Source organism: Melitaea cinxia, chromosome 1, assembly GCF_905220565.1.
Source record: "Melitaea cinxia chromosome 1, ilMelCinx1.1, whole genome shotgun sequence".
Lineage (NCBI taxonomy): Eukaryota > Metazoa > Arthropoda > Insecta > Lepidoptera > Nymphalidae > Melitaea > Melitaea cinxia.
In genome coordinates this window covers 1,005,220-1,077,308 of record NC_059394.1, presented here as the reverse complement: position 1 = coordinate 1,077,308, position 72,089 = coordinate 1,005,220, and the positions used below count along the sequence as shown (strand labels likewise).

Here is a 72,089-nt window from a genome sequence, read left to right as displayed (position 1 = left end):
GTAAATACACTATCTTGAAATGATATCATATTTTTACGATAAGAAAACAAGCAAGTATAAGGGAATTAAGAATTAAGAAAGTGTGATAACCTTTTGATTACAATATAAAATACTTTTTAGCCAGTACGTAGTTAAAGCTCCTCTGAAGCTCAATGTCGCCCACATTGACCTTTTAAAGAAAAATAATCCATTCGAATGCTTAGTAGATTTCCATAACAAAAACTAAGATAAAGATTAAAGGCTAGTATGAGGATTTATTAAATGAAACGGTTAAAATGATCTCAGCGAAGGAATTTAACATTTTAAACGACCACTATTGATGAAGAATTGAATCGAATGCGGAAATTCCTAGCTGAATATCTGTAATTAGTTCTGCGTTAAAGTACAGTACACTTTCTTGTAATACACTTATCTTGATGACATGGATCTCTAAACGCTTTTAAGTTCCCTTGTAATAAATTGAGTTCATCAATTTTATTATCCATTTAAATGTCTTACCTTTATCCAACATTCCAGAGATTCAATGAATATCTTCGACTCTTCTTGAAACTTATCAACTAATTCTTGACTTTGGGAGTAAGCTGGTAAATGCGTGACGAGAGCGTTATGAAAAGTGTGATCGGGCAAATCGAATGAAGCATGAGAGAGACACACATTTTCTTTCTCTATTTCTCTCATAGCCAGTTACGTTTCGTATATCTAAGACACAGTGCAGGCCTATTGCTAAAGAAGTTTTACTTCAGTCGTGTGATCTAAAACACACCCTTTTTTTAAATAAAGTTCTAAATTTTCTTTTGTTTCGTTTTTATCATTATTTAAAAAACTAAAGCTGGTGTATTTCTAATACCAATTGAACAAGTTATAGATCCATTTGAACGGAGATCAGTTACAAACGCTATTATTTCTCGTAATTAGTATATAATGCTTAATTCACCAGAATCGTCTGGCGCAGTGGCATTGAACTTGTCAATCGGATGGTCTCGGTTTTGATTCTACTTCGAAACGGTTATTAGGATTCAGTACACGGATGATCGTTGGATTATTTCATTTGGGCGAAAATAATTTAATCTAATTTACAATTGTTATTAGTTTCTTCAGTCTTGAAATTATATTTGGGATATTTATATTGTGTGCGTTTCCGGATCTCCGACACAGGAGTAAATTTTAGTGGGGCCGGTGAGTGTGAGGAGTTTATTATTATTATATAAACTATTACCACGGTTGCAGATTCGATCCCCGCACATGTCAAACATTTGTATTGACCATACAGGTGTTTGCCGTGGTCTGGGTGTTTGTGCATTCCTTGTGGGTCTCCCCATCGTGTCTCAGAGAATACTACGTTAAGCTGTCGGTCTCGGTTGTTATCATGTACACCTGATAGCGATCGTTACTCATAGTAGGTAGGAATATATCCCCCAACCCGCATTGGAGCAGCGTGGTGGATTAAGCTCTGATCCTTTTCCTACATGGGGAAAGAGGGCTATGCCCAGTAGTGGGATATTACAGGCTGAAGCGTATCACGACTAATATAGATCCAGAATTTGGTACAACTTTAAATCAATTGCGATGTGAATAGGACGAGGGTTTCCTTTTTTTGGTATTTTGAGTCAAGGAGAGGAAATTTGACTTAGTTTACTTACAATTATTAGTTTCTTTTACGATATTTTTGTAACTTTATAGTTTAGGCTACAAGCTTGCCTTTAGCAAATGTTTTTAAAAATTATAAATATTCTAATTTTTTTTATTACTTTTTATTTTATCATAATCATTGTATTAAGTGGGTTAATATCCAATATTCGCATAAAAGAAATTAAAACGAAGCTTTCTCTAGATTCAGTAAATAAAAGGCAGCCATACCTTTGCTATCAAACTAATAAAAATGCTGATAAATAACTAGAACTGATGTTAAAATAAACAAATATACAGAACATCAGAACGGTATCGTTCCACATAACACAGAACAGGTATTCTAAAAGAAACGAAAGTAAAATACAAATTTAACAAATCTTAGCCGTGAACTTGAATATTTATGATTAGAAAATAGCATTCATTATCAAAGAGATCCTTATAATTTAATGACTTCTTTATGCTTTCTGCGACCATGTCTAGTAATTTTCTTAATAGTTCTTATCTTTGACACTATTGTTACTCTGAATATATAAATAAAATTTACTATTTCAAGTCTTTTAGAAAAAAAAATATTCTCAATTTTTAACAACAATAACTATTACAAATTTCTAAAGATTGGTTAACTTTTTTTATTAAATTTTCAAAATAATAAAAGCGAACATAAGTGTACATATATGGTATCTAGGAAATGGGTGTACATATATGATAACTAGCAAATAAGTGTAAATATGGATATAGATAAGAAAAATAATAATGTTAGAAATTAGAAAGGGATTATGTGTATACTTCTCCTTAAACAGTATTTAGTAAGGAAAAAAAAACCGTCAGCGTCGTAGTAAACCTAGTAAAACTAGAACGTGGTCCACGTTCTAGTTTTACTAGGCAGTCACAGGACTGTTGGTCTGTAGTAATAAAGAAACATCGCCTGTGGTATTATTATAATGCATGCATGATTAACAAAAGGCACGGGCATTTTGAGCCTGTGGATCAAAAATTTTAAATAAAAAAAAAAAAAAAAATCTTTCAAACGGGAATCCCACAAGGGTATATTCAGGTTCAATTTAAGTATAATATAGATCAGTTGAGTAGTCTCAAATGATCAGACATAATACAATCAAAGAAACATGCAAATCTTCAAAACGAACGTTCCAACCAACATCCTCAAGACACGTTGCATATTAATTAGCTACTGAGCTACTTGTTCACATTGTTATAGTTTTGCAACGGAGAGCTGGGAAATAGAGCACGACTCAACATCTGATGCGGCTCGCTGCGTCCATAGATCTTCGTACTAATAGATGCCATGAAGTTAGTAGCGGAAGCGGTATTACTTATTGGTAGTTCTTTGACAATATCTCTGACTTTACTAGCTTGCCTAACTATTATGGCAATAAAAAATAATTTGATGTTTACCATATTGGTTTTGTTATCCATTTGAGATTTAATTTTGTGTTATTTTGGCACTGTCGCATGGTCTAATGTCTCGGGAATACATTTTTGACCTTATTACTGTATTATGTATAACTTTATAATTGTGTTGTATAAAATTAAATAGGAGAAAACGTTTTCTACATCGTCATAACAATATCGAATAATTTGCCATTTTTTCGTAACGTCTATTGCTACGAATTTGAATTTCATTTAAGTCAAATAAATTATAAGTTATGATACTGAAGTATTAAATAATAATAACTGAGAAATAAATGGCATTTTAAACGGACTTTGTTTTTTTTTGTTTTTTTTTTTTATGTGTGTTAACCTCAGAACTTTTGATTGAGTACCGATTGTCATTATTCTAGTTTTAATCGAAAGCTAATGCTGGTCATGTGTTCCCATTTATATTTGATCGAAATTTGATAACTACTTTTTGAGTAATATTTGATAACGCGTATTTACTTGCCTATTTTTTCGTCTACCTACGTTTTGGTACTTGTTGATGTAATTGAAGTCTTTTTTCGTTTGCGAGCAAACAAAACTATAATGGTTGACACCATTTATTGGATAAATACAAAAAACCATAAAACAAACCATTATAATGTCAACGACCAAGTATTGCGCAACAGCTAACTTGTAAATCAACATATCATCGATACATTCTGATATAAAATTTATTTTTACACCAGAGATCATACCTAGATATCGATAAAAAATCGAGAAAAACCATATTAGTATTTCGAAGTACGTATTTGATGCGCCGCGTTTGAAATAGAGTCACGCAGAGCATTTAGCGATGGTAAACCAACCCCTATTGGTCGAGTGGACTGTGGGAACGCCGCTCTATATCTGCTATCAGGATACGTGCGACAATTCGATCGAATTACTATCATCTGCGGTAAATAAGGACGGCCGTGTACTTAGCGATACTTTGACAATAAAGTTACGTGCTTATTTTTTTGTTATGTATTGGGTTTTTTTTATGTAATTTTTTGGTGTTTCTTTTTTATTATAGTTCGCAAATAATACGTATAAATATATTTTTAGTTAGTGATAAAGTTTTTTTTCGCAAAATTCGTTTGGAAAAAATAAAAATAGCATTATAGTTGTACATTTTAGTAAATACTTGTGTCACACGTATATAAGTAAAACTGTAGTCAATGAATAATATAAACCCGAATAATTCGAAATTTAGCTAATGTTATGCACTAGTGGGTTTGTAAATTTAATAGCCACGGCAATTATCTGTCTGTAATTTTGAACAGCGTAACGTTCTTGACAACTCGAATAATGATGAATGCTTAAAATTATTATCTACCCTTTTTCATCCAATTTTACCATTGTGTCAAATAAGAGAGCTAATGATTAATTTATAATGTTAAACGCTTGTAATTAATAATTATAAATAAGAATATTAATTATAGATTAAAGAAATTATTACATGTAGTTACTAAGCTATATCGTAACAATTCATATTAACTACGTCATAACCGTTAGGCGACTATTGAATACTTGATAACGCTAATTATTGCTGTAAAAATTTAGCCAACCTCTGCAAACAGATTCTGCTCAAACCAGACACATTATGAACTTGTTACAACTGTCACAGATACAATCTACTGTCAGTAATTATAACTAACAGTTACCATAGTGTCCATATGTATGGTGACTTTTTGGAGTATAATTTTCTTTATGCACGCTTGACTTGGGGTAAGTTGGTGAATGCGTGACGAGAGCGTTACGAAAAGTGTGATCGGGCGAGGCGAACGAAAGTTGAGAGGGAGATATAAGTTAGATCGAGCAAACGAAGTTTTACTTTAATCGGGTTTTTTAGTAGCTAAAACTCTCTCCGTATATAAAAATAATTCACATACATTTGACATTTAGGTATATTAAGATAAAATTTAGAAAGAAAAATTATTATTCATAAAAAAATACATTACAATAAAAAAAATAACGAAAGAAGCGATTTATTGCTTTGTATGTGACCGCCCTTATATTAACAACGTCTCAAAATAAAGTACAACATTGTAGGACCGATAATGAGTGTTCTAGTACATAGATAGATAGTCGACGATATAGATACATATATAGAGGACTACGGCGATGATAAATCTCTCGGCTACTCGCTGGGAGAAAACATCTCGTTAACGGTAAAATATTAAATGCTATTATTACCATTTTAATGTATGGATCTTGTCTTCGAAGAAATTGCATAATGGATATTTATAATACTTATAATTTTGGTTCGTTTAAATAGAATTTATGTCTCACAGAGATTAATTTAAGTGGAGAGAAAATATTGTGTCAACTTAAAACGCAGATATTTTTCTATATCATAATGAAAATGGTCAAATTTGTTTTTTAAAATAATATTTTAATTTTAATTTATTTCAGTAAAAGTAAGAAAGAATTTACCACCGCTTTTACATATTGATTCTGCTGGTAACAAACTCAACTCTGTATGTATTCAAAGCGTATATCCATATCCGATTTTTCACGTACTATATTATACCCTATTGTATAACTTAGAAATCGATATATAAATCTCGTGTCACGATGTTCGTCCAGGCTAATCTCCGAAACTACTTGAACGATTTTAATGAAATTTGGCATACATGTGTCTTTGTCCAACTTACTGGGCAATTTTATAGGCTATATTTTATTTCGATATATACAATTATTATACTGACGACAAATAATAAGGCGTTGCGAAGATTGCCAGGTCAGCTAGTATTTTTTTTATCATTACTGCACAGATAAAATACAATTGTGGAATATTTATACAGATACATATAAGCTACTTAGAAGGCTTATCTCTTACAGCGATCTCTTCTAAGCTAAATAATATGTACTAGATGATTCGACAGACGTACTGTCTTGGGAAATGGCAAACGCGTGAAGTTTAATCCTTACATTTTCTCAAATTTTCAAACTTTCTTAGCAATTTCCTCGATTTATCATTCCATAAGAATTTTCTATGAAGTATCGGAAACCTTATAAAAATTAGCGAAATTGATTCACCCGTTTGAGTTCTTATCAATAAATTAAGCGCTATATTTTTATTTGCTATTGATTTGAAGTAAATATTTTATGTTAAAAACATTAAAATAGTATTTAAATATAAAAGAAAGTCCCACAATACAAGTCGATACATAATGTGCTAGTGTGCCAGCTATCCGGAGCGGAGACGTACAGGCAACCGATGATCTGTATGATCACTGACACAGTTAAAAACACGCATTATTTACTTATATAGATAAATATACAAGTGTATTTATCTGCTGTTACTTTGCATACTTCTGCTATGATAGCCATCGTTCGTTTCGTTCAGGTCTATTTAAATTCATGTGTATACTAGCGACCTCTGCCCGTCCATATTTTCTTACACGATAAGTTATCAGCAACATATCATATTAAAACCTTCTAAGAATCACGCTGCATCTTATGGTGTATGTATTATTCCGATCGGTTTGGTAGTTTTCGCACAACAACAAAAAACTATTTTCGAAACGTGTGCTCATAACTTCCAAATAACTGGAGTATATTGGATTCTTATTGTGTTTATAATGCTGACAGCACAATGTTTCTGTGAAAAAAAATCGATATATTCGATATACCTTTTTCGATATAGTCATGAAAAACAAAATGTGTGTGTGTGTACTTATGTACGCACGTAAAACGTTATACTTCATCGGCTACCTATCTTCACGTTAACACAATTTTAGTTCTGTAAAAAAATTATTTTTGACAAAATGTTAGTGATTTGACTAAAGTTATATAAATGCCCACATTTGACTGTATTATTAAGTCCTACCTGGGATTTGGAGGTAGGATTTTCAGTAGGATTTTCTCCTGTGTTGGGCGTCCGGAAACACATATAATAAACAAACACAATGCCCAGACCATGACTAACATCTATATGGTCGATACAAATGTCTGTCGTGAGCGGGAATCGAACCCGCGACCGCCAGCGCAACAGTCAGTGCTATTACCGCTGCGCTAACGCGTCGTCATTGCTGTTTTGGTACCATTGAAAGTAATTAATTTTAATGATTATAATAACTACACAACAAGAACATTTTAGAACAGATAAAGCTGATTTGTTCGGTAGTTTTAAAAAAAGCTTCAAAATTAACAGGGTCAGGTTCTACATATTATCATTGTATCACAATGACTTGACTGGCCTGAAGGGGCAGTGGCAGTAGCTTACAACCCGATCCAGGTTTTTGGATTCGACTCCCGAGTCGGAATGTGTTGTAAATATATGCAAAATATATAAAGGTAGTCGTATTTTACCTAAACATTAAACACAGGCAATAACTTTATTATTTTAGGGACACACAACCTTGTGTTTATATTTACCATATTTGTTATAAAGCCTGATTTTTATGACGGCTACGTGCCACAGTGGCGTATCGAGCTTAATTCGCGCACGGGGCACAATACCTTTTTAGCGCCTCTTCCCGCCATTCGAAAACCATTCAATATTGTATGTAAAATAAACTCACAAATAAATAAATAAAGTAAAATAAAATCGTCTTCCTAATTTGTTGCGTCAGCCCTGTCGGTAGAAAGGACGTGCCATCTCTATGTGTATTTATTACATTAATGTTCCTTTTTGTACTTTTTATTTAAGTATTAAAATTTATTATATTAGCGGGTATTATTGCGGGTGCACACACAAATTTGAAATATATTCTCCAGAAATCAATTATAATATAAATGAAAATTATCCAAAAAAAACAATTTGTTACGCAGACCATTTGGCGCCTCTTTGGAAGTAGAGCCCGGAGCATGATGCCCCACCTTGCCCCCGTAAAGTAAAGAAACGCGAGAGAAACTCACATTATTATTATATACATCTGAGGAGGAAAAGTGTTAATGATAGCTAATGATCGCAATCATTACATGCTTGTTTTCCTAGTTCGCTCTCTTTACTTGTGTGATCTAATGTGAATGATGGGAGGTCATTGAAACAACATCTAAGTGCAAAACAAAGATGACACAAGTGACTTTCCAAAATGAGGTTCGATACTTCTGTAATAATGACAACGCATTGGCGTGGTGGTGACAGTAACTGACAGATGCGCTCACGGTCGTGAGTTCGATGTCCACTCAGGATGCTCTTTGTATAGGCCATACTGATGTTTGTAATGGTCTGGGAGTTTGTTTGTGTTTGTGTGTGTGTGTGTGTGTGTATTTCGGACCCCTGATTAGTATCCTGTAGGAAGCCTTTAAGTTAGAGACGTTTGTTTATTTATTTGTATTTTTTATAGCGTATTTTATGGTTAAACTCAAAATTTTGAGAAATATTAATTTTCTTATCTTTCACCTTAATTTCATTTTTGTCACTTTTAGCAGATATTGACTGACCATAGTAAATATTATACAAAAATTACAAATGATTAAGTAGATCAGTTCTATGATAAAACTCAGCGAGAACATGGACAAAAAGTCACACGAATATAAATCCATTTACACCGTTTAGGTCCATAACCGAAACATCACTAAAATTATTTTATCATTTACATCAAAAACAAAAGCACTATTATGAGACAGTAGAAGCATTATACTATCACAATAATCAAAATATCACTTACAAAAACTTCCGATTACGTCACCAGCAACGTAACTTGCACCTGCAAAAACAAAAAAAAAAATTTAAAACAATTGTTTTTTGTCAACATAATACTAATCGTTATAGCAAACGACAATGCAAATACACGTGTGTGAAAATGTTCTTGTCATTTAACAGATTGTCTTGTTACACGAATTTACTATCCTGTGTGTTGTGTGTGTGTGTGTTTAATTTATGAAATGACATTAGAGAAAATCTCTATCTGTCAAATGGCTATCTTTGGTATTAAGTTAAGTTTTGGCTCAAAATTTACACACAATGTTGATTTCTGTAGCGTGTAAAAATAATTTAACCTAAAATTTTAAAAATTATAAATAGTAGTATTAATTAAATAGTAAAAACAAAATTACCTGAATATAGAAATGGGAAGTTATTTCCATAAAATAAACTTTTTTTTTAATTCGCTATTTGAAATTCGATAGATTTATTGAAAAAAAAATCACGAAAATAATAAAAGTAAATCGTTGTCGCTGTTTAATGCTATTAATAATAATTATAATACCTACACCTCAAGATAATTTCGTCAAGTCCAGAATATATGGTAAAAAAAGCTGCTTGCAAGCAATTTGTTGACGCTTCTATATAATCTAGTGTCTGATGATGTACTGAGTCATTCAAAAAAAAAAATCGATACAAAATTATATTATATTCGTTATAGAATTAAAGTCATGGGGAACAGCTAGTTAAAAAAATAGATTAAGAATCAACTAAACCGAATCGAAACACATCGCAACACGTCGATTACAACCTACAACCATCTCATCGCCAACGGAAACGGTCCGACATTCCGGCCATTAGGGCGATGTTACAATGTTACAAGGTGTGTCACTATAAAACATCGTCTGTCTATTACGACTACGACTATTTGAAACCTTTGTAACTATTCGATAATTTTTATTAGCTATTGTAATTTACCAATTATTGTTTCTGAGGAATTTTATTGGAATAACTTATTAAGTTATGCTTTTAGAGTGTCTACGTGACTTAATTTTAGTAATTTATTATATTTTAACAAGCCTATAATATAATAAGTATATTTGTAAATATATAATTTGTTTGTACATTTATTACCAAAAACAAGTACCAGTACTTCCTGAGATTAGCGCGTTCAAACAAACAAACAAACTCTTCAGCTTTATAATATAAGTATAGATTTCTTTTTACTAAACACTTTAAATTTATGTAAAAATTGTCAGTAATCTTGGATCTAGTAACTTCGTCAGGTAACGTCCAGAAACTAGAGGAAATGTTAACAGCCTTAACCGTTCTTCCAGACAAGTCCAGTTCAAAATCACTGTAGACAAGGCCAGTCATGTTCAACGAGCCCGTTATACTGTCCTGTAGCCCTTAAAGTTTGTTTGTGATGGTAGGAATAGTTTTGATCAAAAATGTGAAAAAAAGTTAACCTCCAATTTTGAAATTCGAACAAGATTTTCTTGATGCGGCTACAATAATATATATGTAAGAATGCAGTAATGATTTTAATCTGTATTTAATGACAAGGGAACCACAGCAATAAATTTAAACCTATTTATCATATAAATTTTACTACCCGCTTTTAGAATAGCATCACTAATGACAGCCTTGGTAGATTGGACTGATTTTTGTTTAGTTTTCATAACCTTTTGCCTATTAGGCTAAGAACAATTATCTTTAGGTAACTTTAGCTTACTTTTCTCAATTATTGATACTAATATATGTAAATAAAAATTAATCTCCGAAATATATGAACGCGTATAGCATCCGAAAGACTGACGAAGAATGAAAGACTAAGAGAAGTCTAGAGCAATATAGCAACTAAGATAAACATAATATACAATATAATGAATCAAATAATAGATAACATCATTTCAGTCAACTGCTGGACATAGACCTCTACAAGTTCACGCCAAAAATGGCGCGAACTCATGTGTATTGCCCCTAGTCACCACGCTGGGCAGGCGGGTTGGTGACCGCAGGGCTGGATTTGTCGCTTCGAAGACGCTGCTGCCCGTCTTCGGTCTGTGTATTTCAAAGCCAGCAGTCGGATGGTTATCCCGCCTTCGGTCGGCTTTATAAATTCCAAGGTGGTAGTAGAACTGTGTTATCCCTTAGTCGCCTCTTACGACACCCACGAGAAGAGAGGGGGGTGCTATATTATTACTGCCGCAACCACACAGCAGAGATAAGTACTCCTTGCATGTCATATATCGTATCGTATATAGTAATACGTAGTAAATCCTTATTTATCCCACTTAGAGTTGGCAATGGTTATATTCTTTAATGCCGTAGCCACAATAAACAACATACACAAATAACAATAGATAACATACAAAAATCAAACAGCTACCAGATAATGTTTTTATGATAGAAAATATTTCAAAGGCCATCATCAACCAAGTTATATAACCACTTAAAGTACAAGAGAGGTATTCAATCAATGCGTTGTACGTAACGAGATGTAAAGATCGATGTTTGCGAGGACAATGTACTCGTATCTGTGTTTTGGTCTGTAATGCTTTCACTTGTGATAAAGCTTACCATTCGTTATACGACGTGTAATATCTTTAACATCCAAGTCATCTATTCCGAAGCTGAACAACTTAACTGGAACATTTTTTTTTGTTTTTGATAAATATACGTATAACTAATACATAGATAAATAAGTATGTGTACTACACCCAGACTCGAAGTAGGAATCGAATCCAGAACTTCTGAAAACTCGCAGTGGAGCAGCGTGGTGGATTAAGCTCCGATCACTGTCCTACATAAACAAAGAGGCCTATGCCCAGCTGTGGGATGTTACAGGCTGAAGCAATGCCTTTATTTCTAAAAAATACATGTTTGAATCCGTTTTATTTGAATGGCCAGTTTGCGCTGTTACGATTTAACCAGCATGTTGCCGTAGTCTGGATGCAAGGTTTATGATAATTAATATTTGACTGATTAATAAGTGACTGAAGTGACAGCGGTGCGTGATTATAAACTTTACAAATATTAGAGTACCTACGCAGTTTTTATTTCCTGTAAACGGTTATTTTAGTGGCGCGGCAGCTTTTTCAGTAACTGTCAGGTTTTTTCATATTTTAGTCGTGTGTGCCATTTGGTGTTTTCTAATATCTTTTTTGATTTTGACGTTAAATAAATTATCTAAAGTATAAAGTTTCCATATATAACAAAATTCATCAAATTCATAAACCCTGATAAAACAACACTTCCTTTTTATAATCGCGTTTTAATTGTTAAGCGCAATCCGGAATCGTTGCCGGTTGACATGGCTGGACGGCCGAGGATGGAGGGGAAATCCTTGAATTTAGGTGTTATACTACACTCTTCTCGGCCAGAGTTCCGCAGTGTGTCGCCATGTCTACTGTATCATATATTGTCAGTTGATCTATCACGAAAGTTAAATGTTTTATTAGAATGTTAAGTTTTCTTAAAATGGTAACTTCTCAAACTCCAAAGTTATCCGGAAGGACTTTCGAAGTTTGATAACTTTTTAGGGAAAACAATATAATAATTATGAGGTTACGCGTAACAGACAGTTACTAAAACATAGTTAAACACTTTACTCTCATTGTAAAAAAAATTTTTTCTTTTTTTCTTTAATAATTATGTAAGTCTATCATATCGTAGTTTTTATCTATTTATTATTGATTTTTCCTCCTTAATTTGTGTACACTTCTAACCGCTGCTACTGTATCGTGTCCAGTACCCAAAGGTTATCTGGAAGAAATCGCTATTTAGCGATAAGAACGCCTTTGTACATCTTGTATTGTATCTTTCTTTATATGTATCTGTATTTTGGTGTACATTAAGAATAAACAAATAAAATAAATAAATAAAAACGAAGAAATTTTATTTTATTTTTTAGTTGTACTCCAACCATTAAACGAATCAATATCCTAGAATAAAATGTTTTTTAAATCAATAAAAATCGTGCCATGAATGGAATACTCTAAAAGAAATCAAAAGAATTTATCTCCAAAACTAAGGTCGTATTACCATTGTCCGATACTTTACGTAACATTCGGACACGCAGCAGACCCACAGGCGACTTTTCACCAGTGAAAGTGAATACGATAATTAAACAGGTTATTATTGATAGTGCTAACGGAAATAGCCGTCACCTATCTTGGGATCATTCTTGTTTATCTTATTTTGCGTCTCGACGTACGTGTTTATAGAAGTTTTTATTGTTTATATTTGGTGTTTTAGTTAGTAGATCATCGTAAATTTTCTATATGCATATTTTTTTAAATGACTTCAAAAACAGGAGTTTCGTATTTTTTTTACGGGTGCCAATTAATAACGAATCCGATTTAAACTAATATCGCGTATTTGAAGTTTTTTTTTTTTTTGTTTTTATTCGAGGACAAATTCGGTTATACTATCTATACTGCTACGATAACTGCTTTACAAATAACAGTAAACGAAACCAAGTGAGACGTCTAGTCGTGTATGAACATTATATAAAACTCGCCAATCTATCAAACCTGTCAGATATCAAAAATTATTTTAAGACCTCCCGTTTATAGTTGAATGTAAGGCTACACAAATAGCAAGTTATGGCTTAGAAGCAGTCAAACTTATATAACTTAATATTTCATATTATATAAAGTAAAATAATATACAAGTACATTTAGACCGTAATGCACCTAAATTTTCAGATACAACAAACAAGGAAATAAAAAGAAGCAAAACTAAAACTTTTAAAACTTATTTTCTCGATAACGAAGAGACTTATAGAGTTTGTTCATTCGGTTTCTTAGACTCATGATTCTAAAGATAAACTAATGAAAGGTAAGTCTTAGCTGAAATCTTAAACCGTAAAGCAACATTTTCCGGCAATCTGTCTGCAGAGCTAATGTCCCTTTATCAGATAGTGTGTTATCTGATGAGTTGGAACTCGGGACGTGGGTGGTGACAAAAGTTGAGGTAATTGGAGAGAATGTTCGGAGCGTGGACCGTGGAGCCATGGGCCTCGTGACACCATCGATTGAGGATGGAAATAATTCTGTGTCTAATTTATTTCAATGGGTACAGGAAATACGAAAATGGATACAGTTTTTAGTAATGATATGAATAATAAAGAAAAGGCTATTGATATAAAGGCTCATAAAAATATTTTGAGGATATCATGAGCTAAAGCAATATTAATTGCAATCATGGTTCAGGAATACTACCACAATATTGTAAACTTTTTAGAACATTTACTTTTAGATATTGTTTAATCTTTTCTTGGATATTTATTGATGTGCAATAAAGAATATTTGTATTCGTAAATGGACCGAATTTCAGGAACAGCTAGGAGCTAAAGAATTATTCATTTTAATGATTTCATTTCATTTTTACTAAGCTGTTTTAAATTCCTCTATCTAAAACTATTAAGCCCGTGGCGTAATTATTATGACGATATCTTTATAAGGAAGAATGTAGTACAGATTTAAGTAAAAACATTTAAAATAAGGCTTTTAGGCTGATTGTAGATCACCTTGACAAATAGCAGCGCTAGTAATAAGGAACTAGCTCTCGGACGCTCTAATGATCTCTTAAGCGTACGATGTTGAGAATTTATTGTGAGCAGATAACGTACGGTACAAATACGTGTCGGATTTAATTATATTGACACGACTATACTATATAAACAATTATTATAAAGATTATTTGTTTTAAATTGCTGATTATTTGGAAATGCATTTTTTCATTTAGATATAACATTAAAATTAAAGATTTAAAAACTGTAAAAAAAAAACAAATAAGTGTAATAGTTGCGAAATTCATAAATATGTTTATTAAAATAGGGATTTTACCCTAGTTTATCAGAATAATCTATAAGACGACCAGTTTTCAAGCAAGGCGACCCATTTAGAATATATTAATTATTTATAGGCCATGCAATATTATCAATTGTAAATAAGTTTGTGGAAAAAGTAATAGTAAGTTAAGAAAGCACATTTTTAGAGGACAACAACATCATGTCTGATACACAACATGGATTTCGGAAGGGTGGTTTACTGACTATGTCAACCTGAACGAAGGTAGGGGACTGCAAGAAATATCCTGATCAAAATCTGGAGCAGCCCGACTAGGGAAGTACCTTGACCATACAGAAGATTATAAATTTTCATAATATGCTTGAAAGCAGTATTATTTAGCTGTAGCCAAGTTTTATCCCATAAAGGTGATAAACCAGCGCACTAGTCCACCTGTCGTTAAGCGAATTCTGTGATTTATGGACGCATGTGTAAAGTAAATCACATTTTATACGAAAAATATTTATTAGTTCAACACAACTCAACTTCTCGACAAAAGTGCCAAACGAGAACTGCCAGAACTTCGCTGTATCCGTTTTTACAACTATACCTATCATTATGTCTTCCGTTACACTTGCAACACCAAGAGCATTGCAACCATAACCCCACGCGCTCCCGGAGCTCTGGCTATCTTACGAAACAAAAGAACACAAACACTACTTGAAAACATTATTATTTAGATTTCTAATTTAACGAAAGTAACGATATGTAAATGATAATATTAGTGTTTTTCCTAAACTCTTTGTTCTTGCGCTAAGTCAAGGCTATCAGCGAGTTATCGCCTTGAAGTCAATCACCATTGTATCGGGGTTTCAAAACTTTGTTAATTGAAGAAGGCGATCGCGACTCGCCAAGGTGACGTGGTCGTTTCATACTCGTGGGAGAATATTTGATTCGTTAGTGGTATAAGTTGTGAGTGGAACGCTTTTTGTAAATGTTAAGAATTTTTATTGTTCGATTGTTCTAGTGGCGTAATCTCAAGATTTATTACTGCTACTGGATTGGTGTCACTTTTTTTAAAAAGCTTGATTTTCTGAGGAGGGTTATAGTATAATACATAGTGTCTGAAAATAATTTAAAAGTAACGTAGATTGAGACTTGTGCATCTGGTAGTAGGTATGTAATTAATTTTGTATCTGAAGGCGTCTAAGCTCTAATATTTATTTTTATTTTTTCTTACAAATTATCAAAAATGAGCTAAATAAATAAAGCCTTTCCTTTTTATGTCACTAAAGTGGAAAATAAGCGTACGGTCAGCCTGATTTTAAATGGTAACCGTTGCCTAAAGCAGCCTGCAATACCAGATCCATTGCAAGCCCGTTGCCGACCCCATCCCCGACCGCCAGGACCTCTATCTTACCAAAGAAACAAATATGATGACTTAAGAGCATTATTTGTCTGTGAGTTTTTGTAAGATTCCACAGCTTCGTTCTCAAGTCGGGCTGCTCCAACGTTTAAGTAACATATTTAGTGTTATACCCTACCTCAATGCCGTGACATGTTTACATTATTATTCATTTCATAATCAGAGTATATTTATGTCTTATAGTGTTAACCACGATCTTTTATACCTTGTACCACGCCCCAGCGCCTGCACCTTACGCAAGCGAACCTGCGCACGCGATCCCATTACGCTTCGGATACAAATACGAAAACGATAACGAAATCTCTTATTTTATTACCGTATCCGACCAGCGATTTGACTCATTGTCATTCATGTTATTGTTTTTAACTGTTGTAACAATTTTAACGGTACTTTAATATTGCATCGATTCTTTTTATTATAATAATAGTTATGAACTGTTATTGTTTTAGTTTATTAAACGTTTTAAGCGGTGCGGGGTCAATGAATGTTTTTCTTTTTTTAAGTTTTTAACGTTTTTTACACAGATATGTTACGTAAATTGTTTTTTGTTTAGCGTGCAAGCATGTTGCAGTTATCAATTTAGATTTGATATAAATTTTTCTTTAACTTGTGTGATATTTTTCGTTTGTTTGTAAATACGCACATACAAGATTTAAACATAAGACAGACTTCATAGCATAGCTGGTGTCTGCCACACATATAATAGAGTATTTATTAATTTTACTATATTTATATACACCAACCTAGGTACAATAAAGAGTAAAAAAAAAAACGCGCAAATACTGGCGGTCCTTTTTCTCTATAGTTATTTCTACCGGGCAGCCTTAGGGTTAACATTTAGCTTAATAAACAAACTTAATGTAACTGAATTTTTCAATTTTACTTTCATTACAAATTTTAATATTAACAAATTATTTGTTTTATGTAGACTGTTTTTTAATTATTCTACATCGATTTTTCTTTATTGTTTACGGTATAACGCACTGGTATAGTGGTGCGGGTAGTCGCCTAAAATACCGACGGTTTGCGGGTTCGATTCCCACTCGGGATGGATATATTTTTTAACTCTTGTGAGTCACCTCAACTTGCCTCGAAGAGCACGTTAAGACGTCGCTTCCGGTTGATTATTTATAACTGATCGTTACTCATAGTAGAAACGTATCCGCCAACCCGCAGTGGAGCAGCGTGGTGAATTAAGCTTCAATCCTTCTCCTACATGGAGAAAGAGGACTATATCCAGCAGTGGAATGTTACAGGCGTTACGTTATAAAACAAAAGTCACGTATTTTTTTTTCACGTATATTCTAACGAAATGAAATATACTTGTAGCGATTACGTCACGAACAGTGTGAAAAGGAAAAGTAGTAGAAATACACATCATTGTTGTGTCTGTTGAGTTCACACACTCGGCCTTGTGTCTCGTCGACTAAAATATGGTCAGACGAAACTTTATCCTTGTTTAATAATACAGTACTAGTGTTGAAGACGCGTTGGCGCAACGGTCCCGCACATGACAAACATTTGTATTGGCCATACAGATGTTTGCCGTGGCCTGGGTGTTTGTGCAGTCCTTGTGGGTCTCCGAGAACACATTAAGCCGTCAGTCCCGATTATCATGTACACCCGATAGCGATCGTTACTCATAGTAGGGAATATATCCGCCAACCCACATTGGAGCAGCGTGGTGGATTAAGCTCTGACCCTTCTCCTACACGGAGAAGGAGGCCTATGCCCAGCTGTGGGATGTTACAGATGTTTGATGATGACGATTCAGCGGAATCAATCAAACAATTAAACTATGTACCTTTAATAATGTTTCATAACTTTTAGTAACTTACAGCATTTCCTTCCAAATAAATAGTAAAATAAAAAGTAGAAATAAAATAACTTTTTTTACTACCACTATCTAAGCTTTTAATCATGGCTATGACAAAACCATCCTCATTGCTTAACTGTATCACACAAAGATCTCACGCTTAAATAATTTGTCTAATGCGATGCCATGACATATTTCTGATCTCAAACGAGGTCTTATTTATGTTGATACAATTTAACGTACAGTTCATATATCTAAATATTCATTGGCACAACAACTGCACGTCAACATTTTATAGACATAGATATTTAATTTACAATTTTTGTACTTATCAAAACTATTTTCTGATTGCGACCCTGAACGATGCGCAAAGCGGTCTCCACTGCCGCCGACCGCTCAACATGTATGCCGATACCTACAACTTGTACAATAACTGCCGGACTCAGTCGGGATAGAAAGTAGCCTAGGTTTGGATCGCGAGCTATCTTTTTTTTATGTCACTAGTTCGGCAAACAAGCGTACGGCTCACCTGATGGTAAGCGATTACCGTAGCTTATAGACACCTGCAACACCAGAAGCATCGCAAGCGCGTTGCCGACCCAATCCCCAATCCACCCAGGAGCTCTGGTCACCTAACTCACCAACAGGAACACAATACTGCTTGAACAGTATTATTTAGCTGTGGTCTTCTGTAAGGTCGAGGTACTACCCCAGTCGGGCTGCTCCATATTTGAGCAGGAAATTCCTGCTGTGCCCTACCTCAGTTAAATCTACGTACCGAGTTTCTTTACGTAGTTTTAATAGTAATTTTTGCGTAAAAAAAAGTAACAGGCATCATTCAACAATATTAAAACAAAAATCTTCAAATTGTACTAAAATAGTATTTATAAACCTAATAACAACACACGTACTTCATATTGTTGACACTAAAATGTCGACACAAAACGTGACACTATCATTCAAACACAACTATGTATTTGTTTACGTCGGTAAATACTATTATTGCAACATAATGCCTATATAACTATATGAAGAAATATCTTATAGCGTTTACACAGGGTCGTCTGTTCCTAAGGTAAGCAATTGTTATAGGTAACAGGTAAAAGTCGACTAATTTTTTTTTTTTTTTTTGGTAAATACATGTGTGGACTTAGTGACGCTGTATTTAAAACACATTTTATACATTACTAGCTGACTCGGCAAACGTTGTCTTGCCGCTAAACGCTATTTAAAAGTAGGTGTTGGTGGTAGAAGGGTGAAACTTTTAGAGTTGTATGTATTTTTCAACGCCGAATCATAATAAAATGAAAAATAAATAATTTATGTAAAAATTAAAAAAAATGAGGGGATTTTTGGGTGGACTACCCTTGACATTTAGGGGGATGAAAAATAGATGTTCGATTCTCAGAATTACCCAATATGCACACAAAATTTCATGAGAATCGGTCAAGCCGTTTCGGAGGAGTTTAACTACAAACACCGCGACACGAAAATTATATATATTAGATTTTCAAAAGAGTAACTGCGGAATTTCTTGTCTATTCTTCGCTGCAGAATCTATATTCCGAATCAGTGGTAGCTTCACTTTTATAAATGATAATCACTTAAAACTTTTTATTTGTAAAAAGTCGATTCGAAGGTGTTTCTGAAGAGTATTTGAATAAGGTTTGTTTTGATTTTGATTTTATATATATTTAATTGAATATGACACATTACTCAGACTCGAGGCGGGAATTGATCCTATACTAATTAAAATAATAATTTCTATGCTAGCTGAATTTTTATCAGCAGTATCTGCCGACCCGCAATGGAGCAGCGCGGTGGATTAAGCTTCGATCCTTCTCCTACACGTAGAAAGAGGCCTAAGCCCAGCAGTGAGATGTTAGAGGTTGAATCACGAATTAATATTTTATACTAGCTGACCCTGCGCAATTTCTTGTCCAAATATTGTATGCATTGTAGGAACTTGTTAAACTGTCCTGCTCAAAATATGGAGCAGCCCGACTAGAGATGACCTTACAAAAAATCACAGTTAAGTAATACCGTTTTCAAGCAGTGTTATGTTCCTGTAGTGAGTAAGGTGACCAGAGCTCCTTCGAGGAATTGGGAATAAGGTCGGTGATACGCTTGCTATACTTGGTTGTCGACCTAGTTGTGTAAAAAAAATAGTTTTCGTGTTTATTTAAATTTTGACATTGAAAGTGGAAACTAAATCACTAGGTGATCGAGATAGAACGGCTATTGTTACTGGTATTAAATCGTTTATAAGCTACGGTAATCGCTTACGATCAGGTGACCCGTACACTTGTTTGCTGACTTATTGTTAGTTATAAAAAAAAACTGATACAACAAAAACAAAATCATTTGGGAGTTCGTTCGGAAGTTATGGGCGTTCTTACATATCGGCGATAATTTTTTGTATATATAAGATTCATAAATTATGCACACATATTGTAATTAAAATATTTATTATATGTAGAAATTAAAAATACATTAGTTAAAAACTTTAATTACACTTTTTCTACAAAACATCGCAATTAAGAAGGGAAAAAATTACATTAAAATTACTCGCAGTAACGCGTTAAGTGAATGGCACAGAAAGTAAGACTATCTGTCCATTGCGAGCGATGCGACAGCTGTGCGGTTATTTCAAAGAGACTTTTACGTCATATACGTATGTGCTTAAACGCGCTAATCTCTGGAACTACTGATTCGAATTGATTTTGTGTTGAAATTCTTTTTGTATTGGATAGCCCAATTACCGAGAAAGGCTATCGGATATATAATATTTTAATCCATATTTTCCTCAAATTAACGCGGGTAAAACCGCGGGACACAACTAGTGTGTAATTCTAGAACAATATAATTCTAAAAAAATCGCTAGAAATTTACGTACAAAGCATGTTAGGCAGTCCTTGTATGGATGCCAGTCCTTATATAAGGCAGTATTTAGTGTAACAGCGCTATTAAAATTGGAGCATTACTCATTTAAATTTAATATCTCTGGCAGATTTTGATTTCATTTGCTGTTTGTTGTAGCTGGCTTTGGTGAAGGTTTAGTGCAAATTACGCGCCATTCTGTTCTTGATACAAATTGCAGTCGGATTATGTTCTACTTTGCATATTAATGTTGAAAATATGATTTCAAAATGTAGATCATTTTTTAGACTGTTAGCATGATTTATAATTGTTATAGACGTGTAAATTCCCGTCCCGGGCCTTCGGTTTGTCTCGATTTCGAGAGATCGATCGACACATGAATTGAATCACGCGAGCGTGTGATATGATGTGGCGGTGTGACTTGATGCGCGCGTGTCACTGCCGCCGTGCCGCCCGCGTCTCTAGAAGTCTAGAGACTGTATTTTTAGTGAGATAAAACTTTACTAATCTGTGCTTTGGCGTGATAAATTTTGTTTTGATTGTAATCAAAATACTTAACTTTAGAAGCAGAAGCTTTTTTAAAATAAAACTTCGTTACGCACGCGTGACTTGGGGCGCAAGTTGGTGAATTCGTAACGAGAGCGTTACAAAAAGTGTGATCGGGTGAGGCGAACGGAGCAAGAGAGGGTTGCCAGCACACATTTGCTTTCTCTTATTCTCTCATAGCCAGTCACGTTATGTATATCTAAGACATAGTGCAGGCCTATAGGTGAAGAAGTTTTACTTCAGTCGTGTGGTCGAAAGCACACTCGTTTTTTTTTTTGTTAGGTTAGGTTACTTACTATTTTTATATCGTAGTAAAAGAAAAAGATTTAACTATGTTTATGGGCTTTTGCTTGCTAAATTTTATTTTAATTATTAAGAAGAATATTTTGTTTATGTTTAAAATGTTATTTCAAGTTATGTTTATGTTACGAGAACGACTCAGAAGTGCTTATGTTTAAAATGAGTATTATTAAAAAAAATCATGATGATCGTCAAAGTTTATTGTTTACATTATGTTTCGAAAGTCCCGAGAAATGTAGTTCGAGACAAACGATCGTTCCAATAAGAATTGCTTATAGGTAATGTTTCTACATACAAATTTACTCCAGGAGGTGACGTGGTCACTGTGTAACAAAACCTCCTATTTTTTTAAAGAATAAAAAAAATTACTCTAAGTTTTGGACCCCTTCCTTATTGTTTACGTTTTAATGAGCTCGCTAACATTTTGCGATGAACAAATAAATATATTTACGCAGAGTTGACGCGAGTGCAACTTTATATTTCCGACTTCGTTATCTGTGAGCATCGAGATATTCATCCAAGGAGGAAGACAGATCATGTATCAGGCGAAGAGTTCCACGTCCGCACGGGCTGATACCCGTTCGACCGGAGCAAAGAGGTCGATGTTTTAAGTTATTACAGTTTACTTCTTAGGAAACGATACAAGGCGCCATGAATTAAAAAAATATACGGAGTGAAATTATGAGAAACAAAATCATGTGAAAACAAACGAAAAAAAGTTTTACCATGAATGGGCAACTTGTACGGGGAGGATTAGAAAAACATTGCACTAAATTTGTAGGAGGTATACAAATATTACTAACCTGTCTATAAAAAATCAGTTAGTTACCAATGTAATTTTATAGCCACATTTGGATATGTTCTGAGTGGAAGACGCTCCAGTCAAACTATCCATTCGGTGGGCCAATCATTGTTTTTTTCGAGTTTATTATCCAATTAACTCAACATTTATGTAAAGTACACACTGTTCTTCAGACAATTTTGACATCCCATCGATTCGCTATGTACCTACACTTCTGCGCACTACACTATCTACCCGTATCAAGAATTTTAACAGAGGTTAAGTTGGGCGTTTCTTTGAACCGAACCTACTCACAAAGATTCAGATATTAGTGATTACTAAAAAAACGAATGTGCTTTAGACCAAATGACTGAAGTAAAACTTCTTTACCTCCATCTTTATGTATATATCTTCCGTTCGCCCTGTCCGATCACACTATTCGTAACTCTCCCGTCACGCATTCACCAGCTTACTCCCCAAGTCAAGTGTATGTAAAGAATTTTTACTTCAAAAACACCCGGCAGCTGCTGGACTGATACAAATTTTGATGTTAAACATTAGCGAGGATCGCGCGACCGCAAGCGCAAAAGCCAGTGCTGTGACCGCTGACCGTACCACAACGTGTCGTCTAAATTTATAATATAAATGTATTAAATAAAAGTCGAGCGTGTCCCGTACTTTTCCCATCGCACACGGCGCGTCGTCACACGCTCTGTCCCTACGATTACACCGCTCGCGTGTACGCGGCGACGCGTTCAAATAATTAACAATAAAACCAACCAACTATTATTATAATATCGGCGGAAAAGTCTCATTTACTTCATTAAATTAATACAGAGTAGTATTATTAGGAATTATTATTTAGACAGAACAACGTCTGACTGACTGACAGTAGACGTCCTGTATTTCGTGTATTAAACTCATACAATTCAAATAATCGTTACGTGTCGTTACGTTTTCTGAAATGTACATGATTCAGCTATCAGGTATTTATAATAACAACCGAGGCCTACTGCTTAACGTGTTCCATCCAAATGGACAGACATCCAAACCGGAATAAAATATTTGTACAAATGTTACGCTCAAAGATCGAAAACGCTCATTGAGCGGATAAATAGCTCACAACGCGATGTGGTCACAGTAAAACATCCACATAGCGAAATTCGTGTTATGGCTCTAATGAAAACGCGCACGACGCGTTGTGGCAATCAAAGAAAGACCAAATAGCGAAATTCATGTCGTGGCTTACATGCTATTCGATCTCAACGCGTTGTGGCAATGAAGAAAAGCCATGACGCGTATGGAATACTATTTGATTACAACGCACACTACTTTCCGATATAGATCCTACTAGGCCTAGGCAGGAAACGTTTTGGTAGATGTCCTTAAGAAATATTTTTCATTTTATAAAATCACGGCATAACGTGTTTCTCAGTATCAAATATATTAAGTATATAATTATATAAATTAAAATGAAAAATATAAAATGCAACTCAAAATGCCACAGTTATAGTTCATGTAAAAGTAAATAGCAATCAAATACTTATTTTTCACAATTATAGTTATTTCTAATATAGGTACATTGTTGTTGTTTATTGGTGATCAATAAACATTTGTGTTAAATATTTTTATTTCTTGAAAGAATTCTAATTGTCATGAAAAAATTAAAACCCTTATCATTTTATGTGAATTATGAGTAATTTACAAATGATATGAATATTTAGTGTTCAGTGATTTATTACTTAATAGATTGATTTTTTTAAATATAAAGTAATCTCAATAAATAATAAATATCGTTTCATTTTAATTTATATAATTATATACTTAATATATTTGATACTGAGGAACACGTTATGCCGTGATTTTATAAAATGAAAAATATTTCTTAAGGACATCTACCAAAACGTTTCCAGCCTAGGCCTAGTAGGATCTATATCGGAAAGTAGTGTGCGTTGTAATCAAATAGTATTCCATACGCGTCATGGCTTTTCTTCATTGCCACAACGCGTTGAGATCGAATAGCATGTAAGCCACGACACGAATTTCGCTATTTGGTCTTTCTTTGATTGCCACAACGCGTCGTGCGCGTTTTCATTAGAGCCATAACACGAATTTCGCTATGTGGATGTTTTACTGTGACCACATCGCGTTGTGAGCTATTTTTCCGCTCAATGAGCGTTTTCGATCTTTGAGCGTAACACAAATACAAATATAAATACCGAGCGGGAAAACCGTAAATCCGTTGTTTTGACGTTTTCACTCACCACCACACCAGAGCGGTTTTTTTAAATATTCTGCCAAACTTTTGTATTTATAAAAATTAATTTTTTTTTATAAAAAAATTCGTAGCCTAATTTTTATAAAAAGTTTAATGTACTTATATTGAGTTTGAAATAACAATTCCACATTCATCACAATACCTTTACAACTACAGTAACACAATTTACAGTCTACATACAGCTCCAGGGATAAATAAATCATCTCCCTACAGCCTCCATTTACAGATCCAATGATTTACTTCCTTACTTTAATCATTTATAACAATGATGTACAGATAACGTTCTAAATACCGTTACGCACTAACTACTATAGCCCTAGAGAACTTCATATATACTATAAAACTACATATATACTATAGAATTATATACTATAGAACTACATATATACATAACTAGGAAGGGCAATCCTGCAGAATTTGTTTGACGTGTAGGGGCCCAAGACGACCGCTCTGGTGTAATGATGCGCTTGCCGTGTCGGCGGCGCCTAAACTCCGACGGTCGCTGGTTCGATTCTCGCTCGGATAGTGAATATTTGTGTTTATACAAATATTTATTTCCGGTCTGGTTGTTAGTCCTTGTGGGTCTCCCCACCTTAGAAAGAATCATAGCTAAATAATATCGATTTCAAAACAGTGTTATGTTCCTGTGGTGAGTAAGGTGACCAGAACTCCTGGGGGGAATTGGGGATAGGGTCGGCAACGCGCTTGCAATGCTTCTGATGTTGCAGGCGTCTATAATCTACGGTAATCGCTTATCAGGTGAGCCGTACGCTTCTTTGCTGACCTAGTTATATATAAAAAAAGATAAACATACAAACATACTTTCATATTTGCACAATCTATTAGTTTGTAATTTATATTATAGCAAATACTTGTAGGTATTTCTCTTTCACAAAAACCGCACAATTACATAACTTATTTTAATGTCGTAATTAGTTAAGCACTTCCGAATACCAGAATAATTTTATAACGAATTTTAAGTAACTAGGACTCAAGACCTCGCGTTACTGATTATGAATATCGTTTCACTACGAAATGTCATAGAACGATATTCTAAAGCCTATGTTATCATGTTGCAGCTGTAATAGCGAAGGAATTACTAATTCGTTCATAGTGTTATTTTTTAGATTTCCAAAAATGTAGGAGTTTCTCGATTAAATAGTACTTTTTTTATGTTGTTGCCTCAGAACTTTTGACTGAGTGACCAATATCGATGGTTCTTTTTCTAATCGAAAGGTTGTGCTTATCATGTGGTCCAATTGAAATTTAATTGAGATCTAACAAGTACTTTTCGAGCTGCGTCTAATAATGCGTATTTACTTGACTATTTTTCCGTCTACTTACGTTGTATTACTTGTCGATGTAATTTAAGTCGTTTTTTTTTCGTTTGCGAGAAAACACAATTATTTAGCAAATTGTTATGGATCTTAAATAATAAAATATTACTTGGAAAACTTAGTTAAAATTGATTCATTAGTTTTTCTATGAGGCACGCACAACAACAGACTTCTTCTAACAGAACGAAGCAACTCCCATGGAACTTTAACACTATTAAAAAGATATACAAAATACGATGCAGTCGTTGTAAATTTCAGGGATTAATTTTTATTCATATATTTATAACTTTAATCGAATCGTCAAAATAGACTATTTATAAAATCAAAAAAACGAATCTGTTTTAGACCACACGACTGAAGTAAAATTTGCGAAACGTAACTCTTTCTCTTTCTATCTTCACCAACTTATATTTCCCTCTCAACTTCCGTTCGCCTCGCCCGATCACACTATTCGTAACGCACACGTCGCGCTTTCTCCAGCTTCCCAAGACAAGCATGCGTAAAGGTTTCCTTCAATAATGACACCTAAATTACGCAATTTGTATATTTCGCAACAGTGATTGCATTTCTAGTGCCGCCGTATCGGCGACCACCGCAGACCATTGCATCCTAGTTGGAAACCAGATCGCTTCACGTAACGGCCCTTACTACAGCTGCCGTTCTGTGGTGACAGTAAACACTATTTTCTTTAGGATTCGTTTCGTTTTTATTAAAAAAATTTATTATCGATATTGACTTTACTTCAATATTTTAAGAAAAATTGTGTTTGCAGGCAAACGAAAACCGACATCAAATAATATCGACATGTAATACAACGTAGGTAGACGAAAAAATAGTCAAGTAAATACGCATTATCAAAGATTACTCCAAAAGTTGTTATTAGATCTCGATGAAATAAATGTGACCACATGATAAACATCGGCTTTCGATTAAATTAAAAATTATCAAAATCGTTACACCCAGTAAGAAGTTATAGGGATTTTCGAGTTTTCCTTGATTTCTCTGGGATCCCATCATCAGATCCTGGTTTCCTTATCATGATACCAAACTAGGGATATCTCCTTTCCAACAAAAATAGAATTATCAAAATCGGTTCATAAACGACGGAGTTATCCCCGAACATACATAATATATATATATACGGTCGAATTGAGTAACCTTCTCCTTTTTTTGAAGTCTGTTAAAAATATATATCAAATAAAAGAGATATGATTCAGCCTATAACTTCCCCCTGCGATAGTGCTCTTCTCCATGTAGGGGAAGGATTTAAGAAGATGGAAAGATGAAGAAGAAGTCTTAATCCATCATAAAAAAATACACATGATATTAAATAGCGATCATTTGCGTGTTTTAAATCTTTTTTCTGTTATATTCTTAGTATCTACTTACTAATGTGACATTTATTAATTTAGAATTAGAATTAGTAAACATATCACACTCAACGGATCCCCCAGTAGGATATTCTCCTGTGTTGGGGGTCGGGAGACACATACAATACATAAACACAACGCCCAGACCACGACTAACATCTATATGGTTGATACAAATGTCTGTCATGAGCGGGAATCGAACCCGCAACCGCCAGCGCGACAGCCAGTGTTATTACCGCTGCGCTATCGCGTCGTCAATTTCGCAATTTTGATTACAAGCGTGTTTTATAGTCTATTGCTCGTATTACTCGTATTACTGGATCACACAGCTTTCTAATGACATAATAATTACTGAAATCGCTTCAATAATTCTAAATGACTTACAAATATACATAAATATTGTTTTTGACATTACCCTTATATATGGATGATAATTAATTTTGTTTAACCTGCCACGTTTAAATAAACATGAACTATTAATTAATAGTAAAACTAAATAAACACTGAAACAATACGGAATTTGTTTTTTTTATTTTATTTTTTATTTATTAATAATACTTTATCAAAATGTCTTTTTAAATGAAAAATTAAAAAAAGGGTTGTGTACGCACGTAAGGAATTATTCATTGACTAGCTAACTTCACGTTGCTAACTTCTTCTTCGTTGACTAGCTAACTTCACGTTGCTAACTTCTTCTTCGTTGACTAGCTAACTTCAGGGTGTCGGTTTTTTGTGACGGTGTACGCGAGCATTGTAAAAATTTACACTCATCATTTTTCCCTAACGTACCAAAAGAAGTATAACTTCAAAAAAAAAAAACCTAACGAATTGTAATGTTGTATAGAAAGTTCTTATATAACGAAAAATGAAAACTTAAATGCGCAGAAAAACTTTCAGAAAACTAATTTGACAGTTCGCAGGCATGACTGTATAACTTATGTCTAGCAACTGTTTGTCTTGATTAAACCTACTAACCAATGTATATATATGTTTGTTTGTCTTTTGTTTCAGATACTAACTCGGCACTTAAAATTGTGGAAAACTGGCAACAACTCCGACGTTCTTTCTGATTCACTTCTTAGTCTTCACTTTTGCTCTTACGACTTGCACTCCCACAAAGCCTTACACAAAGCAAAGTTTTCTGCCCTAACTTGACAATTCTCATAACGTAAGCTCAGCTTCACTCAGATATTGGCAAATCCTTCAGGGAGCCAAAGTAAAGAAGACGAAGTAGTCTAGAACTTCAACAGTGAAAGCCTACCATTATTAATATCGTTTAAATATTTAACATTTGTACTCTCATGACACCAATATTCTTAGCAGAGCATTTACCCTAAACATAAAACCATAGACTCACTCTGACATTGGCAAATCCTCACGGAAGCCATTATACAAGAAGAAGAAAAAGTCTAGAATAACACTTCTCACGTTTGTCATTCAATAGCAAGGGAAATACTTCTAACTCTCCGGGACTTATCTCGATTATTATTTTAAAACAAAAGTGCCCATAGTGGCTGTTAAAGTTTATTACAAATTAAAACTTACAGTAGAGGAAGTAGTCGAAGATATTTCCCAAGACATCTCAGAAATGTGTTTATGAATATGGCAACTTTTTCTTTTATGGGTGCTTATCCATTTTATGGTAGACGGGATACAATCGTAAAATTTCACTTTTAGGTGTTTGAGAGTTTAGAAACGTTAAAAAACACATTCACTGCATTGTATAGGGTATTTCAATAAACACTTTGCCAACGATTCGATTTTTTTTAACAGAGTAAGGTTTTGCTATTTATAAATGACAAATGAAAACAGATAAATATCAACCACGACCACAATTACAGATGTCGATTCTTTTATCAAATTTTTTAATTACTTTTCGAAAAAATGGTGGGTCCATTGTTGGTTGGGTGTTATAGGGCTTCTGAAAAGTCAAGATAGGTTGTTGAGAAGTCTTTACATGCTGAACGTGTCACTGTAAGGTGCGCTGTTTGTGGTTTGAAGCAAAAATTTAAAAAAAATAATCTGTTACATTTTTAAATATACCAATTTACATAAAAACAATAATGAACACTTGTGTGTCATCTGAACAAATAATAATACTAGATGATTCTTTAATCCTAGCAATATTTCAAAATAGCGAAAATTTGCCAGGATCGCATCCATCGAGGATGTTTTTTACTCTTTCAAGCAGAAACTACTAAACAATATTTTAAAGGCTACTTTTTATTACCCTCAAGATAGAAATTAGCGCGTGTGAAGTCGCGAAGCACAGCTAGTCACTGATAAGCGTTACAATCGTCTTCTGTTAATAAATATCAATAATATATAATCTTTTATTGATAAGTAAATGATATACTCAAATAAATAAATAAATATCTTATAATATACACATACGGTCGTCTGTTCCTTTGGTAAGCAACTTAATGCTTGTGTTGTAGGTAACAGCCGGCTGATAAGGCTATTTTTTTTATAAATATACAAAGAAACATAAAATATATACATTTATATAAATACAAATAATACACCCAGACTCAGGCGGGAGTAAAACCCGCAACCCGCGGAAACTACTAACTGCGACAACGAGGTAGGCAATTGATAATATAAATAATAATTAATTCGTTAAAAACACAACTAAAATATTTGTCACTCAACAATTATTGGTTGATCGATTAGAGAACGTTTTCATTACGTAACAATATAAATATTACAAACACTAAAAATAATTTAAAATAAAAATATTATAAATGATTTGTAAAGCTTTTTCGCTTTTAAGACACGAGTTCTAAGTTTAACGGCGAGGATACCAATGAGTTTTGTTACAAAATTTCACAAATAAAGATTAGTTATTTATCCTAAAGAAGGCTACAAAACCACACGCTACGACTTACTATTGAAGTAATAAAGACAACACAGATGAAAACAGGAAGGTAAATTAATCGAATAAGAAGAAGTACCGTAATTTCTCTATAAAATAGTTAATTTACGCGTTTTTATGTGTATAATCATTTTGAACTAACTTATTACATTTCTTAGTAATATATAATTTATAAAAAAAAGCATTTTAAAGACGATTTAAGTACATTTAAAACCCTTGTAAAAATATCTTACAAATTACAATATATCGTATCATTGTTTAAATGATTTAATTAGTGTCCGAGATATATATTTTTTTGAAATATAAAACAATATTACTAATTTTAAATATTTCATTATAGAACTTTAAATATATATGAAATTATTGTTAACAAAAAGTAAGACGTGCGTGCCTACGGCGCCGTGTTTAAACAGCTGACAAACAAATTATGCGTTAAGAAAATAATGTTATGTTACAATTTAAACACTATAATTAAAAACACATAATTTCATATCAATTGTATTTTAATTTGAGGTCATAAGTTTTATGACTTAAAACGTGATTTATCATATTAATTGCAATTAGAAATGATTCAGGTAAAAGTAAGAAAACTTCGTTACTCTAAATCTGCGCCTGCGCTACTTTGTCGGTAGCGGTCGTTGAACCCGAGATTAATCGAACGGTGATAATTGGTATTATAACGTAAACAATTGCTTTTATATTTAAGTGCATTAAATTTGATTGATACTTTATTTCCCATCACACAACAAAAATCTCACAGGTCCGTATACATTTCTCGTAAATACTAAACAGTCGCATATTTAAATTAGAAACTTTATTTTTAATAATATTTAACACCACCCCCAATTTATTAACCGTAAAACCAAAAACCGTAATTAACTTTTTGAAACAATCAAAGCAATAAAATGAATCCTGAATCGATTTATCGAAAAGAAATTAACAATAGAAAATAAAAATCAAAAAACGACCGAGCAAATTAACGAAACGGTAAAACTTTTAACACTGACAATTATTCGAGCACAAATCTAATCTAAATAAAAATAATAATAAATGTAAGAACTAACCTATGATTATATTAAGCTCGTAAGTCACCTGTATCCAACGTTCCTGTGCACCACGATTCACAACACAATGACCACAACACTACATACGTGAGCGCGCGTCGACACACCGGCCCGTTATGTCTCCGTCGCGGGCGCAATGTTGAAAGCGGACAAGCAAAGATTAGTAAAACAGATGTGGTAGGTCAGGGTTTGATTCTAACATAGTAATAGACCTAATTCTGTTTTAATATTGTTGAATAGTTGACGATATTCTAAGTAATTTAAGAACACCTGTAATAAAATATGCCTTATCTAAATATCGATGTCTACTTTGTCGATATTATAATTGTTGGTGTTGACTTATGAAGAAATAATTAAATTAAAATCAAATATCATTTAGGAAAGACGTATATTTTCCTACTTTGCCATCAACATAGACTTTTATTTCAATAATAAATATAATCGGCTTTGACGTTCTTACACATAGGGTTATGTCATTTTAGCTTCTTAGATTATAAGATTATTATACTAGGAAGCAATATGTTTTAGTGCGTATTACGTGGATACTTACTTAGAAGATAACCAATATTTTATTTCTTAAAAAAATTGTCGCGATCTATGGAAATTTATCTTGAGAGACATTTTTAGACTCGGGTATCCCCTGTATCTGGTCACATAAAAATATAAAGGCCAATCAATGGCTCATTATTATGTTTCATACATAACATTAATTTGTAAAATAAACGTAGACCATATCAACTTAATGTTACATCAATATTAATAATCAACAATTAATAAGAATATAAGAATATAATTTTTACCTACTCGCCCGTCTGATGTATTAAGTCTTTGATCAGCGCAGGTTATCAATGAAGATATGGATCGTGGAGTATAAAGTGATCGAGGGAAAGTGGACGACACGACCTCCGCGGTAGGTTATGGTCATACCTTACACGTAACGCAATGCAACTTCAACATACAATGCAACATGTACACATGCTAATTGATGTAGAAATGGTTACGATTTTATTGCCTTTTATATTCCCATCGATAGGATAAATTTATCAAATTCGAACGTAGGTATTCTAGTGAGTAGAACATGAGTATTGAACACGAAATCGATTTAAGTATTTATAACACTGTAATGATTATCAAAATATCACGTTCACCTTAACTACAAATGTTCAATTTATTCTTCTTGAAAGAAAAACACATTGTCATGTGTCAACTAGCGTTAACGTCAACGGTGAAACAGGCTCTAATAAACAGATCTGAGAAAACACTGTTCAAGAAGAGATGTACGAGTAGGTAGATTTAGATTTTATTGCTCTGGTTGCTAATAAATGTTATCTGACGTATAAAAGTATCTAGCAGATAAAAGTTTCAGAATCAAATTCCGCTTTAATTCTTAAATCTATTTGAGACTTGTGAAAACAATATTTGTAATTCAAACAACGGGTCTTCTTACATATTGCTTTCAGTTATCGTATCCCTAATTTATGTAATGGATAAACGTTATCAGCAAATAGCGAAATTTCTGAATTAATTACGTGATAATAAACTTTTTTGTTAAATAAATATTCTTACACTAAATATCCTTTAGTGATAGGAAGTACTTCGTCTAACCTCAATCCCGTTCCGCTACATATTACATCCAGCTCACGTTTGTATCCTATTCACAACTTATTTACGAGATAACGTTTGTCAGTTACTTGTGAAATAGACTGTTAAACTATGATGTTAATATATGACAGCTCAACGGACATCTCTATTAGAATTAACGCAAAAAAAAAATTGCATGCCTACATGACTTGCCTGCATGATAAGACGTAGCGATCATAAAACAATGTAGTCGTAAAATAAACAATTACAGCGAAAAAGAAAGAAAAAAAAAAAACCTTGAATTTCCCTCAGACCAAACATCATTGAATGACAAGAACTTTTTCGTCTAACCCAAAACTTGTTCCGTCTCGTCTTACAATCAGCTGGCGTTTGTAAGCTATTCCAACTTATTTAAAAAACAAACTTAATCACAGACAGTAAAAGTACTTACACTAATAATAAGGTCGAGACACTTTTCTATTAAAATAAATATCCCCAGACCAAATAACCTTAAGTGATAGGAACTTTTTCGTCAAACCCCAATCTTGTTCCGCTAAATCTCACACCCAAGACACGTTTGTATCGACCTTGACAATAGAATACAAATCAAAGCAGTGCATCCTGTACATCTCGTGGATTGAGAAGCAGGTCGGAGAGAAACGAACTTTCATCTCCCCGATGACGTCAGGCTGCATGTCTCAAATGCGAATTTGGTAAAATGTTGTAGATGGCGATTTAGCATCGTTAGTGGGATGGAAATGCACTTGACGTTTCTAGTTTTAAACAATCATTTTCTAAAATCTATACAAATAAAAAAAATTGGAGTGGCTGTTTGTAATATTAAAATAACAGCTTTTTACTTTAAATGCTTATGGACGTGTATACACGATACATGTAACAAAACAACGTTTTTTACAATTTTGGTCTGTCTGTTTGTTCCAGATAATGTCTGAAACGGCTGGACCGATTTTGAAGGGACTTTCACTGGCAGATAGCTCATGTAATAAGGAGTAACTTGGGCTACATTTATTTTAGAAATTTAATTATTTTATAACTCTGGGAACTGTAAAATAACTTTTTTGTTAAATTCCACGCGGACTAAGTCGTGGGCAAAGCTTGTGATTAAATAAATTTAAATTCTCTTTAATTCTCTGTATGTTTTTCGTACTGGGTCGTTGAATTTTTTAAACTGCTATTAAAATTCACGTGCAACTGTCTGTTTATTTTCGAGGGTTTCCCTCAATTTCTCTGGCATTCCATCATCAGAGCTCGGTTTCTAACAAAAAAAAAAATTATCAAAATCGGTTCATAAACGACAAAGTAATCCCCGAACATACATATATATATATATATATATATATATATATATATATATTTAGCAAGTCAAAGTATTAGACGTAAGTTTGTCGCAAATTGTCCTCTATGTACAAACACTAGGTACATGTAATGATAAAGTTTGCTATCTCTAGAGATAGGCAACATTGTTGGAACAGTTGTCGTAATATGTTATGTACATCTTATGTATTTAACGATTTTAATAAAGAACTTTCGTTACGATGTGTTTCAAAAAGATATTCACAACTGCAGTCTAGATAAAGATATTCTGAACTTTAGGAGTTTCGAACCAAAAATTGATATGTTATTTTTAACCGGCTGCCTTAAACCTTCTTTTTAGGTTCTTAATTCAACTGTATTTTCGTGTATGTTAGTTCAGAACCTTTTACTGGGTGGAACGATTTCGATAATTCTTTTTTTAAACGAAAGGAGGTGGTCGTCATGTGGTCACGTTTAAATTTAATCGAGATCTGACAAGTACTTTTCGAGTTATATCTAATAATGCGTATTTACTTGACAATTTTTTCGTGTACCTGCATTGTATTACTTGTCGATGTAATTGAAGTCGGGTTTTTTTCGCTGGCGATTAAACAAAATTATGTGTAAAAATTCTTTCTTAACATTTAATTTTCCATATCGTTTTACTTCCGAACGACTGCATCTAATTGGATAATTCTTTGTTTTGTGTTCATTATTATCAGCACAAATTTTTATTAAACGAAATTTAATAAAATTGCCATATTAACAAAAAAAAAAGAGTGTGCCTTAGACCACACGATAGAAGTATAACTTCTTTAGTAATAGGCCTGCTCCTGCACAATAGGCCTGCACAGTGTCGTAGACATACGAAACGTAACTGGCTATGAGCGAAAGAGAAAAAGAAAATGTGCTCGCTCCTCTCTCTTACTCCGTTCGCCTAGCCCAATCACACTTTTCGTAACGCTCTCGTAACGCATTCACCAACTTACGTTAACGTTGAGATTCTTAAGCTCAAGATTCAACTGAGTGATTACAACTTTTTGGCGCACAGAACACAGGTTTGTAGACGTCTTTAGTGATTTTTCTTGATTTTATTAATATTATTTCTTATACTTACGTAGAGTTTAGTTTTATGTTGTAATTATTAATTACTACAACTTTTCTTTTTCTTGTATATTTAGTGTTTTTTTAATTGTAATGAACAACCAAACTTATGTAATTTGTGTAAATACTTTGTGCTATCTTTTTTTTCAAACGACTTTGCAGGTACCTACAGCTAAATACATATAATAAAATGGTAGGAAAGTCAAAACTGTACATTGAATATTTTTTAAAAAGAATACTTGGGGTGTGATTTACAATCGATACCGAAGCCAAAAATATGGTTTTTAGAATTTTTGTCTGTTTGTCTGTATGTATGTCCGGGATAAACTCAAAAACTACTGTATGGATTTACTTCAAATTCGTCATATTATCACGCTATCACCTACGGGTACGAGCAGTGAACCTTATCTGGACCTAGTGAACCTTAACTGGACTTTCTGTAGATATGAAATGTAAAGAAGAACGGGTAAATGAATGTTATTTCAAAAGGTATAATCGTAGGTATTTTTGGTGCTGTATAGCGTTCACGCAGACGACGTCGCGGGCAGCAGCTAGTTTTAAATATAATGACAAGCTTAAGCGCTATAATTACTGGAAAATATTATAAGGTCATACTGCGTTGATAAGATTTACTGTACTTACGTAATATTTTCACGCTTCCTTTAAATATCTATAAAATTACATAATACCTTCTCCATAACAATGTTACGGGTATTTAACTTTTTGTATGGCTTATTATAATTAAATATAACGTTATACATTTTTAACCAATTTCCAAAAAAAGGAAGAGGTTCTCAATTCGATTGTATTTTTTTTTGTGTTCCTCAGAACTTTTGACTCGTATGGTTTGAAAGGTGGTGCGTGCAATGTGATCCCATTTTTAAGTAATTTTGATAATGCGTAGTTACTTGACTATTTTTTCGTCTACTTACGTTGTATTACTTCTCGATGTAATTGAAGTCGGTTTAACAAACACAGTTATTTATTTGACATTGTCATCTCAGACCTGTTTTACATTATAATAATGAACTATAAAATTGTTAACTCCTGTCTTACTTTTATATGCGATAAGTACCGTTTCTATGTTATATTATTTTCTTTATTTATATTATATATTATTATTATTAATAATATTATTTATTATTAATTATTAATTAATAATAAATATAAGTGAATCGCTGAAATGTATGTACATAGATAACTGTTGAAGGCCTGTACTAAGTTGGATATTTCTTTTTTGAAGTACACTTGACTTAGTGGCTTGGGAGGACTAGGTGACTTGGCTAGGTGACTTGGGAGTAAACTGGTGAACGCGTGATGAGAGTGTTACAAAAAGTGTGATCGGGCGAGATGAACGGAAGTTGAGAGGGAGATATAAGTTAGTGAAGATAGAAAGGAGAGAGTTATGTTTCGTAAGTTTTACTTCAGTCGTGTGGTTTAAAGCACACTCCTTTTCTTTTTGTTCTTTTGTCAAGACAATATTTGTTTGAAATAAAATTAAAAATAAATGGATAACACGATACATGAAAAAAAAAGGTACGAAATTCGCCGGGTCAGCTTAATTGATAGTACGAGTATTAGCTTATTCTACAAATATTGATCCTTGATTGAAAAATATCAATATTTTACTCCAACGGAAATGTACGTAATCTGTTGTGCAAACATAAATACCATTTAATAGTATATTATATTAAAAATCAAACCGAATTTTTATAAATCGTGTCACTTTCCTCGTCAACGGTGCAAAATATCATAAAATCAATTAAAACACGATACTAAGTACCATTAGTGTCGAGTTATTTAGATTTCCATGTAAAAAACTCGTATCGCTTTCCGCTTGCGCAAGCGCAGCGTATGTAACTATTTGATATTTCGTTTCAAAATAACTTCGAATTTATAGATTTATTTTTATTATTTTAGTTATCTTATGAAATTTGCTCTATTTTGCGTGTATATAAGTATTATAAAGGGTAAATGTTCGTTTGTTTGCCTGTCTGTAATTATACGACGCCCCGACTAGAAAAAAGGTCAGGCTCAACCAGATCATGTATCTGGACCGGATCAGGATAGAATGAGGTATGCGGGATCCGGCAAGTATGGTAAGGCATACTGGATCAGGACCCGGTCCGGTCCAGATCAGGATAGCCTGAAAGAAATTACGCGAACTGAGCCTGAATCGTGCTATCAATGTTTTTAAGCGCACTTAGTATATATACAGTTATCAGGACAGTCTAGCAGTGAGACCATTTCTACACAGTGGAGCAGTCGTAAGTAATAGGAAATAGTTAATTAGTAGTTAATTATTAGAAGTTAATAAATAAAATTTAATTAATAATAATAATTAATTAATGACATGAAAATTTTGTTTATTCGACTTGTTTGAGTGATCTTCACACGTGTTTTCAAAGGTTACCGTATTAAAAATAATATAATAAATAGAAATCATCAACTCACATGAAAAGTCCCAAAGCTATTTTAATAAAATCTTGGACGATAAGGTGTATTCTGTTGACTGAACGTTTGTATGTGAGTGTACAGGCGTCCTAGATCCTATTGGCTGTTGGGTGTGAGATTTCACCACTACCTTAATCCCAGATATGCTGCTGGGAGTGATTTTTTTTCCTCAAAAATAATACAAGCTATTTATTTATTGTTTTCAAAGTTTGTCGGTTACGTCAGCGTTTCCGCGGAGGCGAGGACGCACCCACGGTTGCTAAACACGGAGACCGGTCAACGACTAGCAATGTTGCCAATATATTTGACAGACGTTTAAAGATCCTTTAACGATTGTTATTTCTAGATGACGGTTGTTTTGTCCTTTTATGGTAAGTGCTCTGCTATAAATCGTAATATGCTATACTATTGATTAATATAATTTAGGTACCTCTTATTTGTGGAAAAAATATTAAAATCTTATCATCTCATATGTAAAGCTATTACAAATCCTTAAAAATTTCAAGCTTGAAAATAGTCCAGACTGTTTACCTTATCTCATAATAGCTTAGAATACCTACCTATCTATAAATCTTATACCCGTAATAACATTTATACCCAAAAAATGAGTACAGCAACATGGCTGATTCATCTTCAATCTTAGAACCTAATCGGAATTGCCGACTTGTCTTGTTTACGCAGAAGAGGGACCAGGAGTGGTTACCATTCATCTAAGTTTTTTAAATTCTATAAAGGTCAAAGACGTATATATATTTTTAACTATTCCTATATATCGTAAAAGTGCTTAGCTTCCACTTAAGGATTTTATATTCTATAAAAAATAATTAAATAACTGATAATAATAAAACACTGCTAAACATTATACATAGTCATATTGGAAATATAAAATCGTGTTATTGAGGACATAATTTAGGTTCTTAGACTATCGAGATATCGTTAATAGATATGTTATATTTGCGTCCTCTGACGTAGATAACTTATTGTCCTTATGGCATTTTATGGGAGTGCTGATTTATATTCTAATTCACCTCAGCCTAATACAGACCACTGCTGGACATAAGCCTCCACAAGTTCGCGCCAATGATGGCGCGTTCCAAAAATGGCGTGAACTCATGTGTTTTGCCCATAGTCACCACGCTGGGCAGGTGGGTTGGTGACCGCAGGGCTAGCTTTGTCGCACCGAAGACGCATTATTCTTATTAATACAACTTTTTTTTTACATAATTTTTTTTAAAGTAAATAATGCTAATTTTATATATCCGTATATTTGTATGAATATACAGGTACAGTGTAAGTCATTTGAAAAATTTGAAGCGCGGCAGTTCTCCCAATTAGCATGCGAGATGAACTATCAGTGACGCGGTGACGAACAATGCTGCGTCCGCGAACACGATAATCGCCCGCGAAAACAACATAACTTAGCGCGTTTTATACGCACAGCGGGAATGTTTACGCTGTAAGGATATTGGATTTGATGTCTAAATTATATTTTTAGACTACAAATTTAGTTTTTTTTTATTGTGTTATTGGAATAACAATTGTAATTTTTATTGTTATTGGTAAATATAATAGAAGGGCTGCTTTTTATTAGAATTTTCTATTAAATTGTAAGTTTATAACAATTTAATCACCTTAAGGTTGATATCTATAAATGATGACGGTTAATTTATTCAGAACAGAAAATAATAATCAACAACACATTCACTCCTATATCGTTAATAAGCATACTACATTTCCAGATCTCACTATTTTTAATAAATATCAATGATAATGATATTATAATGTTATAGAATACCTTAAAAAAAATAGTTGTCTGTAACGTTGGTTTACGGACGATAGTTTAACGTGACAACGTTATAACAAAACATCTCCTCGGACGTAAAGGCCAATCGAGTGATAGATAGGATAGGATTGATAGGTCTATCACTGAGTGTAACGGGACAATGAGTGTAACGCAATGAGTCATCCTTTTTCGTGCATGCCGCCAGTGTTCGTCGTTTTATTAGACGTTGTCATGTCAAAAAAAATGTAAATAATCTGACAGCCACGTTCTCTTCTACGTTATGAGATGATGATGCTAATTTTATTTCTGTAAAACTTACTAATACATAATTCATGTTTTCAACAACGCAACGCTATATTGCTCGCAGTAACAAGAGATCTACACGAATATAAATTATAATCCACAGCATCCGTTTAACATATTTCACATATAAAATGTAGAAACTTACAAAGTGAAATCTTTATATTAAATGTTTCCAATTCTATTAATGGATCTTAATTTAATTTATATTTTGCGTAATGTTTATAAGCCGAGCGAGGTCGGTCTTACGAAAATTATTGTATCGGTTTTAACATGATTTATAGATTAAATAATCTTCTTAACTTACGTTAACTCTGACTTTGCTCCTTGAATTAAATTAGTACAGTAATAAAGGCTAAAGGCTGAAAATTATTCTAATAAACTTATTCTAATTTAAATATTAAAAATTATTGTGAAATAAATGTTCACAACATAAAACTTGTTGTGATAAAATTGTAAAAAAATGTAATTGCATACTAAACTATACTAATATTATAAATCTATAGAGTTTATCACTTTGTTTTTTGTTTGAACATACTTATCTCAGCTCCAACCTGACATAAAATTTTGTTTTCTATTAAAATTTTTGTTTATCCAAGGCTATAAAAGTTATACTATGACTCATAAAGACGAAGTGATAACCAAAAAGGCTAATAAATTGCGCAATTCGTGTAGCATATTATAAAAACTTCCACTGTATGACATCCATTCTTTTTAATAATAAATTGAAACCTTCAATATTTGCCAAGATAAAATAACAAAGGGCAAGAACACTGAAAACCGTAGAGTAGGTATATAGCAAGTAAAAAAAGCTTCAAAAAGCATACAGTCACCTAATGGTAAGCGGTTATATTAGCCTGCAACACCGTTAGTAATCATAAAGGCTTTACCGACCCTATCCAGGAGCTCTAGCCATGTTACTCGCCACAGGAACACAACAATACTTGAGGGCAGTATTATTTAGCTGTGATCTTGGGCAGAATAGATCCTGTTGTGATATACCCGTAATGAAAAAAGTTACCACAATATTGGGAAAAACATTCCCATCTTGCATTACAATAGTAACTTTAATTTAATCAAAATCTAATTTATAAATTAATAACGTAGTATATCAATTAATATTTACGTAGATGTAATTTTTTTTTCAATAAGTTGCGTAAAAAATGAGGCCGAGACACGAAATATATTAAATAGCTAAAAACTAATAAAAATAATAAATATATGTATTTAATTATGTAATATACGAATAAAAGTGTTTTATGACTTTGACATGCAATTTAGTTTTAACATTTCGAAACTAAGTTTAACGTTGTTCGTAATAATAAAATTTATATTTTTTTATTTTAATATGGTTTAAATGCACGCTCCCATTTCGGACATAGGCAGTATCAATAGTCGAATCACATTGACACATATTCGAATAAAAAGTGCTTTATTTAATAATGTTTCACTATGATATAAGTATCAAATCAAGCGTCATTAACGAAAATGTCCATCGAGGACAAGTATTTCTTTGGGACTTCAAACATTCCTGTCTCCCTTAACAATTTAATTCGGTCTTTTACAAGTCCATAGAGATAATCTACCCCTTTGTTCTCGGCTCTTTATGAAGATAATAGCGGCACGCGGGAATTATGAACCTGTTGCTTTTAGGAATTTCTTTACCCAGTGTATTATCGATGTAGGCATATTTCTTCCTAGTTTTATACCAACTATGTCCTACCGCCGAAATATTTCCAACATGGTTCTTTATACCTCAATCTTCATGTAGTAATACAATATAAAAATAGAATTATCTGGCATTTAAATATTTTTACAGATTCTCTTTGTTTAGTTAATCTGATCCTTATCGTAAGACTAGCGAGTTCAATACTAGCACTCAGCTTTGACAAAGGGAATTCACAAGAGGGTACAAATGACTATTATATTTTCGACGCGGAAACTGTCGTAATATTACTAGGGATATAGTGTTAAAGTTATTAGTGTTCAAAAACGTACTCAAGCTGGTTTAAACCAGTATTGGGCGGTAACTTTCAAACGGATATTTGGTATAATTAGTAATTTAATTGAAGTAAGGAATTGAATCTATTGAGTTGGCATTCAAGTAAGCGCAAAACCTAATGTTTGAACGCGTAATATCTCAAAAGTATTAGATCAACAGCTAAAACAATTGTAATCTAGGCGCGGTGGGCTTCGTGCGAAATTTAATAACGCAAAGAGATCGAAGTAAATTGCAGGAAACAATATTAGAAGTCCGCTCCGCGGCGTTTAACGAACGATCTCGGACGGCCGGCGAGGCTCAGGCACCGTTTACATTTTAACTTTACGATTAGTTTATAAAAAATATATCAAATAAAAATAAAAGGCTGTCTCATTGATTGCCGATAAATTCATCTGAATTATAACGATTGCCAACTGACAAAACTTCATCACATTTTTTAAACATTACCCCCACTTTATCTGTGAGATATTTTTATTGATAAATAATCTGTGAATCCGGAACATGTTGTTACAATCGGTTACCAAAGATTACTCAAAAAGTTGTAAAGAGATCTCGATGAAATTTAAATTTGACCAAATGATTTCGATTAAATAAAAAAATCATCAAAATCGGTACACCCAGTAAAAAGTTGTGTGGTATAATACAACGTAGGTCGACGAAAAAATAGTCAATAATAAAAACGCATTATTACATATAACTTTACAAGTTGTTGTTAGATCTCAAATAAATTTAAATGGGACCAAATAACACGCACCACCTTGCTTCTTTTTCATCAAGAAACATACATAAAAAAATACAGTCGAAGTGAGAACCTCCTCCCCTTTTCGAAGTCGGTTAAAAATATTATAGTCTTTTCTGTTAAAAGGATTATATAAATTACGATACGATTTTATAAATTAATGTAGATAAAATATCAAAGTAACGATAAAATGTAAACGAATCTCAAAGAGATTTATTGAGAGCGTTTTTCCATTAAGCGGTCCGAAGTGGTAGATTTAATTAGCGCATCACACGGAAGGATGCGGTAACAGAACGCAAGCTCGGTCACTTTCATAAAACGTGATACGTTCATGATATACTTAATTATATCGATTCGGCTCACGTTATTTTCTCGTTGCTTCATTAAAACGTTATAAAAATTATTATTTTTCCGTTACAAATATTTTTAAAATGGCCACGAGATTATTATAAATTAAGAATAACATAATATGAAATTAAATTAAAATTATTTTTTTTCAAGAGACGCTAAAAAAACGCCTTTTGTAAATAGTTTTTCTAGAAATAATAAAATTAAAATTTTCTTTAAATCTTTTACTATCAACGTATAACTCGTACTACTAAGTTCATTACACAATTTATATGACATAAATCCTTGTACCTACTCTCTAAACTCGTACTACTAAGTTTGGCAAAATATCAAAATAAATCAGATCAACTTATTTAATTTCCTTCTTTTAAATCTTTCTCTTTTTACTTTATTTTTTAGTTGTCGCTGAATAAGTTTCTCAATATGTTATTCTCAAAAAATTCCATTAGATATCCCTTAATTAGCTACGGTTATCGCTTAACATCAGGTGAGCCACACGCTTATTTGCTGACCTAGTTACATCTGGAGAGGATGCAACAATGCGCTTGTCATGCTTCTTGTGTTGCAGTCATCTGTAGGATACGGTAACCGCTTACCATCAGGTAGATCAAAAAAGAACATAATTAAAGACTCAAATTACGACGAATGTACCCATACCCCAAGAGAGAACCTCAAGAGCAGAAAGACATAGTTTTGATATGCAAAGTTTAGCTGCATTCGTATTTTTTTAGTCTGTGTCAGACTGTTTGCATTTCATTGACTAGCCCGTTGGCACAGTTTGTAGTGACCCTGCTTTCTGCTCCGGAGGTTGTGGGTTTGATTCCCACCCCGAGTCTGGGTGTGTAATATATATACTTATTTATTTATTTTATATGTATTATTTATAAGTATGTATATCGAAAAAAAAAAAATGTACCTAGTACCAGTCGGCTGTTATCTATAACACAAGCATTAAGTTGTTTACTTTAGGAACAGACGACCGTGTGTGTACTGTGTAGATATTTAAATATTTAAATATATACTGTTTTAAATATATGCTGTGAAGCATATTACAGTAAGTGAAACTCGAATTATCACGGAATCCTGACTCGTTTGTTCAATCTGTTGTAAATATGACAGTTCGGCTGCTTTTGCAATTCATACTATTTTCAAAAGCTTTTATTTGACTTGCAATGTATGTATCGCTTCAGCCTTTAATATTCCACTGCTGGGCTCTTCCCTTGAAGGAAAAGGAGCTTAAATCACCACGCTGCTCCACTACGGGTTGGCGGATATGTTCCGTACTAGTAACGATCAGTCAGGTATTTATGACAACAATCGGGACCGACGGCTTAACGTGCTCTCCGAGGTACCGTGGGGAGGCCCACAAGGACAAATATCCAAACCGGAAAGAAATATTTGTACCAATACAAATATCTATCTTGAATGGGAATCGAACCCGCAAACCGTCTGTGTTTTAAGCAACTATTCGCAACACTACACAAGAGCTGTTATGTTGACTAAATATATTTTAGTGAAATAAAACATTATAATTCTTTTTTTTTATTCTTCAATAGTTTTCAAACTAAACTAAACTTCAATGAGCGTATAAGACCGTAGTATAAACACGAGGTTCAATGACCTATATGACATTATATTAATGTTGCCATGTTTGGCAATTAGCTCTTTATCTTTTTTTTTGCTATTATAACAAAATAAATGGGAAATTAACTGTTTGATAAGTAGACATCTGTGTCACACATTTTTCGTAATCAGCGTGACCAGAATAAGTAGATTTTTACTTATCTAGTAGGTAAAAATTATTTGGTATATTTTGGTAGAATTCACGCTTTTCAACTATTTCGGTACTTTTTGCCTTCAAAAAAATGCGAAGTATTCCTCCTTCCATCGAATTGATTGTAACCATCTATTTCTAATATTAATTATTATTCGAGAGGGAAAGCTGTTGGGGGAATCCAACATGTATTGAAAAAAATTGATTATATAGGTAGGTTTATCTTACCAATAACCTATATATCGCAAAAACGGGTAGATTTGGATTTTAATAATCATTAGGGACGAAACCGGGAATGAAATTCCGAAATTATTTTCAGTAAACTAAAAGATTCCAAATAGGTGTGATTAATTTTAAAATTTTGATTTTAGTAACGCCGAACCTATGAGAATGTTGCAATTTTTTTTATAATGAACATATAAATATACCTAGTTGAATTGTTATTTTTTAGCGACTACTGTCTTTCAAAGCTCTGTTCCTATCTAAAAGACTAAAAGTAATAATACTAGATATTTCTTGTATGTATGATCTATGGTTGTAACTGTCAATATGGCTTCAAAGGTCAAGTTAGAGTGTCAGCTTGATGCTATGATGTGAAAAACTATTTTATGTCGTTATTACTCCTAATTTCATTATTTTGTAAATGATATAGTACCTATTTAATTATTAGTTATAAGTGTAAATAGAAACTGTTAAAACTTTAAAATGGACGACGAAAAACTAAGTTGCAGTAAGAAAAATACGTCCATAGTTATGTTTGGTTAAATATTATAAACAATTTTCTAAATAACTTTACTAATTTTAGAGGAAGAAATCGGAGAAATGAGTGATCTGGAAAACTCAACGATGTCCATTGATGATCCTAAGGTTAATGAAGGAAAAGTTAAGAAAAAGAGAAGGAGACGCCGGGAAATTGACTTGGTTTGTTACAACGTAATGACATTGTGAATAATACATAAAAAAGTATATAAGCACTGTAGTAGCGTCTTACATACAATAAGTAGCACTCAGACTGACTGTAGTTTAGTGCATGAATTATGTTTTATTACACAACTAGTTGAGATGTCTTCTACTTTTTCTTGTCTGGGTCTAAGTACCCGGCCCTCTAAGCCGCTGACCCTGTACAGACTGCTTTAAAAATAAATAAAAGCTTTCTACCCAGAAAAAAGGCGACAGCAATTGGATGTTGCAGGCTGAATTAATCTATCACTACAAGTAGTACCAAATATTAAAATTTGTAAAATAATTGACATTTACTCAATATTGCTCTGACACTTTTTGCCTAATTAATTGTGTAATATTACTAGATACTTAAATATACTAAATTTGACAATTAAAATTATTTTTATATCAGTTTACGTTGTAAAAGCTCATAATTATGTGCCTGCCCCTGTAGAATATTATACGTCGGTATTATAATCTTTATTATCTTATACAACGAATTTATATTGACAATTTTATCGTAAGCAGAAATCATGCAATTTTTTTCCCATCACATTAAACTCTATGATGGTGATAATAATTATTGTACCTTTCAGAAGTCTGATGACGATGAAACAGAAGATGAAGGAATGTCTAAGAAACTATATCGGAGGTTGAGTCCTGGACCCGGTCCCATATCACCAGCTTCACACCGAGAGCCTCGTACCTGTGTTTTAAAGGTACTATTTTGATTATCTTATTTCCTCCGTACTGTATCCCTCCCAGTTTTGCATAAGATTAATGATTAGATTTCTTTATTTTGAGAATATATATATGTATATATCATCCTCTTGTCAAATCTCGTCACGCTAAGCCAAGAAAACCCCCTTTTCCTAAACATATTCTATTTGAACATAATTATTATTAACATCTTATCTTTAATACGTCTTAAACATAAAACTGGAAACCACTTAATAATTATTATTAAATATTTGATAACAGGCTAGCCAGAAACGTCGTCCACTGTCCCGTCTTCTAGAACAATTACTCCGTAATCTTGAAAAGCGAGATCCCAATCAGTTCTTTGCTTGGCCGGTGAACGACAACTTTGCACCTAACTACTCTAATATCATAAAGAAACCTATGGACTTTTCAACTATGAAGCAGAAAATTGATGATAATGAGTACAAGTCGCTCAACTGTTTTATTGTAAGTATTTTTGAAGTTAAACTACTTTACGGATGCTTGACTTGGGGAGTAAGCTGGTGAACGCGTGACGATAGTGTCACGAAAAGTGCAATCAGGGAAACAGAAGTTGAAGAGATATAAGTTGGTAAAGATAGAAAGAGAGAGGGTTATGTTTCGTATATTACTGTAGGAGCTAAAGTTTTACTTCAATTGTGTGGTCTAAAGCACATTCTTTTTTTTTTAATTTTATACTTTATGTTATTTTATGCTTTTGGTTGTCGTTATATACTCTTTCTTTTATTGGAGTTTACTCTTTAGGAATCAATTTTCACATAATGCCCTAGTATGAAAAAAATATGAGGAGTAAAATATACAGAACAAATGATCTCTTTACCTTTCTCGTAACCAGGGTTCGCCAAACCGATTCATAAAGGTAACCGTTTGAAACGGTTACCGTATGAATCGGTTACCGATTGAAAAGGTTACCGTTTTATTTCGGTTCCAAAACCGTAATAAAACGGTTACCGATTAAACTGTAATACCGAAATATAACGTTATGTATTTCGGTTTTAAATGATTCGGAGAAGTAACAGAGGGTGACAAAATCTGTGAGCCATCGTTTGAAATGAAGAATCTGTAATGTTCTTTTGCTTTTATTGATAATGCTTGGTTTTTCATAAGACTGGCTTCTTTAACTATGAAAGTAATTAAGTTTTTTGTTTTGAATTATTCGTTATATGCAATGTAAACATTAACGCGAAAAAGAGATGAAAACTTGCTCGCGCCACGCCCGGGGCCTGTCGTCTATCACAAATAAATAAGTTTTAAGTAAAATCACGCAACACACGGGAGCGAATGAGATAGAGATATGGTGTACGCAGGGATATTCCGGTATGGGTTATTTACCTTTATAAAACGGTACTTACCGAATCAAAATAACGGTAAGAGAATCATTCGGTAACCGAATCATATCGGTAATACAGTATCGAAATAAACCGGTAGTAGGCATAACGTTCGCGTCGTAAGTTTAAGCGGGCAATTCCCGTTCTTGTAGCTGCGCTGCGCTAGCTCGGATTGCGGTCCGAACGTACACCATATCTCTTATCTCATTCGCTCCCGTGTGTTGCGTGATTTTACTTAAAACTTATTTATTTGTGATAGACGACAGGCCCCGGGCGTAGCGCGAGCAAGTTTTCATCTCTTTTTCGCGTTAATGTTTACATTGCATATAACGAATAATTCAAAACATCAAACTTAATTACTTTCATAGTTAAAGAAGCCAGTCTTATGAAAAACCAAGCATTATCAATAAAAGCAAAGGAACATTACAGATTCTTCATTTCAAACGATGGCTCACAGATTTTGTCACCCTCTGTTACTTCTCCGAATCATTTAAAACCGAAATACATAACGTTATATTTCGGTATTACAGTTTAATCGGTAACCGTTTTATTACGGTTTTGGAACCGAAATAAAACGGTAACCTTTTCAATCGGTAACCGATTCATACGGTAACCGTTTCAAACGGTTACCTTTATGAATCGGTTTGGCGAACCCTGGGTGTACGTTCGGACCGCAATCCGAGCTAGCGCAGCGCAGCTACAAGAACGGGAATTGCCCGCTTAAACTTACGACGCGAACGTTATGCCTACTACCGGTTTATTTCGATACTGTATTACCGATATGATTCGGTTACCGAATAATTCTCTTACCGTTATTTTGATTCGATAAGTACCGTTTTTTAACCTCCTGCGGCCCAATTTAATAGAGGGGACTTCCGAGGATGACCCAATGTCCTAATATTAGAACTAATTAATAAAGTACTGAACGCCCAGACCAAAAATTGTTTGTATCTGGTTAATCCCAATATTTACAGGTGTCATATTTTAGGGCTGTTATAGTATTGATTTAAGCTTGCCAGACAAAAAGAAAAAATACCAAAATCTTTTGTTCTTTATTTATCACATTGGGTTGTTACATTAACTTGAAAGCCAACTGAACAGTCTTAGAAATGTTATGAAAACTTAGTATTTAAACATTTAAACTAGTACAGATCAACAAATTAAACCTTTGCCTGCATAGAAGTTGCAATAATTATTTATCTTTCACAAAAATAACTCAATAATGACATTTAAAAAAGAAAAAAATGTAATTCAAATTAACTTATCAATGTTATTTAGACCATTTGTGTTTCATTATTAGCCTTCTTTTGCAAAAAAAAATATCAAAAACCCCACAGCGAATAGGAATCTAAAAAACAAAAAATAAAAAAATGTGCACAATAACAATACTGCTATTTAACATAATTAGTCTATTTTTTAACTGACTTCAAAAAAAGGAGGAGGTTACTCAATTCGACCGTATATATTATATATATATATATATATATATATATATATATATTTATTTATGTTCGGGGATAACTCCGTCGTTTATGAACCGATTTTGATAATTCTTGTTTTGTTGAAAAGGAGATATCCTTAGTTTGGTACCATGATAAGGAAACTTGGATCTGATGATGGGAAACTCTCAAAAAGACGCATAACTTTTTACAGGGTGAACCGATTGTGATGATTTTTAATTTAATCGAAAGCCGATGTTTATCATGTGGTTACATTTAAATTTCATCGAGATCTGATTACATTTTTAGGAGTAATCTTTGATAATGCGTATAAAAAACGTTCAATTTTATTAACAATATTTGTAACTATAATACTTGACAATCTTTTAGCGCTGTAAAAAAGAAAATGTATGTGCCTGATGACCTAATACTATTATAAATTAAACTATTAGGTACAAAAATAATTATCCCGTTCTTTTTTTCTATATCACACGAATGCCAAATTATGAATGCCTTATTATTATGAACGAGATGCAACCCCATTAAAAAAAGCAATTTATATTACACCCGCCCGGCGTACTAGTACTAGTACACAAAAATTATCATCAAAAACACATGCCGAAAATGTCGTCATTACGGTTAACTAACAATTGTTACGCATAATTTAACTCTTTATCTCTAAAACAATAAAAAATACAGTAAGTATTAGATAAAGATTGTAAAGATATTTACAAGTTAAAGTAACCTCTTCTCGTTACCCGCGTCATTGCCACGACTTTTGGTGACAGAAGACTGAAGATACCCCTTCCCGGTCCCTTTATGCAGTGCTGTCATAATGCCTAATATATCCACAAACTAACCGACAGCGAAAACATGACATGGCGCGTAATTTAAACATGCCAGGTGTCGGTAAATATTTTGTTCTAGTATTATCACAGTGGGTCATTACTCCAAGTCTCTGTTTTCATACTTGGGCCTTCACTGCAAACTGATTTTGTCCTAGTATTATCACTTTGAACCCCAGGAGGATAAAGGTAAATAACCCATACCGGAATATCCCTGCTCGTAACGCTATCGTATATTTGATTTGTTTATTTACCATTTGATTTGGTATTATTCTTTTTCTTAAAGTATTAAGCATTTTTTGTGCCTATTTAGACAGTCGATCGGAAGGAGTAAACTCCAGTTGTATGTCGGAGCATACACACATTTTTTTTAAATTCTGTTTAAAAAATTGTTGATCTATAAAATGTTTCCTAGTATTACCCCTTATGTTATACTTAAGAATTATACTACTACCAGTAGTCATTAGTTACAATTCTATTTAGTGTATAATGTACAAATTTTGTTTTAAAAAATATTATACATTGTGAAAGCCATAACAATTCTGCCTTAACATAAAATAATAATGTTATTTTATGTTTACTTAAGCTGAAATAACTTAATGAAGCTATAGAAAATTGAACACAGGATTACCCATAGTACATAATAGATTTACTAATTACCCAAACAATGTATTTAAAAACCATAAATTTTGCTAAAATATATGTTATAAATTATTTTCCAGAGTGACTTCAAATTAATGTGCAACAATGCAATGAAATACAACAAGCCGGGAACAGTATATCACAAAGCAGCCAAACGACTTTTACACGCTGGATTAAAACAGCTGACTCCACAGAAGTTACGTCCGCTCGGTGATATATTGACATATATGTACGAAATACCGATCAGGGAATTGGGTTTCGATATTGGAAAGATGGATGTGGTAAGTGAGATTATTTATGTGATATAGTTTTGATTCAAATTTAGTACAGTTACTAATTAAATTTTTGGTGACTAAACCTTTATTTTTATAACTCTTTAACTTACTAAGCGTAAAAAAGTTTAGATGTTTTGACAGTTGAAAAGATAAATGATATTGATGTAGACTTACTTACTTAGGTAAAAAATTATTTTAAAATTATATTATAAGTAATAGTTGTAAGTTACAATTAATATATATATAAAGTTAAAAGAGTTCTAAGGGTTTTGAGATGTTCAGGTTACAAAACAAATGGAAATGTTAGGCATAGTCTGAAAAAATGGCAGTTGTACTGTTGTATTTTATATTGAATAAATATTAGATTTTATATCTGTATTGTACACATACATATTTTCATATACGGGGCATTTTATTTGAAGAACTACGTGATATGCCCCATATTAAGTATAGTCTCAAACTACTATAGTCCATAGTATTTACCATAAAAATAGTAACTCAGACTCAATTGATTTTTTTTATACAACTAGATCAGCAAATAAGTGTATGGCTCACCTGATGGTAAGCAATTACCGTAGCCTATAGACACCTGCATCACTAGAAGAATGACAAGTGGGTTGCCGATACCCCTCTAAAATCACCCCCAGGAGCCCTGGTCATCTTACTCATCACAGAAACACAACACTGCTGGAAAGAAGTATTATTTAGCTATGACCTTCTGTAAGGTCGAGGTACTTCCCCAGGCAGGCCTCCAGATTTTGAGCAGGATATATCCTGCTATGCCCCTACCTCATTTGTAAAATTGTAGTAAATTAAAACAACACCTGTCTTAAACTGGTCAGTTTGAACACTGCACACATAGGATAATTACTTGTTTTATTTTTATTTTAACTCAAATATAAGAATTTTAAGTGGTTGTGCATGGTTGTACTACCTGTAAAATGCAATCATTGTAAATTAATCTATATGTTTGTTTGGATGTAAATTGTACGGTTGTTGTAATTATCGTTTCCTTTGGTCACGCAAGTGTGTCAGATTTCTTACTGTGTACTGCTACACTATCTCATACAAATCTTCATCGAACTGTCAAAAAACGCATACATTTTACGAAATGTCGGTTTCATTTAACTTATCTAGTTATCTGTATCAATATAATTGTATAAAAATGTGATGTTTTGCAATGCAGCCGTTAAGGACTTACGGTCGAAAGGTTTGCAACATAATTATATCTCGTAGTGACATGCACTTAGGGTCAGCACAGACTTACGACCAGACTTTACTGACTTAAGGCATGTTATAAATGGACGATATCTTTATCTTATATAAAAAGTTTTGTTTTGAATTATTAAATTTCTCAGTGATAGAGCCACATCTCCGCATGTTTGTTAGCTTGTCCCATTGACACTGAGGACTGAAAAATAGGGCAAAAGAGATAGCCATTATATTTCTACTTAATAATAAATTTTTTCTTTTCGTTACTTGTCATGGTATTTTTATCTAATAATTAATTGTTTTTCGTTAGCTGCCAATTCCCAAGTATATGTCTGTGCTTGCCCTTAAATATAGTTTTACGCTTAACCAACTTGAATGAATGTTGTTGTGTTATATTAGTTTACTGATGCGTTATATATTATAGTGCAGACTTTTGCATGTTCTGTGTGTACAGATATGAGATATTAATGCTTTACAGTAATTAATTAAAAATAAATAAATAATGAACGTTTGAAGGAGCACGGAATTGTGCGCTACTTAATATCCCATTTCAACTGCACCACTATTTTCATGATAGTTTATTACTAAAAAAATCAATATCAATTTTTATTCTTGGCAGCATAAGGTACTAAAACGGAGTAGTCCTATCAAGAGTGGGGGGTCAGAGGCTGAAGTAGTTTCCGATGGGGGTCAAGATAGACAAGATAGTGGGGACAGTGTGAAAATACAGATGGAAGCTGCGAGAGAGCAGCATAGAAGGCGACTTGCTAAGAAAGGTGAGCTGAACCTATAGTAATTGTTGTAACTTTGAAGTCATTGGAATAAACTAGAAATCAGAGAATCAGAGAGCTCTTTTGTCTCATAAAAATCAAGTTTTTAGTATACTGAGTGAAGGTTTAAGGTTTTCACCTTATAACCAAACTTAAACTAGTTCTTCTATTTGAAAAATTATTTCTATTTGTATTATAACTTAGAAATGGTATGTTGTATATTATGTTTAATTTAATGCCTCACCCCAATTCCTATCATTATATTTTTTGTACATATCCATGAATCAATTACTGATTTGTTATACTTAGGGTAGTAGGAATAAATATTCTGTTTAATAATTTAGTACCTAGGTGACTTAGTTGACTAGGAGCTTAGCTCGGTATTTTCAGTAAATCGGGAAGGATTAGTAGAAGAAAGAGTTAAAATTATTTGCTGTCGGTTTGTGTTAGTGATTTTGGCAGGATCGAGGAATAGTAATAAAGCTTTTATCTTTTAAACACTTTTTCTTTTATTTTTATATTCTTCATTTACGTATTTACCACTTACAAATCTTACCTTTACTATTCTTATTACAAAACTGCCATAGACAAAAAAGACATCCTAAATTCATAGAGTGATCATAACATGAATAAACTTTTGGAAGTGGAACATTGTCCTTTTCTCAACACTCTCCCTCAATGTTACAATCTTCCAAACCCAACAAAGTAACAAACTTTCTAAAATGATGAGTGGTTAGAGGCTTTGTCATTAAATCTGCTAACTGATTATTTGTAGAAATATAAATTACCTTAATGAGTCCCTGTTCTACCTTTTCCTTAATAAAATTGTATTTTATATCAATATGTTTGAGACGTTTCTGATCAGGATTATTAACAGTCTTTATAGTGCTCTGATTATCTTCAAAAATAGTTACATGTTTCAAGTTAACATCTACATCTTTAAGTAATTTCATTAACCAGCAAGACTCTACACAACTTTCACACAAAGCAACTAACTCAGCCTCAGTAGTACTTAATGTCACAATATTTTGTTTTTTAGACTTCCAAGAAATAGTATTACCATAAAGTTTAAAAACATAACCACTAGTAGACTTTCTGTCCATGCTTCTAGCAAAATCAGAATCAGCATATCCTACTAGAGTATTATTATTATTACTAACATTACAATTGGTATAAGTTAACTGATAATTAACTGTTTGTTTTATGTATCTAAGAACTCGCTTTAAAGCTTTTACAAGTTTTACACTAGGTTTTCCTTGAAATCTGCTTAAGTATGAAACAGCTGTAGCTAAATCAGGTCTAGTGCTAACCATACAATACATTAAAGATCCTATGAGTGATCTACAATAGTTTTCTAACGTCATGTCTATGTCAGTGTTTATGTCTAGTTGTAAATTAGGATCCATAGGTGTGTCAATGCCCTTACAATCTTGCATACCATATTTCTTTAAAACATTTTGTAAATACTTAGTTTGATTCAGATAGATCTGTCCATTTTGTTTTAATATAGAAATTCCCAAATAAGTTAAATTATTACTTCCCATATCTTTCATTCTAAATTTTTCTGACAAATATCTTTTTATTTTTTCTATTTCTTTATTGTTAGGTCCAAAGATTAACAAATCATCAACATATATTAATAAGTATATATCTTTCTTATAATATAAACAATAATCATTATTAGATCTTTCAAAACCATAAGTAGTTATAACTTCGTTAAATTTCTCATACCAATATTTAGGAGATTTCTTTAATCCGTATAGTGACTTATTTAGTTTTAATACATGACCATCTGGTATATTTAATCCCTGAGGGGGCTTTAAGTATACATCTTCATCTATCCTACCATAAAGAAAAGCTCCTTTGACATCCATTTGATGAATATTATAGTCTCTGTGTGCTGCTACTGACAACAACACTCTCAATGTTTGCAGTTTCAAAACCGGTGAGTAAATGTTTTCTAAATTTTCTTTTTGCTGGAATCCTCTTACTACCAACCTTGCTTTACATATTTCCTTGTCTCCAATATCTTTTCTAGTAAATATCCACTTGGTATCTATTAACTTATTATTCTCTGGTTTAGGTACTATCTTCCATGTTTCACTCTCTTGTAGGACTTTCATTTCTTCTGATATAGCATTTTCCCATTGCTGTTTATCTTCTCTGTTCTGTATCTCTTCAAAATGTTGTGGTGCGTCAGAATGAATCGTAAGTAAAGCATATAATATATCTCCTGTATCTTCATCATCATCTAACTGGTAATCTGTTTGCCATTTAGGTTTTCTAATATTTCTTCTAGGTCTCTCCCTGCTTGCTAGCTCCTTTTCAACCTGTCGGTCTTCTAATTTTTGCACTGCATCTTCATAAACTTCTGTGTTTTCTTCACTGCATGACTCTTTATTCTGTTTCTCTTGTGTGTTATCTTCTGTATTCTTCTCTGTTATTCTCTTACCTTCTTCTTGTTTCTTTTCAGGTGATTTTTTTCTTTCTTCCGGTGCTTCATCTTTTTCTTCTACATCTTGGTAAGGTAAGTAAATTCTTGGTACATATTTTTCTTTAGGTTTTTCATCGAATATCACATTTCTTGCATGTACTTCCTTTTGTGTTTCAGGATCGAAGAGTATGTAACCTGCTGGAGCATATCCGATCATAATCATCTTACGTCCAGTGTTATCAAGCTTCTGTCTGCACTCTTTTGGTACATAATTATATGCTAAACTTCCAAATACTCTCATGTTTGACACATTCGGTTTTCTTCCTTCCCAGAGTTCACTTGCAGTATGGTACCTGTCTGCTGATGGACTTCGGTTACTAACATATGCTGAGTACAAAACAGCATCTCCCCAAAACTCTTTTCCTAAAGTTGAATCTAATAAAATTGTTCTGGTCTTTTCCAACAACGTTCTATTCATTCTCTCTGCTACCCCATTCATTTCTGGATTATATGGGACCGTGTACTCCAATTTAATTCCTTTGTAATAACAAAAATCTTGAAATTCTTTATTTACATATTCCTTACCGTTATCTGATCTAAGTTTTAAGATGTTCCTATTAAAATGGTTTGTAACATAATAATAATATTGTTTGAATTTACTAAAAACTTCACTTTTATTATTTAATAGGTATATCATTACAAAATGAGTATAATCATCAATAAAGGTTATAAAATAGCGATATCCATTTCTTGTTGGTGGGTTAATTGGCCCACACACATCTGTATGCACTAATTCTAAAGGCCTGGACGCCCTATGACCCTCTCTATTAAATGGTTGTCTTGTCATTTTACCTGTCACACACTGTTCACACAATGTATCATAATTATTTGTTTTTAAGTCTCCTAATCCATTTACCATGTTATTTTGTTTTAATAAACTTAAATTTTTAATTCCTAAATGTCCAAAGCGCCTATGCTACAAGTTAACATCATCAATATTAGTGTAGTCACATTCCAGTTTATCTATTAACAATTTGACTGTATAAAGTGAACCTTCTTGATTTCCTATCATGGTAAGATCATTATAGTTGTATACTCTAATCTTACCTTTGTAAAATTCTACTCTAAAGCCATGGTTTTCTATTTTAGATACTGACAATAGGTTCTTTCTTAAATCAGGGACATAATAAACATTTTTAATAGTAAAATAAGACTCTTTTCTACCAACAAAACATTTTACATTAATATTACCTATGCCAATTGCTTGTAACATGATACCATTTTTAGCTGCTGCAATTATTTTTGGTTTACTTAATTGTATGTAATCTATAAAGAAACTTTTATTATTAGTTAAGTGATCAGAGCAACCTGAGTCTACACACCATGTAGTGTAGTTACTTTCATTTACATTCACCTCACTAATACACAGCGGTGCCTCCTCTTCTTCAAATGTTGACAGGAATGTGTGATGGTTCTTTTCATGGTAGTGTCCCCTATATTGTCCTCGTCCTCTGCCATGTCCACGTCCTCTGCCATATCCACGTCCTCGTCCTGCATTCAGGTATTGTCCTTCTTGACCTTTTTGTCCGCATCCTGCATTACCTCCTCGGGCTGGTCCGTAACGTCCTCTTCCTCTATTATGGCATTGAAACTTCTTATGACCCGGCAAACCACAGTTGTAGCACAGGAAAGCATTGTCGACAGCTGTTGTCGCCTCCGATTTTGTTTTCTTTCTTTTCTCCTCTTCCCCCAGCAATCTCTCTTTGACAAAGTTGACACTAAGATCAGTCATAGTTTCCAAAGTTGTTATTATTACTTCATAAGACTTCGGCATACTGAGTAAGATGTAATTCACCTTTTCTTCCTCTGACAGGGTGGATCCTCCGTTTTTGAGTTGTGTAAACAATTCCTCCATTTGTGTAAAGTGTGATTGCAATTTTTCATTTTCATTAAACTTAATTTCCATTAATTGTCTTCTTATAAATATTTTACTTCTGGTATTTTTCTTCATGAAGTTTTCTTCTAATATCTTAAGCATCCCATATGCCGTTTTCTCGTCTTTTATATATTCAATATGACTGTCTGCTATGGAGCTTACTAAAATGCTTACTGCTCTTGTTTCCTTTTTTATGTTTTCTGTTTTGATCGCAAAATTCTCACTTTCTATAGCATCTAAGCATTCCTGCTCTCTTAATATAGTTTTCAATCTGTATTTCCACGTATCGAAATTTTCTCCTTCAAACTGTTTTATTTTAAACTCATATTGTCCTGACGCCATTTTGTTCTTTCACGTTGTGTTCGACGATATTTTTCTTTTTATAGATTGCCGGAAACTGCAGAGAACCACGCTCTGCTACCACTGTTAGTGATTTTGGCAGGATCGAGGAATAGTAATAAAGCTTTTATCTTTTAAACACTTTTTCTTTTATTTTTATATTCTTCATTTACGTATTTACCACTTACAAATCTTACCTTTACTATTCTTATTACAAAACTGCCATAGACAAAAAAGACATCCTAAATTCATAGAGTGATCATAACATGAATAAACTTTTGGAAGTGGAACATTGTCCTTTTCTCAACAGTTTGTATGAAGTCTTTTGGCTTTGAAGGCAATGTATGAGATAAAAATAAAAAATGACGGTAAATTAAAAATTGATACAAATTACAAGATTGAGAGTAATTGCTTCTCAAAAACTGATAGGCGCTCTAACAAATCGTGTTTTTTGGAAATCATATTTAAGAGCCATTTCACAATTTTACGCTCTGCAAGTTTAGGTAAATTTGGTCGCATCGCGCGAGTCGTACGAGCCGCGCGATCTTTGTGCTAGTACGTATAGTGTGACAACCAAAAGACCATCGTGATCATTTTCTGTATAAAATGTTTTTTACATAATTAATTTGTTAAAAATTTCAAGTATGTTATATAACAACAGTCAATAAATTTAAAATAAAATAAAAAAAATCAATTTTATGAAACAATTTTTTTAAATTGATGTAGTTTTTTCAGTTTACGAATGAATCTAATATTTACGATATGAATAAAAAAGCATTTAATGACATCGACACCGACAAACATATTAATTAACAAATAACAAGACAAACAGATTGAAATGCCTATTTGTATTGATAGTGTGAGAAAAGAAAATTAAATTATACATTTGTTTACAGAAATTATCATTATATTATTTTACAGTCATTTTCGTAATATGTTTATTTTATTTATATTTTATTATGAAAGTATCAAATGCGTTTTATCCGCTATAACAACAGGCGCTTGGCGCGTGTGAGCGAAAGAGACGGCTGCGCAGAATTTGGCGTGGACCTTACCTCTAAGAGCGTTAGCGCTCGACTGATTTACCGGGCTTGATGCGTGGCAATATATACTATCTTTTTATTATTTAATATAAAATGTATTAAAAATAATTACATCTTTTAATTATTTTTTTTTGTATTCCTTAATGATGTAAGTTTACTTTGATGAAGATAGTTCGTTAAAATTTCTTAGTTTTCTAAGAGAAATATCGCTTTTAAAATTGTACTTATTTGGAAAATATTCGTAACTTTAAATTTTTTTTATCGTTTAATAGAGATACAAATGGAATAAAAATCTATGATAGTGGACAACAAAATTATATTCCACATATTATGATATTTTTTTAAAATGGTTTCAACGTAGAGGTTATTGAAAAGTAGGACTTCAAAGTATACATTGCGACCGTTTACCCAGGGAGGAGGCTGATGAAAAGGTTAATAATTTTATACACATAATATAAATCAAAATTCTGATCTGACTATGGACTACAACAAAGGTTGCTCTATTATATTTCAAGAATATAAATTACATTATTGCATCCAACACTGAGATTAACGACGTCAAAATATTACAATTTCGCGGATTGTTACCGATTTTTGTGAAATGGCTCTTAAATACGAATTACATATTTATAAAATATGAAAAATGTTTTTTTTTTTTACCGACCATAAAAAAATAAATATAAAAATCAAAATAAAAAAATAATCACAAAATAATAATGATAAAATTAGAATAATATTTTTCGATTTTACCGATATAGCAATACAAAATAAGAACTGGCCATTTAAATAAACAATAACGAGTGCAATTAGAAAAAAAGAGAAAAAAATAATAATCGATCTGGAAATTTGAGGATTTGAATCGTGATCTTTTCGGTCGATCGCGACTTGCCGATTTCCCGCCTGAGCTATTACATCTTTATTGACAAGTGCGAAATTTACCTTCGTATTCTAACCGAGCCATTTTTTCGCTGTCTAAAAACTGGAATAAAACGACATTTTCTAAAAATGAATCCTAGAGAGATTTATTTATCTCCCCCGAAATCCCCTGCATACTAAATTTAATGAAAATCGTTGGAGCCGTTTCCGAGATTCAGATTCTATATATACACACACAAGAATTGCTCGTTTAATGGTATTAGATTTTTAATTCAAGTGTAGTTTAAAATTTTCTATTGAGCATAGTATTCTAAGAAAGCATGGTGGAATAAGAATTTCTGAGATAGTTATATTGGCCAATTTATAGGGAAGTATCACATTGGTCTTAGATGCAATTATTATTATTATTATCCTTATAAACCGGAAAAACCTATGTTGACCGGGTGTTAAAATTTTAGTCTCTTACCTCTTCAAGTGATACTAAGTTGACACTTTTCTAGCGTTCCCGCGTATGGACTCCGAGGGCCGCACGACACTGCGACTGGTGACGCGAACAGCGGAAAGTGATGAGCGACCCACGCTGGGGCAACTAGTGGGCCGCCTGGCGCACGGAACCGGCTCGCTGCACAGTAAGACACGCCGATACTACATAGCGCTACTGCATGCAGTATGTACATACACCACACTGGGGCAACTAGTGGGTCGCCTGGCGCACGCGACCGACTCGCTGCACAGTAAGACACGCCGACTCTACGTGGTACGGCATGCAGTATGTAAATACACCACACTGGAGCAAATGGTGGGCAGCTTTAGTTATATAACAGCCAATCGTTACGAACTCTTCGTCGATCCGTAGTCGATTAGCTTACCGTCTAATATTGTGTCACAGCGCCCCGCGAGGACCGTCGCAACGTGGCCAAGTGCGTGAAGCCGCTGCACTACGGGCCCTTCAGCTCGTACGCGCCTGCGCACGACGGGACCTTCGCCACGCTCACCAAGGACGAGTCGCACCTCATCTACCACACGCTGCGTGAGATATTTACCGTTTCAGTTATTACGACCGGTTTCTATGTTCAAAAATGGTTCGTTGTATATTTTGAAAGAATTTTAAAACAGAATTAAAATCCATATAAGGGAACACATACTGCCAACAAAAGGTGTCTGGAAGTATTTATTTCATATTATTTACAAAATTTCCTACAACATACGTAAGAATCAGACATTAGAAAATAAATTGAAGTTAGTAAAATTTTTCTATACTTTTAGCACGCGATAATTAAAAATTGACCATCAACTTAAATTAGCGGCTATGTGTATGTTCCCAGTACATTCTAATACTACTCTATTGTATATATATGATTGATGAATTTTCTATTTCAGCGTCCGAAACAGGCCAAGGTAATGAGGAAATGTTACGCTTTGCGCCTGACTCCCCCTGGCAACACATATACGATATGGAGGCAATGTTCCCCGACAAGAAGAATCAACCCGAGCCCGCTGCGCCTAAAGATGAAAATGTAAAGTAACCTTAATTCATAATTTTTATAATCAAAGAGTAATTGTATTAAAATAAACTTTTTAAGTAATTTGTAAGGAATTTTAGCCCAATATAAAGTAGACTTCAGTCAACACAATGATTAAATTTTTAGTTGTTCATCTGGGTACAAAGATACGTTTGGCAATTTTTCTATCAAAAAAATCTTGATTGTTATTGTAACAATGCCTTTGCATGTGGCATAGTATTTTATTTGTGCTGTTGTGTCTCTTGACTGACAACAACTACTGGGGCTTATTGTGTGTGTCATGTATGTATCAAAAAATTTGTAGGCCCTCATCTTAAACTAATTTCTCGATGCCTTTAGGACTTATCAAAAGTCAAGATAGATGTGGAACAACTAAGAACGCTGTCTGAACTGGGTATCGATGTTGACTTCTTGACTGACATCGAGGATGACCTAAAGCATGCGCAACATGACTATGGTCTGGCGGGCGCTCTGAACCACACTTACGGACTACTGGCTGCTCTAGAGAAAGAGCAAAGAGAACGGTAAGATCATAGTTACTTTATATTGATGTTTTAATTTTTTTTATAGCGTGTAATGGCCATATGAAATTAGGGCACTTTGTGTGAGAAAAAAATAAGTCAAAATTGTGTCAATTTATATTTTTTTATATTTCTTATAATAAATATATTATATTTTTTATATAAATCTATACTTTCGACATAACCAGTTTTGTAAAGGTGCAGCTCTTGTGAATTAATATTTGTTAGGGGGGAGCGTCGCTGAAAGTGTGACATAGCGTGACAAAGGGAAGGGAGGAATTTTCGAGAGGGGGTCAATTGTAACATTTCGTGTAACGCCGAGCGGACGCCATTAATCTCATAAAGTCTGAATTACTTACTATAATTACAACGTATCGCTGTGGGCATCAACGAGCTATGCGCTGACGGTTAGCGTCCGTCAGCGCGACTCTTAACATCAGTGTCAAATTGTTTTTTTTTTTTTTATTCGGTTCACAAATTGAATGATACAATACAAAAAGAAGGTTTATGTATGTAACAATTTGAAATGTTACAAATATTGTTTTGAATATTTATTAAATTGCAACTCTATTTGCAATTCTATTGCAACACTTTTTAAAATATATGATTATTATTTTGTGGGTAGAAAAAAAAAAAAAAAAAAGAAAATATATATATGGACTGGGGAGGGTAATAGGTGATTAGGAGGCAAGACGAATGTGAAATGAGTAGTGAGAAAGATTATTTTCTGTCAAAAGAGAAATATATATTGTATTGGATTTAAGCATATGAAAATATTTAGAGAATAAATACAAAAGTGATGATTGATACGTGAGTATTATTTGGAAAGCCCTCAGTCGCTAACAGATCAGAAGTGGTAAGACCGCGCGAGAGAAATAAAAGAGTCTCTCCAATTTATGAATACTACATCGGCATATACACCACCACTGCAAGATAATATGAATAAAAGACATTCTAGAAGTCGAACTCTAGATAATTTAAAAAGGCGAAGATACGACAAAAGTCGAAGCGAGCGCACAAGCCATATTAAAAAACAAAATAGTAGCCGTAGCCGATTGCGTTACTATAAGTCGACGGATTCCAGTACTGATTCGCGGGATGAGCATTATAGTAAAACAAAACAGCATAAACGTCAATCTCGCCAGTACCGCAGAAGTTGTATAGAATCGTCCAGCACGACAAGTTCTACTAGTAATATTGATTCAGACAGCCATAATAATAAAAGTAATTTAAGATCAAGACGTCGGCGTCGTTATAGGCGTACGAGTAGCTCGTCTTCAAATAGTACATTGTCATACAAAAGAAGTCCTCGAAATTATTTAAAAGATCACGGAGACAAAAGGAATACAGAAACACCGAGAAAGCGATATCGATCGAGATCTAGATCTCTTTATAACAATACATTTTTTAGAAAATTCGCTAGACTTATCGACAACAATAAACGTAACACGTTTGAAGGTGCTCACAATGTGATACCGGAATTCGATCCGGACGCAAACTCTCAAACGGCTGCAGATTGGATTCGCAAAGTAAATGAAACTGCAAATATTTATAAGTGGAATGAAAAACAAATTATTTACTACGCTATCCCTAAGCTTTGCGGCTACGCTCGGAAATGGTATCAGGGACAAAGTACATTAGACTTGAGCTGGCGTCAATGGCAACGTAAGATTATAAAAACTTTTCCTGATGACAGAAATTATGCGGATCGATTGTATGAAATGCTTGAACGAAAGAGTAAGCGGGAAGAATCTTTAGAAGAATATTTCCATGATAAAATGAGACTCGTAAAAATGTGTGGCATAAACGGTAGGAACGCTGTAGACTGTATAGTTCACGGTGTATTCGATAGTAACATAAGACTAAATGCCCAGGGATCTAGCTTTAGGAAACCTTCGCAGTTACTCAGATATTTGAGACGTATATCAAAGAAAACTGCAGGGAATATAAGAAAAATACTACCAGAAAATAAATATACTGTACAAAATAACAAAGAGAGTAATATATATAGACCAAGTGCATCTAATAGGCCAACTAGCTTTGTTTCCAGAAACCGACTTAAATTAGTACGTTGTTACAATTGTTCTGATGTCGGACACACGGCTCAAAGTTGCTCAAAACCAATTAAAAGGTGTGACAAGTGTTCTCGTCTAGGACATGAAAGTCACGAATGTCAACAAGAAAATAGAAATCAGGCAAATAATGCTAAATATTCACCGGAACTTAAGAACGATGTGAAAAAGGTATTACAAATAACTAAAGACGATAAAGTAAATAAAAAGTACTTTAAAACTATTAAATTAAATGACACCTTGAGATCAGCGTATGTTGATTTCGGAGGTCAATGTACCCTTATAAAAGAGAAAATAGCTTCTGAAAGCAGTTTGATACTTGACAAGAGTGGTCTCCCGGTAATTAGAGGATTTGCCCGAGGTTGCGTCTTACCTTTCGGAAGGGTTCAGGTATCTATTGAAATAGATGCTGTGAAAGCTAATGTAGATGCATATGTAGTCCCTGATGATTTATTAAATACGGATGTTCTTATTGGTCAGTCACTTACGGAACTACCGACAGTAACTGCACTTAAAACTAGTTCTAAATTAACCTTATATTGTGATGATTCCAAAACGGATCGTATTATTCTGTATAATTCAAATAATGCTAGTGTTGATGGCTTAAAGAGTCTGACTGTACACAGTGAAGACGAATATACTGGAAATTTATTTATTCCTGGGAATGTATGTTTCCAGAATGGTCATGAATATATTACATTACAGGGTATCTTTTATTTTGAAAAAGGAATTGGTCAAGTTATCCTTATCAGCTTATCAGGAAACACATTACATTTTGATAAAGGTAAAATTATAGCGCGTGGTGTTAAATTACCCGAAAGTATAGATCATAAGACTACAAAAGTTAATGTTAATAATATAAATTTATCAGAACACAAAATGACTACTGATGAATTTGCAAAACGTAAGGATACGATTACTATGGATATGCTAAATATAGGACCTAAAGTGTGTGATGAACAGAAATGTAAGTTACTAGATTTATTAAATAAGCATCGAGACTGCTTCGCCTTTAACATGAAAGAGTTAGGGTTGACAAATATTAGTGAAATGACTATACGACTTAATGATGATAATCCAGTGACATATAAGCCGTATCGTCTTCCCTATAGCGAAAGAGCTATTGTTCGAGAGATGGTGGGTGAACTACTAGCAAATAATATAATTAAGGAGTCAAATTCAGCCTATGCGAGTCCTATAGTTCTTGTTCGTAAAAAGTCGAATGATTACCGCCTCTGCGTCGATTATCGGGCTTTAAATAAAAATACCATAAAGGACAGTTATCCGATGCACGTTATTGATGACCAACTGGACCGCTTAAGTGGAAAATCATACTTCACTAGCTTAGATTTGGCATCGGGGTATTACCAAATACCGGTTAATGAATCATCACAACACATTACGGCTTTTGTAACGCCGGATGGACACTACGAATACACAAGAATGCCTTTTGGTCTTGTAAACGCTCCTGCCGTATTCCAAAATATGATAAATAAGGCTTTAGGTAACAGAAGATTTGAACTCGCCATCCCGTATTTGGATGACTTGTTGTCTGCAGGTAAAGATTTTAATGACGCATTTCATAAGCTGACAGAAATATTAGAGTTACTGGAAAAGGCCGGATTAACTTTAAATCTTAAGAAGTATCATTTTTTTCAGTCACAAATAGACTATCTTGGTTACGAAATATCAGAATCAGGGTTAAGACCCGGCACTAAGAAAATCTTAGCCGTTTCAGAATTTCCTACACCGACAAATGTTCATCAGGTAAGACAATTTGTAGGATTAGCAAGTTTTTTTAGACGATTTGTTTACAATTTTGCTTCTGTGATAAAACCATTAACTATCTTAACAAAATCAGACGTTTCGTGGCACTGGGGTAGTGAACAAGAAAAATCCTTTAATGACATAAAAATAAAACTTATAAGCCGTCCGATTCTCGCCTTATACGACCCTACATACGAGACCGAAGTACATTGTGATGCGAGTAAAGTAGGCGTCGGCGGTGTATTATTGCAAAAGCCTGACAATGACTCACCTTTTCGGGCTGTAGCCTACTTCAGCCGCCAAACAACACAAGAGGAATCATTTTGGCATTCCTATGAATTAGAAACAATGGCTGTAGTTTTATCTCTAAGGAAATTTAGGGTATATTTAATAGGTCTGGAATTTAAAGTACTGACCGACTGCAACGCCTTGCGCACGACACTAACAAAAAGAGACTTAATACCGAAAGTTGCTAGGTGGTGGCTTATGTTACAGGAATTTAACTTCTCTATAAATTATAAGCCCGGGCAGAATATGCAACATGTAGATGCATTAAGTCGAAACCCAGTACTACCGCCAGAGGAGCACGAAGAGTTAGAAATGTTAAACATTACGACTCATGATTGGCTACATAGCGTGCAGATGACAGATCCTCGATTAAAACATATTAAAACAATCCTCAATTTAACTGATGAAGATGTTAAGGACATTAAAAATAACTACGTTATCAAGGATGACAAATTATACAGGCGTGTTGGTTCTAAACTAAAATGGGTTGTTCCTCACGGTGCTCGCTGGCGCATTTGTCAATTAAATCATGATGAAGCGGGACACTTTTCATTTGAGAAAACTATAGAAAAAATAAATGCAGACTATTGGTTCCCTAAAATGAAACGATTTGTAAAGGAGTACGTAGACGCCTGCATAAATTGTGCATACAATAAAGAAGTTGTAGGAAAAAAATCTGGTTACCTAAATCCAATCCCTAAGTGCAGTAATATATTCCATACAATTCATATGGATCACCTAGGACCATTTATTAAGAGTAAACGAGGAAATACTTACATCTTAGGAGTGATTGACGGTTTTAGTAAGTTTATATTTATCAGAGCAGTAAGAAATACAAAATCGAGGACAACAATTAAAGTACTAGAGGAAATATTTGCAACATTCGGATATCCTAAGATCATTATCTCAGATCAGGGTACTACTTTTACATCAAACGAGTTCAAAAACTTTGTGCAAACGTTGGGTATCAAGCATATATGTAATGCTGTTGCCACACCACGTGCTAATGGGCAAATTGAATGCTACAACAGAACCATTTTAAATTCACTTTCATCAATGAATTACGGGCTTGATGAAAAAGACTGGGATATAAACATAAATAAACTACAGTGGAGTTTAAACAATACTATAAATAAAGGAACTAACAAATCCCCCGCAGAAATTGTTTTTGGACAAAGAACATCGGGAGAATCTGAAAATATTTTAAAAGGAGCTTTAGATACAATGGAGTATGTGCCGGAAAAAGAAAGAGAAGAAATGAGAGATAGAGTTAAAGATATTATTGCGGAAAAACAATTAAAAATGAAAGTATCTTATGATAAAAGAAAAGCTCCAACAAAAATATTTAAGGAAGGAGACTTAGTAATGATACCTAACCACTCATCAGAGAAGGGAAAAAGTAAGAAATTGGCACCAAAGTTTCGGGGGCCATTTAAGATTAGTTCGGTTTTGGATAAAGATAGATATGAAGTTTCAAGTATAGAAGGTCATAGTAAAAGAAGGTATAAAAACATATATTCTGCCGATCAGTTAAAACGGTGGATAAATTTTCATTTGTCTCCACAGGGGAGCGACCAAAGTAATAGTAATAGTGATGAAAATGAAGCAACAGAATAACTATTCTGTTAATTTTATTTCCTTTCCTTCATTCCCCTATCCCTAACTATTACAGCATAGGTAGCTACGGACAGATCGGTACTGACGGATTAGTACACGAATGTCGAGGGCCGTTTACATGCAGGCTGTAGCCCTCGGGAGGCAAGCAGTAGCTCATCTGGCAAGTTAATCAACAGACCGTAGCCCTCGGGTGGCAAGCGGTAACTCACCTGACAAGTTAATCATCAGGCCGTAGCCCTCGGGTGGCAAGCGGTAGCTTATCTGGCAAGTTAATCAGCAGACCGTAGCCCTCGGGTGGCAAGCGGTAACTCACCTGACAAGTTAATCATCAGGCCGTAGCCCTCGGGTGGCAAGCGGTAGCTCATCTGGCAAGTTAATCAGCAGACCGTAGCCCTCGGGTGGCAAGCGGTAACTCACATGGCTAATTAATCAGCAGACCGTAGCCCTCGGGTGGCAAGCGGTAACTCACCTGACAATTTAATCAGCAGACCGCAGCTTTGGATGGCAAGTGGTGACCCATCTGGCAAGTTAATAAGCTTATCGTAGCCCTCGGGTGGCAAACTTCAGATTGCTTGGTAATTGTACGAGTAGATTGTATCTCTCAAGTGATATACGAATTGATGAATTATAATTTGTGTAACTATATTATTTAGTGAGATTTGTAATGTAAAATTATGAATATACGAGTTTATACGAATTTTATTATGAATGGAAAATGATAGACCAAGGCGAGCTTGTTTTTTTTTTGTTTGTTTGTAATTATAAAATTACATTGTTACATATTTTAGTGTATACAAATTAATCAATCAAACTAAATTTGTTAATGTAATTTACGAGGCACTAATGATGATTATGTCCATGTAAAACAAAATTAAGTATGAGGTCATACTTGACTTAGGAAGGCCGAGCATTGTAAGGAATGGGGACATTCCTTATGCAGGATAGCCGTCTGTTACAAATATTGTTTTGAATATTTATTAAATTGCAACTCTATTTGCAATTCTATTGCAACACTTTAAAATATATGATTATTATTTTGTGGGTAGAAAAAAAAAAAAAAAAAAAAAGAAAATATATATATGGACTGGGGAGGGTAATAGGTGATTAGGAGGCAAGACGAATGTGAAATGAGTAGTGAGAAAGATTATTTTCTGTCAAAAGAGAAATATATATTGTATTGGATTTAAGCATATGAAAATATTTAGAGAATAAATACAAAAGTGATGATTGATACGTGAGTATTATTTGGAAAGCCCTCAGTCGCTAACAGAAAGGTGTACAATGTTCATTCTTATTACAGTGAACACAGCATGCAATTTTGACATAGCTATAGTTAAGCTTAAACTAATCACAAAATATTAAAAACTATTTAACCAATCTATGAACGATATTCTTGGCCGTGGCCAAGGAGCCATTGAAAATATCAAAGTTTGGACATAAATCATTATAGGATGACAGAATTCTATATAAAACCGAATGATGTCCAATATTAGTACAAAAATGCGGTAATTAAAAGCTCTACATATTTGACAGACGACTACCAGAACGTGGTATCTTAAAATAAATTTTACTTAAAAAGTTTGGACAGATCATTAAACCATGTATAATTGTTATTATGAAGTAAATGAAGTTTCTCAACAGTTGTACGTTTGTGTGTGCAGGTTGTCGGCGACGACTCCATGGCACCTGTCGCTGTGTGGGCGCGCGGGCGGAGCGGAGCGGGAAGCGGCGCGGCTTGCGGCGGGCTGGCTGCGCGGCATGCTGGCGCGCGTGCCGCCGCGACACGTGGCGCCGCTGCCCGCGCTGCGCGCCGCCATGGGCGTCACGCTGGACCACCTCGGTACCGTAGCACCACACGTGACACTGTCGTACACGCTGGCGGCGGGCTGGCTGCGCGGCATGCTGGCGCGCGTGCCGCCGCGACACGTGGCGCCGCTGCCCGCGCTGCGCGCCGCCATGGGCGTCACGCTGGACCACCTCGGTACCGTAGCACCACACGTGACACTGTCGTACACGCTGGCGGCGGGCTGGCTGCGCGGCATGCTGGCGCGCGTGCCGCCGCGACACGTGGCGCCGCTGCCCGCGCTGCGCGCCGCCATGGGCGTCACGCTGGACCACCTCGGTACCGTAGCACCACACGTGACACTGTCGTACACGCTGGCGGCGGGCTGGCTGCGCGGCATGCTGGCGCGCGTGCCGCCGCGACACGTGGCGCCGCTGCCCGCGCTGCGCGCCGCCATGGGCGTCACGCTGGACCACCTCGGTACCGTAGCACCACACGTGACACTGTCGTACACGCTGGCGGCGGGCTGGCTGCGCGGCATGCTGGCGCGCGTGCCGCCGCGACACGTGGCGCCGCTGCCCGCGCTGCGCGCCGCCATGGGCGTCACGCTGGACCACCTCGGTACCGTAGCACCACACGTGACACTGTCGTACACGCTGGCGGCGGGCTGGCTGCGCGGCATGCTGGCGCGCGTGCCGCCGCGACACGTGGCGCCGCTGCCCGCGCTGCGCGCCGCCATGGGCGTCACGCTGGACCACCTCGGTACCGTAGCACCACACGTGACACTGTCGTACACGCTGGCGGCGGGCTGGCTGCGCGGCATGCTGGCGCGCGTGCCGCCGCGACACGTGGCGCCGCTGCCCGCGCTGCGCGCCGCCATGGGCGTCACGCTGGACCACCTCGGTACCGTAGCACCACACGTGACACTGTCGTACACGCTGGCGGCGGGCTGGCTGCGCGGCATGCTGGCGCGCGTGCCGCCGCGACACGTGGCGCCGCTGCCCGCGCTGCGCGCCGCCATGGGCGTCACGCTGGACCACCTCGGTACCGTAGCACCACACGTGACACTGTCGTACACGCTGGCGGCGGGCTGGCTGCGCGGCATGCTGGCGCGCGTGCCGCCGCGACACGTGGCGCCGCTGCCCGCGCTGCGCGCCGCCATGGGCGTCACGCTGGACCACCTCGGTACCGTAGCACCACACGTGACACTGTCGTACACGCTGGCGGCGGGCTGGCTGCGCGGCATGCTGGCGCGCGTGCCGCCGCGACACGTGGCGCCGCTGCCCGCGCTGCGCGCCGCCATGGGCGTCACGCTGGACCACCTCGGTACCGTAGCACCACACGTGACACTGTCGTACACGCTGGCGGCGGGCTGGCTGCGCGGCATGCTGGCGCGCGTGCCGCCGCGACACGTGGCACCGCTGCCCGCGCTGCGCGCCGCCATGGGCGTCACGCTGGACCACCTCGGTACCGTAGCACCACACGTGACACTGTCGTACACGCTGGCGGCGGGCTGGCTGCGCGGCATGCTGGCGCGCGTCCCGCCGCGACACGTGGCGCCACTACTTAATTACCCCCCCCCCCCCCCCCCCGATATATCTAGCGAAGGTTTGGACTACATTACACTTTATTGACAGCGCAGCATTAAATATTTCTATAATATTTATATAGCAATACCTTAACTCTACAGAAGACTACAGCTAAATAATACTGCGCTCATGTAGTCCTTGTGGTGAGTAAGGTGGGCAAAACTCCAGGGAAGGGTTCTGACCCTAGGGGGGCGTTAGCGCGTTCCCCCCCTATAGGGTCGGCAACGCTCTTATAATACTCCTGGTGTTGCGGTGTCCATAAGGTACGATATCTGCTTGCCATTAGGCAGACTGTATGCCTTGTTTTTCGCCTTTATGATAAATATATATATATATATATATATATATATATATATATGATGATGATGTCTGATGCCCACAGAGGTTTCTGAGTTGGTACAACCAAAAAAAGAAAAAAAAAATTTAGCAACGTAGGGTACTACTAGTAATATATAAAAAATACATGACGCACACACTACACACACTGTGACACTACAACAAAAGAAAAAAACATGTAAAAAAATATTTAAAACACAAGTCCTCGTTCAAACATTTATTCTCCCAATGAAGTAAAATAATTAAAAAATATAATCAACAGATACGCCGATGGCGGTCGACGACTTCGAATTGGAAATGAACGAACAGCGAGATACCGTCTCCGACCCTGACTCTAGATCAAGCCACGACAAGTGACGCAAGGCGTGTTGACTACTACGAGTTATAGTCCATTTTAAAACAATTATAATAAGTTATGTTTACATTTTAAGAAGTTTTTAATTAATGTAAGAAAAACTATACAATTTAATTATGTGTTTTCATTTGTCATACATCCTACTTGTAAAAATCATTATTAATTTCCATAGCAAGCAATTTAACAGGTAGTATATGAAACTCCTTTTAAGTACATTAATGACTGCATTAAGTCTTCTCTCTTCCAATGTAAACTAATTATTATACAAGAACAAAACAACATTTATAGAACAGAAATATTTTTTTTTATTTTTTAACAAAATAAATATTAATATTATTTAAAAAATAAATCGATTTTTATAAACTAACGTATTATATATTCTAATGAACACCAACTTATAAAGGTATGAAATAAAAAAAAATCCTAAAATTTAATAATGAAAAAATTGAAATTCTAGACTCAAACTATGACCAGAGAGGATATAAAAAAAGTGTGTGTCAGCTCTGACGCATGACTGGAGTTTACTCCTTCAGATCGACTGTCTAAATAGGCACAAAAAAGGCTTACTAGTCTTAGAAAAAGATTAATACCATATCAAATGGTAAATGAATGGATCAAATAACACCATCTATTTGGCGTCGTCTATTAGAGTTCTGATAAACCTCGTTAGATGGCGTTACGAGAAACGTACGAGATCATTCGTTCAGTAGATTTTACTCCTCATTTTTTTTCATACCGAGGGCCTTATATGAAAATTGATATAAAGATAAAAAATTGATAAGGAGTAAACTCCGATAAACCCTAGACAATCCTAGGCCTACTAATACCTGTTTATGGCTGACTACTCGACGCTATTACGCGTCACCAAACTTAAAGCATCCCAAAGTATTACTGCATACTAAGCC

The 72,089-nt window shown here is 34.4% G+C and overlaps 1 protein-coding gene across 1 annotated transcript; it reads left to right on the top strand.

Annotated features, from left to right (window-relative positions):
- Positions 1-45,060: 45,060 nt before the first annotated feature.
- LOC123654876 (bromodomain-containing protein 7-like) lies at positions 45,061-71,457 on the top strand. The gene is given in 13 exon segments (XM_045590739.1): positions 45,061-45,241; positions 45,317-45,495; positions 46,053-46,172; positions 46,435-46,641; positions 50,529-50,729; positions 51,910-51,933; positions 52,555-52,711; positions 59,834-59,962; positions 60,223-60,363; positions 60,714-60,850; positions 61,196-61,380; positions 68,783-68,961; positions 71,092-71,457. Coding segments are annotated over 13 exon segments (1,779 nt in total). The 5' UTR covers positions 45,061-45,216; the 3' UTR covers positions 71,187-71,457.
- The last annotated feature ends 632 nt before the right edge of the window (positions 71,458-72,089 follow it).